This window comes from Colletotrichum higginsianum, chromosome 12, assembly GCF_001672515.1.
Source record: "Colletotrichum higginsianum IMI 349063 chromosome 12, whole genome shotgun sequence".
In the NCBI taxonomy this organism is placed as follows: Eukaryota; Fungi; Ascomycota; class Sordariomycetes; order Glomerellales; family Glomerellaceae; genus Colletotrichum; species Colletotrichum higginsianum.
The window spans coordinates 277,611-343,557 of record NC_030964.1 but is presented as its reverse complement, the minus strand read 5'-3'; the positions used below and the strand labels follow the sequence as shown (position 1 = coordinate 343,557).

Sequence of the window (65,947 nt, the reverse complement as noted above, 5' to 3'; positions counted from 1 at the left end):
TTAAAAAGTTTAGAAAACCTTTTAATTTTAAACTTATACTTCCTTAAATAGACTCTACTAAAAAGGATAAATAAATCTCTATTCTAAATAAGTAAGAGTAGTAAGAAAATTACTTTCTTCCTTAATTAACTATAAATAGTAAATTCTACTTAAAATAGATTCTACTTAAAAAAGGGAGGGGAAAATCTTATCTCTTACTTTATACTACTTTCCCTTTTTAATATTTCTACTTATTATTCCTATTTAATTCACTTATAATATTTTCTTTTTCTAAAAATAAAATAAGATAGTTTTCTTATTTTTTCTCCCTTTTTTTAATTTATAAAATATAAAGTAGAAAGTTTTCTAAAGTCTCTCTAGTCTTTAGTAAATATATTCCTAAATAAGCTTAATTCCTAGAGATAGATTTATAGACTTAGCTTATTATAAATATTAATAATTTACTTAATATTACTTAACTAAATTTAAATTAAATTTAAGAATTACTATTTTATTTTAAAATATAAATACTAAATATAATAGATTAATTAGCCTTAAATCTCTAAATTTTACTAGTATTATATTCTATACAGTTATATTTATAAATGCATTTATAATAGAAAATAATTCTTTTTTTTAATTTTATATAGTATTTTTAGTTTTTAAAGTCTACTTTAGGAATATACTTTTATATTCTTTTATTTCTTGTTACTATTATATTATTCTATTATATAAATCTATTTCTATTTATATTTTTATAGTATTAATATTTTATAACTTCCTCTTTAAAATAAGAATTACTTTTAAGTATTCTATAAATATTTTAAATTTTAAAAATTAAGTATTTATTATATTAATAAGTACCTGCATAATGCAATAGTAAGTATCTAGTAGTATCTGCACACTCTGCATGCAGACAGTTAAGTTAATTCTAACTGTAGGAATACTATTTTGCAGAGACCTAATTAATTAGTCGCTAGGTACTCTACTCTATAGAAAAAGTAGAGCCCTAAGCCCTATATGCACAATAGGGCTCTAATAATAGTATATGCACTAAGTTAAAAGGTATAATGTAAATAGGAATAAGGGTAGATAAAAATAAGCTATAATACTATATAGGAATATAAGAGGGTTTTACCTTCAACCCTTTAAAGGGGGGTTTACTACTTATATATATAGGTTAAAACTGTATAGGGCATTTAGTACTGTATAAGAAGTATTTATTAAAATAGTCTTCTATTAATAAAGCTTCCCTGATAAATAAATATAAATTATATTAATAAGTTATTAAAGCAATATTCTTAAAATATTCTATTATTCTCTTATATTTAAAAAGCATTTTATTATAATATTCTTCCCTTCTTAAACTCATATACCTACTTAGGATTTTCTTGTATAAATAGAAATAAAATTAAGAAAAATATTCTTAATATATAAATATATAATTCTACTTTTTTAAACTATATATAAAATTAGACTAAAGAATTATTATTCTATCTTAGAATTATACTATATAATTACTATTCTTACTTTTATATTCTTATTTCCTTTTTTAAAATTACTCTAATTTATTCTTTATAATATAATAAATTATAATTTTAAAAGAAGTTTTTAAAGAGGCCTTAAATACCTCCTTAGAGAGAAATTAATATATAAAGACTAACTTACTTAGCTTAAGCTACTACTTTTAATTATACTTAATTATCTTCTTCTATTCTTAAAAAGTATTAAAGTATAATTAGAAAGTAATCTAATTATACTATACTCTCTTAATAGTCTAATAAATTATACTAAGAGTAATACTCTATTTATTTACTTTACTATTATAGTATAATATACTATTTCTTTTTAGAGTACTATACTTTAATTTCTTCTAAATACTAGCCCTATTATATAAGTATTTTAATATAGTCTTATAGTAGTAATAATTACTATATATACTATTACTCATAAACTTCTTAAGAAGAGAAATATACTTAAAGTATAATTTATACATTTAAATCTCTATATTATTATTAAAAAGTAAATAAACTTAAACTTTATAATAGCTATAAGGCCCTTTTAGGCTATGCATTGTGTGAATGTATTTTTATTTTTCTAGGATTTAGTGAGGCGTATTGAGTATAACAATTGCATTAAGTTTTCTACTAATAATCTTCTAATAATATCTCTACTTCTGTCCAGCGTTAATTGTACTGCACCTACTGGATAGTGCAGATTACAGCCTGCAGTTAGCCTAAGTATTACTTAATTATTACAATCCTTAAAATGTCCTCCTACTACTAGGCTATCCTACTAATAAAGAAGTAGAGCCTCTACTATAGGACCTACCTTATTCTAATAATTAGGCCTAAATTAGCTACTAGGCTATTAAGTAGAAGGAGTACTAATCTAATACTTATAATATTAATTATAGTGTAATTATCCATTCTAGTATTAATAGCAATAATACTGTATAATAATTTCCCTCTGTATTATTCAATAATAGTACTTATTTAAGCTACTATTAACTACTGTACAACCTCTAAGGGGTTATAGTTAAGAGAGTAGGGTAGGTTAAAGGGGTTGTCTATATTAAGTATAGCTATAATTAAGTAGAATATAGCTTAATTAGATTAGAAAGAAGGATGTAATTTAGTTACTTTAAGGTAGGTTTTGTGCAGCTGAGGGATAATTTGTCTGGATTGCAGGTTTTGCAGGTTGCAAGTATAGGTAATAGGAGAATCCTAAGAGATTCCATCCTTACTAATTATATATATTTAAAAAGCCTGCATCTTAAGGTTTATTACCTCTATAGTTAAGAGTTCTTAACCTTAATAGTATAGACCTTAATAGTAGTAAAGCTATCTCTAATAGACTATACTAATCCTATAGTACTGTATATTCTTAAATAAGCTACCTTACTAGGTTGATAGTATAAGAATGGGGCATAGTGCTTGTATTAGGCTTTTTACTACTGTTTTTTTTGCATTGTATAACTAGTCTTAGCTACTGGATCCAATTAGTTCTACACTAGTTAAATTAGTATTCTTAAATTAAATTAAATAATAGCTATAAGAAATAGAATTCTAACTACTATAAATTTATATAAGGAAACTTAATTTAGCTAATTTATAAGTATAAAGCTTCTAAATTTACTTTCTACTTTAAAGAGCTTATTCTCTAGTAATAAATATATATTTATAAAAACTTATATACTTACTCTATATAAATTACTAAAGCCTTTTATAATACAGTAGTGTATATTTAGTAGCCCCTCTACTTTTTAGAATAAAAAAGGAATTAATTTAATTCTAACTATAGGAATTTATTTTTTAAGTCTAAATTAGTACTTAGTACTAGAAAGGTAGCTATATTGTACTCTATATATACAGTAGGGTAACTCTAAAAGTAGACTAATAGAAATGTATTCCTACTTTTCTATATATAAAGTAGTAATTTTCTTACTATATAATTTAATATAGACTGCATAAGGCTACTATTATAGAGTACTAGAGTAGTAAGTATATTAGTATAAGTAGATATATAATACTAAGTATAATTAATTAGAGATAATTTACTAAGTAGTACTAAATTTAATAAAATTAATATAAGGATACTCTAAAATATAAGTATAATAAGTATTTATACTATATAATTAGATTTAGGAGTAAGTAGGCCTACTAAGTATGAAAGGTAATTAGATAAGTAAGAATAATATAATATAAATTCTTCCTTAAAAAGATTTAAATTACTAAAGAAGCTTAAAATCTTAAGGAGATAATATATATTACTAGAATTTAACTACTAGTAATATACATGCATAGTAAGTTGCCTAGTTCCCCTTCCTTACTCTATATATAATAAGAAGTTTTACTTTAAATAAAAACTGCATTCTTCTTATACTTTAAGCTATTAAGAAAAACTTAAACTTATCTATATAGAAGGCTACTTCTATTTATAATATCCTAATAATAATAGTTTATAATTAACATATTAAATAATTACTATAATAAGAAAGGCACCTAAAATTAATAAACATAAAAAAACTAAAAGAAATAGTAATTCTTAAATAAAGATTTAACCTAGCTAATTAAGAAGTTCTACTGCAACTTAATAATATATAAAATATAATTAATTACCTCTATAATAAATGTAATATAATATATATTAAACTCTAATAAGTAGAGACTTTTATATAATATTAACTATAATTAAAATGCATTTTTAATATAGAATTAACTATTAGAGAGTACTAGCTAAGGATTCTATAATTAAATACACTTAATTTACCCTTATATAAAGTATAATTATAAAGTATAGAATTTATAATAATATTATTTATAATTATAATAAAATAAATTTCTTAATAGGAATAATATTATATATAAAAGTTATTATAACTTTTAATTACTATAGAAGGCCTTATATAAAGTAGTCTAATAATTATAAATAAGTTTCTATTACTTAGAGTATATATATAAATAGCTAAATATTACTTCTATATATTATTAAGAGTAAATATTACTTCCTCTTATAGTATACTAATAGCTAATTCCTACTTTAATAGTATCTTTATTTTAGTAGAAATAAAGAAATTATAAATAAGATTAATTTAAATTAACTATAGTATTTTAAAAAGTGCATAAAGTTTTAAATAAAAAGTACTTTTTAACTCTTAATTCTTAATAATTATAATAGCTATAAAATTATTAAATTTAATATTTACTATAAAGAATATAGTATTATTACTTTCTATATACTTCTCTATTTATTATATAAGTTTTAGCCTCTTTATATTAGCTATTTTAGTCTACTAAAAGTATTATATAATAAGGAAATTAGGAAAATAATGCAAATATAAATTATATATATTACTAAGGATAACTTCTTTTTAACTTTTAAAGTAGCCCTTTTTACTTTAATAAGTAAAGAAAATATATAAGCTAACTTTAAATAAACTAATTTTATTCCTTTTAATTTAGAAGTAATTATTTCCTACTTAAATTGTAAGTTAGAAATACTAATACTATTTAATTTATTCTTTAGTAGTTAAAGCTCCTAAAATTTAAAAATACTAATTATAGTATATAATACTATAAAAAGTTCTATATTACTTAAGAAAGGAATTACTAATTATTAATATAATTTACTAATTTATTTATACAAAGTAGTTAATTTATAAATTAAAAGTATTAGTAAGTTAGTATATAAATTAGCTCTTATTAAAGTTAAGTACTATAAGTTTTATATAGTAAATAAAATACTTAGTAAGTATTAGAGAAGAAGAAAATCTAACTATATTTTAGAGGGTCCCTTAATACAGCTAAAATAGAGGTAATATAAGTAGAGAAGGGAGTTATTAATACTAGAGGTAAAAATATATATTAGAAGAGAGCTTATATAGAGGGGAGTAGATTATACACTTAGTAATATAGTAACTGTAGAAAAACTAAATATAGTATATAAATATATTAAGTATTATAAAAGACTTCTAAAGAAGAGTATAATAAGTAATTTTAAATAGTTTTATATATACTACTTAATTAACTTATATAAATAATTAGAAAGTAGGTAGAAGGAAGTAATTTACTATAATATATAACTTACTATATATATATATATATATTATATTAAGACTATTTCCTTTTCTAATTATATATAAGAAGTTAACTTAAAAGAAAGTATTATTCTAAAGTTTTAAATTTAAGTAAAATTAAATTAAGTAAACTATAGTTTATAAGTAATTAAAATATTAACTATAGTCCATAGAGTCTAAAGGAAAATATAAAATAGACTTATAAATTACAATTAGAAAAGTAGTAATATAAAGGCTAATTCCTACTTCTATTAGGAGGTAGTAGTAAAATTAATACTATTAATAGAATTAATTTTAGAGTAATTTTATAAGACTAAGGCTAATTAGTATTTTTTACTATTATTATAAAGTAGTTTTTAGAGGTTAATTAAGAATTATTAAGTCTAAAAGTTAATTGTAGTAATATAAAGAGGAAGGAATTAAGGATAATTACTTTATAAAAGTAAGTACTCTATTAGTATTTATACTTAGTAGGGTAATTATTAATATATTAGTAGAGTAACTACTTTACTTAGCCTTTAAATAAAAGAATCTTATAATGTATAAATAGTAATAATAAATAAGTAAAAGAATTATAAAATTAGTAACTAACTTTCTATTTAACTATATAAAAACTACTACTTTTACTCTAGTTAAATTAAATCAATACTTCTACTTATTAATAATAACTTAAATACTTAATATACTTTTACTTTTACTACTAGCTTTCTCCTTAAAAATAATATTACTCTTATAATTCTTCTTTTCTCTATATTCTTTAAAGAAAAGACCCTCCTTATATATAGTATTTACTGCAAATAAATATTTTAAGTTATATAACTCTTAGAGTAAAATACTTAATAATTTTACTATCTTTATATTAAATTCTCTCTTTTTTTATACTTAATTAACTTTAAAATGCCTCTTCCTTATACTCTTATTTTACTCTTTCTACTCTAATAATAAATACTAATAACTTAAATTACTAAAATAACCTCTACTACTAAGCTATTACTTTAAATAAAGTTTAAAATAGAGAATTATCTATTCTAAATTCTAATTTTATTAATAGTAATTAGTAGTAATAAACTTTATAAGTTTATTCTACTTCTACTCTTATTAAAGAAGCTAAGTACTATACTAATTTAAAGTAATAGCTTTTTTATTATAAATACTATTCTTAATAAATTACTTATAATTCTAACTATAGTAATAATAACTAAAGATCCCCTTATAAAATAATTCTTATATATAATATACTTCCCTATAGAATATAGTAGTATATATCTATTAGCTCCTCTACTTCTTAGGAAGTAAAGGGAATTAATTTAGTTCTAACTATAGGAGTTTATTTTTAAGCTTAAATTAATACTTACTACTAGAAAAGTAGCTCTAATATACTCTATATATACAGTAGAGCAACCCTAAGGGTAGACTAATAGGACTATATTCCTACCCTCCTATATATAAAGTAGTAATTTACTTACTATATAATTTAATATAGACTATATAGGGCTTCTATTGCAGACTACTAGAGTAGTAAGTATATTAAATTAAGTAAGTATATAATACTAAGTATAACTAATTAGAGACAACTTACTAAGTAGTATTAAACTTAATAAGGCTAATAAGAGTATACTTTAAGATATAAGTATAATAGGTATTTATACTATATAATTAGATTTAGGAGTAAGAGAGCCTATTAAATATAAAAGTTAATTAAATAAGTAGGAATAATATAATATAGATTCTTTTTAAAAAACTTTTTTATTTAATATACTTAAGAGTTTTAATTAGCCTATATATAAGTAGCTTATACTTAATAAGTCTAATATACTAATTTTCTTAAATTCTTAAGTTAGAAGGCTAATAGCCTAATTTAGTAGTTTTACTTTACTACTAAGGAGTATAAGTATACTACCTGCATCTAAAGGTTTAATACCTCTATAGTTAAGAGTTCTTAAACTTAATAGTATAGACCTTAATAGCAGTAAAGCTATCTCTAGTAAGTTAATCTAGCATTAAGATAGACTATATTAATCCTATAGTACTGTGTATTCTTAAATAAGCTACCTTACTAGGTTAATAGTACAAGAATAGGGTATAGTACTTATATTAGGCTTTTTACTGCTGTTTTCTTTTACACTATATAACTAGTCTTAACTACTGAATTTAATTAGTTCTACACTAGTAAAATTAGTATTCTTAAATTAAATATACTTCTCTATTTATTATATAAATTTTAATTATTTAATATTAAGTACTTTAGCTTATTAAAGTATTTATATAGTAAGGAAATTAAGAGAATAATATAAATATAAATTTAATACATTATTAAGAATAACTTTTTTTCTACTTTTAAAGTAGTATTCTTTACTTTAATAAGTCAAAATAATATATAAATTAATTTTAAATAAGTAAGTTTTATACTTTTTAATTCTAATGTAATTCTTTTTTGCTTAAATTTAAGTAAAAAATACTAATACTTTTAATTTTATAATTAAGTAGTTAAACTTTCTAAAATACAAAAATACTAACTATAGTACTAAAGAGTATATAAAATACTACTTCTCTTAAAAAGAAAATTTAATTATATTAAAGTAGCTTATTAATACTAATATATAAAGTAATTAAAATTTAAATTTGAAGTATTAGTAAATTAGCTTATAGGCTTATTACCCTTCTAGCCTATGCATTATATAAATGTATTTTTATTTTTATAGAATTTAGTAAAGTATATTAAGTATACTAATTACATTAAGTTTTCTACTAATAATCTTCTAATAATATCTCTACTTCTATTATAAATATTAATTGTACTATACTTACTAAATAGTGCAAATTACAGCCTATAGCTAGCCTAAGTATTACTTAATTATTGTAATCCTTATAATATTCTCCTACTACTAGGCTATCCTACTAATAAAGAAGTAGAGCCTCTACTATAGGACCTACTTTATCCTAATAATTAGGCCTAAATTAGTTACTAGGCTATTAAGAAGAAGGAGTACTAATTTAATACTTATAATATTAATTATAGTATAATTATTTATTTTAGTATTAATATTAATAATACTATATAATAATTTCCCTCTATATTATTTAATAATAGTACTTATATAAGCTACTATTAACTACTATATAACTTCTAAGGGGTTATAATTAAGAGAGTAGAGTAAGTTAAAGGGGTTATTTATATTAAGTGTAGCTATAACTAAAGTATATAGAATATAGTTTAATTAGATTAAAAAGAAGAATTTAATTTAGTTACTTTAGTAGGTTTTGTACAGCTGAGGGATAATTCGTCTAGATTGCAGGTTTTGTAGGTTGTAAGTATAGTTAATAGGAGAATTCTAAATTCTATTCTTACTAACTATATATATCTAAAAAGCCTACATCTTAAGGTTTAATACCTCTATAGTTAAGAGTTCTTAACTTTAATAGTATAGACTTTAATAGTAGTAAAGCTATCTTTAGTAAGTTAATTTAGTATTAAGTTAAATAGACTATACTAATTCTATAGTACTATATATTCTTAAATAAGCTACCTTACTAAGTTGACAGTATAAGAATAGGGTATAGTACTTATATTAGGCTTTTTACTACTGTTTTTTTGCATTGTATAACTAGTCTTAACTACTGGATCCAATTAGTTCTACACTAGTTAAATTAGCATTCTTAAATAAATAAATTATATAGAATAACTACTAACTTTAATAGTAGTATTTCCCTTAGTATAATACTAAATTAAATTCTTTATATACTTTAGGCTTTAAGAATTCTAATTATAGTTTATTTAAATTTATAACTTCTATATAAGTACCTTATACATTTAAGTACTATAGGTAAAAAGAGACTTATAATTAATATTATAAGTTTATATAAATTATATAAAAAGAAAGAGATTTTAGAAGTAAGATAAATTAATAGTAAAAATAATTCTATAAATACTTTTACTAAGAAAATACTAAATTTAGTACTATAGTAATTAATTATAAATAATACTTTATAAATTTAAATAAAAGTATATATAGATAAACTAGAGAAAAGAGATTTATATAATAGTTAGAAGAAGTAAAATTAAGAGTAATAAAGTTATTGAGAATATCTTTTACTCTTATTATACAATTAGGACTATTTCCCTCTTAAACTAACTATAGCTATTACTTTAAATTTTTATTTATTTCCTTACTTTAATTCCTATTATTTATATAATTATTACTAGTTTTCTACTATTCTCTTTATTATATAATTAAATTTAGAAATTTATAAAACTTAGAAGACTAAGACTCCTTACTTAATAACTATAGGAGTAGAGGCTCCTCTAAACTTATAACTACTTATAATAGCTTAAGTTTTATTTTTTTACTTATATTAAGTATAAGAATATAAATAATAAGAATTCTTATTTAAATTCTTATTATTATTACTATTATTATTAGTATTATTATTATTATTATTATTATATAAACTCTAAATATAATACTAGTAATAAGCTCTATATAACTACTATATATACTTAGTATAAGTACTATTCTAGTATATAGTAATATAAGTATAAGTGCAGAATTAAAGAGTACTAGTACTATAGCTATACTTCTAGAGGTAAGTATTAATAATCTATTTACAATTTTAAACTAAAAGTATATAAAAGTATTCCTTATAATAAGTAATCTTAGTAAGAAGGAAAGAAATATTCTTACAACTAAAAAATAAATTTTAATATTATAAAATAGTATATAAGCTCCTTTATACTCCTCCTTCTATATTAAAATTAGTTTTATATAAATTAGTAATTATAAGGAAAATTATATATATATTAATAAAGAGTATAATAAAGAAAGTTTAATTATAAACTATTAAAGTAAGTAAAGTAACTTAATAAGTACTTTTAGTATTTATATAAATAGTAATAGTACTTATAGAGGTAATTTAACTTTTAGTAGGGATAAGAAATCTAATTATAACTATATTAGGAAGTCTCTAATATATAAAAGAGTTAGTAGAAGAATAGAGGTAGAAGAGAATTACTAAAGTATATAAATTACTTAAATTTTAATTTCCTACTTTTTCTTCTTATTAGAAAGCTTAAATTTTATAGTATCTCTATTAGAGAAGAAATTAAGAGCTTTATATATTTAACTCACCCTTTAGAGTATTTTATTATATAAAAATTACTATATTTAAAACTAGTATTTATTACTCCCTTCTATTTAGCTTACTTCTATAAGAATAATACTACTACCTCTCTATTATTAACTAAGTCTATCCCCTAAGCTTCTTCTTCCTATAAGTACTAACTGTAATATACATACTATACAGTATAAAGAATACCTTAGTATTAGCCTAAATACTAACTAATAATTTTAATAGCTTCTTTTACTTATAAATTTATAAGAGCTATACTATTAATTAAATTATTCTTATAGCCTTTAAGCTAGTTAATTTTAAAGTTAATTTACTACTTATTTCTTAGAGTAACTAAATTAGCCTATAGAATAATTAGAGTAAATATAGCTTTATTAAGTATTTATTAGTAATTATACTTTATATTAATTATTTAGCTAGTATACTAAATACTATATCTCTTTATAAGTTATTTTTATTACTTATCTAATTAGTATAAGTATATAATAACTTTAATAGAATTAAAAGTAGTATACTTTAATTCTATAGAAGACTAAATAAATTAATTATATTAAGTATTAGAGTTATTTTTCTAAAGTATACAATTACTATATACTTAAGGAATTACTATTCTATATATTAAGTAGTTAGTAATAGTATAATAGGGAGAATATATACTAACTTTATAGTAAAATATATAGTCTTTTCTAGCTATATATTTATTAAAATCTGCATTATTAATAATTATAAAATTTAGGACCTCTATAGCTTAGAATCTCTATAATTAAGGCCTCTTTAATTTTAATTACTAATACTATTAAGTATAAGCCTAATTTAATATTATATTTATAGCTAAAATAGCTTTATAGAGTTATTAGTGCAAACTTAGAGTATAGTACTAATTACATATAAGTCTTATTATATTAACTATAATAAGTTATTTCTCTATAAGGCTAGGTTCTTAGTATAGAGAGAAAATAATACTATTAAATATAAATATATTTAACTTATTTTACTTCTTTATTTTATTAATAGAAGTTTATTTTTATATAATAAAGAGATTTAATATAAATTATAAGGAAGAAAAGAGAAGAGGAAAAAGGGAGGAAAAAAAAGGAGGAAGAAAAGAGTAATAGACTACTTAATTAAGTAGAGTAAGTAAGTTTAGTAAAATTATAAAGTAAAATTAAAAAGTAAATACTACTTCTATATATATTAACTATTTAACTAAATAGAAAGAAAGAATTAATATAAAAAGGGAAGAAAGAACTAGTAGTATTATTAATAATTCTTATATTTAAATTTATTATATAATAATTAGTAGTCTAATTTACTAAATCTATATATAAAGTTATTAATAGAATAAATAGTATAATTTAATTAATTATATTAAAGAAATTATATAATTAAATTATAAAATAAAAATTATAAGTATTAGAATAATACAATTATATAACTATATAATACTTATAATTTAGAGAAAGAGTATATAAATTAAATAGTATAGTATTTACTTATACATAAGGGAATTACTTCTTAGTTTAGCTTAAATAACTTAAGCTTAAATAAAATAGTATAACGTAGTTCACAAGTGAGTGAGCCACACAAGTGAGTGAGCCACTTTTCTAGCACCCGTACGACAAAGTGTAAGAGAAATCAACCACAACGCCTTAAATTAATTTAAACTATTCAGAATCCTCTTCTTCAGAGGTGGATTCAACTTTCTGACATGTGCGAGCATTATGTCCAGTCTCTCCACAGATGCCACATCGTCGCGCGCGTGTTTCTGTCCTCCTCGCACGACCACTACTCTGACCTGTTTCTACCTGTAACTGCTCCGTTACATCAATCTGAGACTTTATATCCTTTGCCTGATTGATTGTAAGTGTTCCACCTTTCTGAAGCTGTTTTTTTTTCGTACGGCGACGGCGGCTCATACGCTCATTTGCCTCTTGATACTCAGTCATTTGTGCCTGCATTAAAACCTGGTTATGGGCTACCACCATAATTCCTTTCTTCAGCTGCTGCATATACCTAATAATTGACGTTGGGGAGCTATTCTGATGTCGTACGATGCGATTCGTAATAAAATCAGAATGTGAATCGAATTCAATTGGGTTGTTTGGCGTCTTTGGGACCCAAGCTGCTGGTAAGCCAGCAGAAGAACCTGGAGGTGATGGCGTACGAAGCTTCACATCTAGCTGTGAAATCACATGTTCCGGATCGTACGGGACAAGGCCAGTTGCTCTAAAGCCTGCTTGAATGTTTGATGTTGTCATTGCCTTGTCGTACGCCTTATAAAAGGCTGGGAGGAAGTCTTCCTTTGCAATATGCGTAATGTGCACCCGCATAAGGACCTCAATTTCTTGGCCGTACGCCCGTTTTAAGGGACTAAAGCACCCAACATCAAGCGGCTGGAGCTTGTGCGATGAATGAGGGGGCATACAGAGCGTAATAATGTTCTGCTCCTTGCAGTATAGCTCAAAATCGACAGAATGGTGGCTTTCGTGGCCATCAAGGATGAGGAGGCGGTAAGCACCCTTCGTACGACTCCTTGTATGGAAATCAAAGTGCTGTACCCATTCTAGGCCTTTCTCATTTGTCGTCCAACCATTTTCTGTAAGTGTAATTACCCAGTCGGGTGGGAGGGGGCTGTTGCACGTCCAGGAGTCAAGATGGACCTTGCCTGCAAAGATGATGTACGGCGGGATAGAATAGCCGCACGACCCAATGCCCTGGATTACTGTAACCCATTCCTGATTCCCTTGTTGTGCTCCTCTTGGCTTGCCACGTCGTTCAGAGGCTGTAACAACCATTTCAGAGGACATCTTGCCCATCGCAAACCCAGTCTCATCAAAGTTATAGATATCGGTATCGTCTATCCCGTACTTCGCAATTGTGTTTCGTACGAGGGAAAACCACGCGCGATACGCGTCCGGATCTTCGCAGAGGACTCTCTGATAGTCGATTCTTCGATTAAAACGCGTCTGGAGCTCAGGTCGTCGTCGTACGAAGTTTGAGGCCCAGTTTGTTCCGACGCGTCGCGCGCCGCGGTCGCGAAGCAGTCGATCGGCCATTTCTCGAACAGCACTAAGGCGTGGCGAAAATGCTCGCGAATCCAGGTCAACGATGTATCGTACAATGGTCTCCTCTTCGTACGAGGTTAAATTCTGGCAGGGTGGTCGGATATCGCGTCTAGCAGGTTGGCCATGGTATCGTCGTTGGAGGGTTGCACGAGATACTTTGTAGTGAGATGCAGCCTTTCGCACGCTTAATTTTGGGTCGGATCTGAGCGCATTTAGCGCTAGGACTAAATCGCTTTCATTTGAATGTTGTACCATAGTTGTAGGTGGAGAAAAATAAAGGGAAAGGTAGGTTGTACGAAATTCTAGAAAAGTGGCTCACTCACTTGTGTGGCTCACTCACTTGTGAACTACGTTATATTTATTTACTAGTCTATTAAGTAGAAATTCTATACTAAGTTAAATATATAATTTACAATAATTATTATTAATATATTTAATAGTATTATTTTCTCTCTATACTAAGGACCTAGCCTTATAGAGAAATAACCTATTGCAGTTAATACAATAAGACTTATATATAATTAGTACTATACCTTAAGCTTATACTAATAACCCTATAAAGCTATTTTAGCTATAAATACAATATTAAATTAAGCTTATACTTAATAGTATTAGTAATTAGAGTTAAAGAGGCCTTAACTATAGAGGTTCTAAATTATAGAGGTCCTAAATCTTATAGCTATTAATAATGCAGATTTTAATAAATATATAGCTAGAAAAGACTATATATTTTACTAATTGCAAAATTAGTATGCATTCTCCCTATTATACTATTACTAACTACCTAATATATAGAATAGTAATTTACTAAGTATATAGTAATTACTTAGAAAAATAACTCTAATACTTAATATAATTAACTTATTTAGCCTTCTATAGAATACTACTTTTAACTCTATTAAGGTTATTATATACTTATACTAACTAGCTAAGTAATAGAAATAACTTATAAAGAGATATAGTATTTAGTATACTAATTAAGTAGTTAATATAAAGTGCAATTACTAATAAATACTTAATAAAGCTATATTTACCCTAATTATTCTATAGGCTAATTTAGCTACTCTAAGAGATAAGTAGTAAATTAATATTAAAATTAATTAGTTTAAAGGCTATAAGAATAGTCTAATTAATAGTATAGCCCTTATAGATTTATAAGTAAAAGAAGCTATTAAAATAATTAATTAGTATTTAAGCTAATACTAAGGCGTCCTTTGTACTATACAGTATGTATATTACAGCTAGTACTTATAGGAAGAAGAAGCTTAGGGGATAGACTTAGTTAATAATAGAGAGGTAGTAGTATATAAAAGTAAGCTAGATAGAAGGGAGTAATAAATACTAATTCTATTAAATATAGTAATTTGTATATAATAGAATACTCTAAAGAGTTATTATTAATATATATTCTCTATATTCCTTTTTAAAATTATAGAAGTTAATTACTAATTTATTATCTAATTATGCTTCTATACTTACCCTTCTAGGCTACGCATTGTATAAATGTATTTTTATTTTTCTAGAATTTAGTAAGGCGTATTAAGTATAATAATTGCATTAAGTTTTCTACTAATAGTATATCTTCTAATAATATCTCTATTTCTAACTTTTAGACTTCCGTTTATTAATTGTACTGCACCTACTAAATAGTGCAAATTACAGCCTACAGCTAGCCTAAGTATTACTTAATTATTATAATTCTTAAAATATCCTCCTACTACTAGGCTATTCTACTAATAAAGAAGTAGAGCCTCTACTATAGGACCTACCTTATCCTAATAATTAGGCCTAAATTAGCTACTAGGCTATTAAGAAGAAGGAGTACTAATTTAATACTTGCAATATTAATTATAGTATAATTGTGTATTTTAGTATTAATAGTAATAATACTATATAATAATTTCCCTCTATATTATTTAATAATAGTACTTATTTAAGCTACTATTAACTACTATATAACTTCTAAGGGGTTATACTTAAGAGGGTAGAGTAAGTTAAAGGGGTTGTCTATATTAAGTATAGCTATAATTAAGTAGAATATAGCTTAATTAAATTAGAAAGAAGGATTTAATTTAATTACTTTAGTAGAAGTAGGTTTTATGCAGCTAAAGGATAATTTATCTAGATTGCAGGTTTTATAAATTGTAAGTATAATTAATAGGAGAATCCTAGGAGATTCTATTCTTACTAACTATATATATCTAAAAAGCCTACATCTTAAGGTTTAATACCTCTATAGTTAAGAGTTCTTACTACAGACTTTAATAGTATAGACCTTAATAGTAGTAAAGCTATCTCTAATAGACTATACTAATCCTATAGTACTGTGTATTCTTAAATAAGCTACCTTACTAAGTTGACAGTATGAGAATAGGGTATAGTGCTTGTATTAGGCTTTTTACTGCTGTTTTTTTTTTTTTTGCATTGTGTGACTAGTCTTAACTGCTGGATCTAATTAATTCTATACTAGTTAAATTAGCATTCTTAAATATAAATACTTTAGAGACCTCTTACTATAATTATCAGAGTTTATAATTTTATAAGTAATTTCTTTTAGTATTTTAAAAAGTACTTTTAAGTAGGTATTCTACTAACTAAAAGTATAATATAGGAAGAGGGAGTAAGTCTTTCTAGTAAGTACTATATAAAGTAGCTACTTTAGTAATAATTCTTATATTATTACTATACTTATAAGTATAATTAGTAGAGTATATAAGAAGCCTCTTACTATTTACTTTTACCTACTTTTAGCTTAAAGGCTATATAACTATAAGCTATTAAAGTCCTATTTTATATACTTTTAAATTATTTACTATACTATTAAAGTATTTAATTATAAGTTAATTTTTACTTACTACTAAATTTAAATAGTTAGCCTACTTTAGTAATATGTAAGTACTATTTATTAATTATTATATAGTTTTATATTTTTAGTATATATATTCTATTAGAAATATAGCCTTAAAGGACTTATATAATAGCTTTAGCTATATTTTATATATAGAAATAGTATTACTACTATTTATAAGTAGATAAGATTCCTTTTTCTACCCCTTTATACTTAATATAGTTATAAGTATAGTAAAGAAAAATACTCTTAGTAGTATTACTAGTAGAATTATAAAGTAGAATTTTACTTTAGTATATAATACTAATTTAGAGGGTGTATTAGAGTAGCCTTCTTATAGGCCTTTAGACCTCTAGTCTTTATAGCTATAGATTTCTAAAGGCTTGTTAACTTTACAGCTATAAAGAGTAAGACTACTATAGGCTGCCCCCCTAGCTTACTTAGTATACTATATAATCTTATTTACTTCTTTATTAACTATTTATATAAAGCTTATCTTATATACTCCTTTATATATAAATTAGTTAATAATCTATTATATTTTATTAAAATTTAATTCTTATAACGTACACGCATAGCGAGTCGGCCAACATAGCGAGCCGGCCACTCCTTATCGCTAGAAAAAGCCCCTTTTCTAACTATTTATTAAAAAGTAGATTCTTAACTAATAAAGACCTAGTTTTTAGTATTAGATAACGATAAGAGTTAGATTTTAAGAAATAATATTGTAGAAATTATTGTCTCTTCCTAACCCTAGGTTCTTAGTAATCCTCTTATCTAGAGGCCTAGATAAGAGGTAAGCTTAGTAATATAGGCTAGAAAGAGATAATAATTTTAATACTATTATTTCTTAAAATCTAACTCTTATCGTTATCTAATGCTAAAAACTAGGTCTTTATTAGTTAAGAATCTACTTTTTAATAAATAGTTAGAAAAGGGGCTTTTTCTAGCGATAAGGAGTGGCCGGCTCGCTATGTTGGCCGACTCGCTATGCGTGTACGTTATACTTTTAGTAAAGCCTTTAAAATTACTATTAAAAATAGTACTTTTATTAAAAATAATATTATATATTATAAATACTTTACTATAAAGGGGGTTTTATATATAAAAGGAGTTACTAAAGCTATATTTAATAAAGTAACTAATTTAAGTATATAAAGTAAGTCTTTACTTATACTATTTATAAAGTTAAGTATTTATAGTAAGTATATATACTTTACAATTATATACTTAAAAGTATAAAAAATTAAGCTTTATATAGAGTACTTTTTTATTAATTTAAAAGTACTTATACTATAATTAGTATAAAGTCTTCTAACTGCAGACTACTTATAGTATATAGTTATAAAAGTAGGTTACTATAGTATATACTTTAGGCTAGAGTACATTTAATAGGCTTATATTAATTACTATACTATATACTCTTTACTTTATAATAGTAGTAATATACTCTATAGTACAATTTTGCACTTAAGTATTTAAAGTACTTACTTTAAAGTATGTATTATATACTTTAAAGCTTATAATACTTTTATAGAAATAAAGAAGCTTATTATTTATTTTAATAACTTTTATGCAGTAATTATATTAAGTATTAAGGAGTATAAAGAAGTTTATAATTATTATAAGTAGTATATTTATAGTCTTTTAGTATAAGTAAAAGTCTTAAGTAAGACTACTACTTTTGTTAAAAAATAGTATATAGGACTTATACTCTATATAGCTAATTTTAAAGTTATAAAAGTTAATTACTAGACTATACTTAAGTAGCTAATTCTTATAGGCTTTAATAGACTATTTAATAGGCTTTACTTTAAGTATAAGTATTATAGTCTACTATAGTGATTTATTAATTTTCAATACTTTAAAAGTATACTTAATAAACTGCATTAATAATTCTTTTAAGTACTTTTAAACTTAAGTACTTAATGTACTTATACTAAATAATAAAATTACTAAGAATAAGGTTTTAGTAATATACATATATAGTAAGTTGCCTATTCTAGTAAGTTACCTACTTCTACTTACCCTCTAGTTATTTATATAAGTTAATTAAGTAGTATTATACAAGATTAATTAAAACTACTTATTATCCTCTTCTTTAGAGGTCTCTTATACTACTTAATATATTTGTATATTATATTTAATCTTTCTATAATTACTATATTACTAATAGTACAATTTACTCCCCTCTATATAAGCCCCCTCTTAATATATATTTTTACCTCTAGTATTAATAACTCCCTTCTCTACTTAAATTACTTTAGTTTTAATTGTATTAAGTAACCCTCTAAAATGTAATTAAGTTTCTTTAGCTCTCTAATACTTACTTAGTATTTTATTTACTATATAAAGTCTATAGTACTTAATTTTAATAAGAGTTAATTTATATACTAACTTACTAATACTTTTAGCTTATAAATTAATTACTTTATATAAATAAATTAATAAGCTATATTAATAATTAGTAATTCTTTTTTTAAGTAATATAGAGCTTTATATAATATTATATATTATAATTAGTATTATTAAGTTTTAAGAGCTCTAGCTACTTAAGTATAAATTAAATAGTATTAGTATTTTTAATTTAAAATTTAAATAGAAAATAACTACTTCTAAATTAAAAGGAATAAGACTAGCCTATTTAAAATTAACTTATATATTTTCTTTACTTATTAAAGTAAAAAAAGCTACTTTAAAAGTAGGAAAGAAGTTATTCTTAATAATATATATAATTTATATTTATATTGTTTTCTTAATTTCCTTACTATATAATACTTTTAGTAGACTAAAATAACTAATATTAAGAGGCTAGAATTTATATAATAAATAGGGAAGTATATAAAGAGTAATAATACTATATTCCTTATAGTAATTATTAAATTTAGTAGACTTATAATTATTATAGCTATTAAGAATTAAGAGCTACTTAATACTCTTTATATAAAACTTTATATACTTTTTAAAACACTATAGTTAATTTAGGCTAATTTTATTTATAGTTTATCTATTTTTACTAGAGTAAATATACTATTAGAGTAAGAACTAGCTATTAGTATACTATAAGAGGAGGTAATATTTACTCTTAATAATAATATATAGAAGTAGTACTTAGCTATTTGTATATATACTCTAAATAATAGAAACTTATTTGCAATTACTAGGCTACTTTATATAAGGCCTTCTATAGTAATTAGAAGTTATAATAATTTTTGCATATAATAGTATTCCTATTAAGAAATTTATTTTATTAAAATTATAAATATTATTATTATAAATTTTATACTTTACAATTATATTTTATATAAGGGTAAATTAAACTTATACAATTATAGGACTCTTAATTAATACTCTCTAATAGTTAATTCTATATTAAAAATGCATTTTTAGTTATAGTTAGTATTATATAAAGTTCTCTACTTATTAGAGTCTAATATATATTGTATTGTATTTATTAACGAGGCAATTAGCTATATTTTATATATTATTAAGTTAGGGGGGAAATCCTTAATTAATAAAGTTAATAATTTATTTAAGAATTACTATTTCCTCTAGCTTAATTATCTTTATTAATTTTAACTATATTTCTTATTATAGTAATTGTCTAATGTATTAATTGCAAAGTATTATTCTTAGGATATTGTAGATAGAAGTAGCCTTCTATATAGATAATTTCAACTCTTTTTTAATAGCTTAAAGTATAAGGAGGATGTAGCTTTTATTTAAAGTAAAATTTATTATTGTATATAGAGTAAAGTTAAGAGGAAGAGGGAAGGTATAGAAGGAAGGGGAAGTAGGCAACTTACTATAATAAGCAACTTACTATATATATACATTATATAATTCTTATATATATATATCTCCTATATATAAGAGGTACTTTATTTAACTAAATAGCTAGTAATAGTATAACTACTATAAGTATAACTTCTAAACTAAAAGGCTAATAGTTAAATACTTATTAATTATAGATTTTATTAATATATACTATAAAGGATTTATTTACTCTTTATAAAGAATCTGTATTGTATTATTCCTACTTATTTAGTTAACTTTTGTACTTAATAGGCCTACTTATTCCTAAATCCAAATATATAGTATAAATACCTATTATACTTACATTTTAGAGTATACTCTTATTAGCCTTATTAAGTTTAGTACTACTTAGTAACTTATCTCTAATTAGTTATACTTAGTATTATACACTTACTTAAGTTAATGTACTTACTACTCTAGTAGTCTATAATAGAAGCCCTATATAGCCTATATTTAGTTATATAGTAAGCAAATTACTACTCTATATATAGGAGAGTAGGAATATAGTCCTATTAGTCTACTCTTAGAGTTGCCCTACTATGCATATAGAGTACTAGGGGCTACTTTTCTAGTACTAAGTACTAATTTAGGCCTAAAAAATAGGTTCCTGCAGTTAGAATTAAACTAACCCCCTTTACTTCCTAAAAAGTAGAGGGGCTACTAGATACATACTACTTTATTATATAGGATTATTTACTCTTTATAAGTAGTTATTTCCTAAGTTATTATTCTACTAATATTCTTATTATTTAAGTTTCTTAAAGAATATAAAATTTGCAGCTAACTTAAAGTAAAAAGTAATTTTAAATAAAGTAAGCTTTATAATACTATTACTAAATACTTTTAAATTAATTTCTATAGTCCTATATACTTTAATAAGTAATTATTATATACTAATTTATAGAAAGTCTTTATAAAGTATAGCTCTTAGTATTTTAAATTATAAAGGACTCTTAAAAATATATACTATAGAGCTTATATTTAATATAGCTAATTCTGTAAAGTAGTATTAATTATAAGTAGTATAAAAGAATACTAAAAATAGCTTCCTTTAGTAGCTATTATATAGTTAATTAAGTAAGTTAGCTACTTATTTAACTTATTTTAAGTACTCTATAAGTTTTAAATTATTTAATTAAGTGGCTTACTATTTCTTTATAAATAAAGGAGTATATAGAAATAATTATTAATTTAGTACTATAGATGTAAGTATAATTGGTAACTATTAGTGCACTTTACAAAAGGTATTTTAGTAGTACTTTAGAGTAGAAATACTTTTTAGGAGGGGCCTTTAAATTAGAATTATTTTTTATAATACTCTTTAGAGTAGGAGTCTTTATTTTTATAGGCCCTTTAAAGTAAGTATTATTTTAGTATATACTTAAGTAAGTTAAATTATAATTCTAAATTATAATTCTAAATTATAATTCTAAATTAAGTTTTCTTCCTTTATTATTTTAAAACTTCTTTATAATTATTACTTATATATTTACTAAATTATAATATACTCTAAAATTTAGGAATTTTTCTTATAAAAAGTTCTTAATTAAACTATTTATAAGTATATTATTTATAAATATATACTTAATTTTAAAGTAATTAATAGTACATTCTTAATAGAATTATATATTTTAAATATTTATATAATAAAAGTAAATTATAATTCTCTTATTAATTACTACTACTAGCTTAATTATTTATTTATTATTATAAAAGACTATATAGAGCTACTTAAAATTAAAAGTAAATTCTTAAAAGGGTCTTTATAATACTATTACTTTTTTTACTATTTCCTATAACGTACACGCATAGCGAGTCGGCCAACATAGCGAGCCGGCCACTCCTTATCGCTAGAAAAAGCCCCTTTTCTAACTATTTATTAAAAAGTAGATTCTTAACTAATAAAGACCTAGTTTTTAGCATTAGATAACGATAAGAGTTAGATTTTAAGAAATAATAGTATTAAAATTATTATCTCTTTCTAGCCTATATTACTAAGCTTACCTCTTATCTAGGCCTCTAGATAAGAGGATTACTAAGAACCTAGGGTTAGGAAGAGACAATAATTTCTACAATATTATTTCTTAAAATCTAACTCTTATCGTTATCTAATACTAAAAACTAGGTCTTTATTAGTTAAGAATCTACTTTTTAATAAATAGTTAGAAAAGGGGCTTTTTCTAGCGATAAGGAGTGGCCGGCTCGCTATGTTGGCCGACTCGCTATGCGTGTACGTTAAGTAGAGTAATTTAGCTTTAATTATTAAAATTATTACTATTAGTTATTTTACAACTTTCTATTAAATTAGTTCTCTAAAGAGAATTATAATAAAACTTTATAATAATTTATATATTACTTTATTATTTATATAATATATATTACTAATTATAATTATTACTAGTAGCTATAGTATTCTATTACCCCCCTAGCTTCTAAAGTTTAGTATAAAGTAATAAATTCTATAGAAATACTAAATTATTTAATTAATTAATTAAAAGTATTTTAAATTTAAATTTATAAGAAATTTTAAGAGGAGTATAATTATAAATACTAAATTTAAGTATATAAGAATACTTATATATAGAATAAAATTAACTTTCTTTTAGAAAATCTTAATTATAGAGACTATAGTTTTACTTTTATATATTATTAGTACTCTAGTAAGTAGTAGTATAATTAAGTAAATATTATTTATAAAATTAAATCTTTTTACTATTATTTTAATATACTTATTATAAGTAAGGAAGATTTTCCTTCTTACTTAATTTTATATTATATAAATACTTAAATAGTATTCTATAAGTTCTTAATTCTTTAGCTTATAAGCTAATTTAATACTATTAACTTTAGTAGTTATATAGACTATATAATTCTTATAGAATATTACTAGAATATTATTTATATAGAAGATTATATTAATTTAGTATTTTAAATTCTAATATAAGTAGAGGTCCTCTATAGCTAGAGTAAGTCTTAAATATTTTAATATACTAGAAAACTCTTTATACTAGAGTTAAAGTATATTCTAAAATTTATAGAGAGCTCTATATAGTCTAATATACTTCCTCTTAATTTTAAACTTATTTAGGAGCTTATAAGTAATTAATTTATTATATAAATTAATATAAGTATTTAAGAATATATTTATAATATTATATTACTATATTTTAAAATTAAATTATACTATTAAAGTAATAGTAAATTAGAATATTTTTACTATAAGAGTAATTATATAAGTACTATATATTATAGTAATTTATAAATTACTATAAATGCAAATTTATACTTTATAGTAGTCTAATTAATTGTACTAGTCTAATTTATATATAAATACCTACTTTAAGGAGAGTAACTTTATATATACTAATAGTTTATTAATAACTTTCTAAGTATCTTTCTCTATTAGCTTCTTTATTTCTTATTATACTACTTCTATAAAGAGGTCTAATAGAGTAGTAGGGAGCTTAAGGAAGTCTTTTTAAATTCTTAAGGCTTTTAGAAAGTTATTAACTATTTATACTACTACTTCTATAGTTACTTTCTAACTAATTTAATTATATTATACTATTATATATAGTACTTTATAGAGTATATAATATATAAAATTATCCCTCTAGTTTATTTTTTAATTAGGGAAATAAGTCTAAATAAAGTTTATATTAAAATACTATTTAAAATTACTTTTATTACTTTTAATAAATTTAGTAGAATTATATAGAGTAGTAAAAAATATTTTAATATTTACTAATACTTACTTTACTTTATAAGTAGTCTATAGTCTTTTACTTTCCCTCTCTACTTTTAATTTAATAGTACTAAATTCTCTAATATTACCTCTAGTCTACTTAGCCCTTTTAGAATAAAGTTTAAGTACTTAATTTTAATTTTACTATTAGAAATAGTCTCTAAATTAATAGTCTCTATATTAATATTTTATAGAGTAGTCTCTATACTCTTAGTCTCTATAATAATAGTATTCCCTCTTATAGTCTTTAGTATACTTTTAGAATTAGAAGTTAGCTTAAGAGTTACTAGTCTTATACTCTCTATAAGAATTATCCCTAGTATTTTAATATTTTTTAATATAGAGACTAAAAATTAAGTATTTATAAATTATTTAAGTTACTTAGTATATTTAAGGAAATTATTCTCCTTAGAATTTAGAGCTCTAAGTAACTCTAAAATAGTACTTATTATATTTATAGACTCCTAAATATCCTCTATAATAGAGTTAATTATAGTAATAAGTAGAATTACTACTTTATTCTCTTTTAAGTAGAATTTTATTTTATTAAAAGTAATATTATATATAATTATAATTTATTTAAGTATAGGAATTTAAATTCTATATAAATTATAAATATTAATTATATACTTAATTAAGTATTTAATATACTTATATAGGAATACTTTAAAGTATTTTCTTCTTACTTTTCTCTCTTTATTCTTTAAGAGTAAGTAAACTCTATAATTATAAGTATAAATACTTCTCTAGTATAAGTATAAATTATAAGTTATTTTATTAATATAGTTAAGTACTTACTATTTAAAGTACTACTAATACTATTCTTTTTTAATTTAATAAGGAGATTTCTAAATTGTATTCTAATATAGACTAATATTATAAATAAAAATACTAGTAAGTATATACTTATTCTATAAGTATTCTAGTAGTTCTACTATATTCCTTATTTTTATACTATATAGTATAATTTTAAATTCTATATACTCTCTACCTCCTATAAACTCTTTAGTATATACTAGTAGGAGCTTAAAATTAATACTAGTATTTATAATTTACTATTTAAAAGTAGTCTTACTTATAATACTAATAATAACTCTTTTATTATTTATTCTTATTTTGCAAATTATTAAGCTCTATTAATATTATACTTAAATTTTAAAAATATAAATAACTTTAAAAACCTCCTCTATAGACTTATTCTTTAGGGGAAAGCTAAAGAGTCTACTAAAGTACTTATTCTTAATAATAAGAAATTAAGAATAGCTTTTAAATAAATTTAAAAAGTTAAATAAATTTTAGAAAATTTAATAGTATAATCTTATTACTTAATTCTCTAAGGGAGTTTTTAAAATAATCTTCTATATATATATTATAGTATAATACTTATATTAAACTCTTAAAGGACTTTTAATTTTTACTCCCTAAGTACTATAAACTAAGTACTAAAGGGCTTTAGGACTAAAGTAGCTAGCTTAGAGGTACTAGAGGCTTACATTATTATTTTGTATTATTAGAGTTATTTAGTAATTAGACTTTCTATATAGTAGAGTATTAAATTAAATTATTATTATAAGGCTTATAGCGTTTACTTATAATAGTAAGTAAATAGGAGAGTAAGAGGAAATAAATTTATATTTAAAGAAAGTAAAAATTTCTTTCCTAAGTAGTTAAGTAAGTATAATACTATTTAAGAACTTACTATAGTATAGAGTAGTATTTAAATTATAATACTAAATACTACTCTCTATAAAATAAGCCTCTAAAATAATATTAATATAAAAATCTTTAATAATTATAATATTTTTTAATTTAAAATCCTCTATATTATATTCTTTCTCTTTATAAAGGGTATTCTTAATAATTCTTATACTTATACTTAGAATATAAATATAAGTAGTACTTACTTCTATAAATTCTCCTTTTATATAGAGCTTAAAAGACTTTTTAATAAGAAGTTCTTTATTATTTATAAAGTAGTAATTACTATAGCTATTATATATTATACTATTCAATAATATATAAAGTTATTTAAAGAGTATAGAGAATATAATTAGGAATTTAAGTAAATTTATATTCTTAGTAATTTAATTAAAAATTATAATAGTAATAGCTTAATTATAATACTCTTTCTTTAATAGAGTTCTTTATTTATAAGGAGTTTCCTCTTCTATATTCTCTATAGTTTTAATTATTTAATTAACTATAATTAGTATTATTAGTAAATTAGTTAGATTCTCTATACTTTCTATAGAAGTAGTTAAAAGTTAAGAATTTAATTTAATTCTTAATATATATAATTTCCTTATAAGTAAGCTCCTTAATAAATTTTAACTCCCCTATAAGAGTCTTTTAAACTTTCTTATATTCCTATAGAGTCTAATAGTACTTAGCTCTATATAAATACTCTTTTATAATTATATTTCTATTATTTAAAGTATTTAAGTATTATTTAAGAGTTATAAAGAGGCTAGAGCTCCTACTATTACTCTTAAAAAGTATATTCTCCTAATAGAGTATACTAAAAATTCTTCTATATTTATTTAAGGAGAAAATAGAGTAATTAAGACTCTTATTTATAATAAACTTATTAAGATTCTAAGTAGTTTATATTAGAGTAAAGTAGATTCTAATAGTTTTTAGAAAACTCTTTACTACTAAGACTCTTTAAACTTTAAGTATATTATAAGTATAAGTATATTTATAAACTTAATACTAGTCTATATACTAAAATATTAGAGCTATATTACTTTAAGCTATTCTTAAAAGAATATTATTATACTCTTTATAAACTATAGAAATTATTATAAATACTAAGAGTACTAAATTTTACTATAGTATATATATAAGTACTTAAATTATAATTTTATTTTCCTAAAGCTACTATATTTATATATTTATAAATTCCTAAGAATTAATTGTATAGAAAATAAATACTTTAATAAATTAGTAATTTATTAGAATTATTATTCTTATTTAACTTTAGCTAGTATAGTCCCTAATTAAGTATTTATAGTTATTTTTAATATTATTAAACTTTATAAAATTAGACTTCTTAAGCTTTATTATTTTTTTTTTAATTTACTTTAATTTATTATTTAGTAATTATAAATTTAAATTAATTATTAGTATTTAAATTCTCCTTCTACTACTATAAAAAATACTTATACTAATTAACTTTAAGTTTAACTATATATTTAGTAATAAATTTAGAGGAATTTAGTCCTTTTAGTAAGTATATATTATCTTTAGAAATATTCTTCCTATTTAAATTTATAAGCTCCTAAATATAAACTATCTTTATATAGACTTAGAGGCTAATATACTATATAAGCTAATTTACTCTAGTAGTAAGATATTACTTATTATTTAGTATATTAATTTAAATAAGTATAAATATTATTAGTAATTAATTATATTATATAAAAGTAAATAGTAAAAATACTCCTCTACTCTTATACTTAAGAAGGGGTTTTATATAGAGTGAGGCTTATAATTATTGCAAGTTAGGAGTATAGGGATTAGACTCTTATATTAAGAAGTACTTAATTAAAGCTAAGAGTTACTATAGTAGTTGTACTATAAATAAATGCAGTAGAGAGTACTTACTAATAGTTTTAGTAAGTATACTGCAACTACTAGCTACTATTATACTAGCTATAGGGGCTAAATAAGACCTTCTACAATATTAACTTTACTAATAGCCTCTATAGCTATAGTTTTAACTACTATAAGCTTAATTATTATTATTATTATATTCTTCTTAAGAGGTATTATTACTAAGGTTAATTAGGCTAAAAGTACTTTATATAGCTCTTTTTATAAACTCTATATTATTAGTAGTTTAAAAGAAAGTATTTAATATTAATTAAAATACTCTCTAATTTATTTGTAAGGGAAGTTTTATTAATAGGAGACTATATAATAAAGACTTCTTATACTATAGTACTAACTACCCTATATAGATTTAATTTATATATATATAAGAGGTAAATCTCTCTTTAAAGAGTTAAAGGTAAAAACCCTCTTATATTCCTAGACTTATTAAGGAATCTTATTTTTATTTAACCCTTTCCTATTTATACTATACTTTAACCTAATACGTACACTATTATTAGAGCCCTATTATATATGTAGGGCTTAGGGCTCTACTTTTCCTATAGAGTAGAGTACCTAGCGACTAATTAGGTCTCTGCAAAATAGTATTCCTGCAGTTAGAATTAAATTAACTATTTGCACGCAGAGTGTGCAAATGCTACTAGATACTTACTATTGTATTATACAGGTAAAATACTCTCTAATATAAGAGTATTTTATTTTTATTTTATAAATATAAATTTTATAGTATATATATATACTTAACTTAAAATATATAATTTTATAAAGACTATTATAAAAAGTATAAACTATAGACTTAATATTTAAGTATATAGTAGACTACTTATAAATACTTTATAAAGTACTTTTTCCTACTTTATAATTTATTCTTTAATATTTTATTTATTATTAAGAGGTTTTCTTATAAGTATTATTAATATAGTATTATATACAATTTATATATTATTTCTATATTTAAAAGAGTATATACTAATATAAGCCTTAAGAATTTTTATTTATTAGTTAATTTTTTTATTTAAAGTATAATAGTAAAACTTTAAATTAATAAATACTATTTAGTAAACTTATTCTTAAAAATTATAATCTTATTAAAAGTACTTTTTTTATTTATTTATTTATAAGGGAAGTTTTATTAATAGGAGACTATATAATAAAGACTTCTTATACTATAGTACTAACTACCTTATACAGATTTAACCTATGCATATATAAGAGGTAAACCCCCCTTTAAAGAGTTAAAAGTAAAACCCTCTTATATTCCTAAACTTATTAAGGAATCTTATTTTTGTCTAACTCTTTCCTATATATACTATACTTTAACCTAATATGTGCACTATTATTAGAGCCCTATTGTGCATATAGGTCTTAGGGCTCCACTTTTCCTATAGAGTAGGGTACCTAGTGACTAATTAGGTCTCTACAAAATAGCATTCCTGCAGTTAGAATTAAACTAACTATCTGCGCGCAGAGTGTGTAGATGCTACTAGATACTTACTATTGCATTATGTAGGTAGTACTTTTTTTATACTTTAAGTTTTTTATTATAGTCTACTTATTAAGTATAGTATAAAGTAAAATTAAAGAGTAAGAAATTCTTTATTTTATATATATATAGTATATTATTATTAGTAAATAGTAATAAAGTATTAAGCTTTAAAGCTATTAGAGTAATTATTATTAAGTATATTAATTCTACTAAGTATATTATAATTTAGAAATAATTACTTAAAGAAGGCTTTTTAGACTTTTTAAAGTATTTTTTAAGTATTTTATATATTTAGTATATAGTAATTAATAAATTAATTATAGTCTATAGTTTATAAACTTTTACTTTTATTTTTAATTAATTTAATTAAAGAATTTAATTAGTAATTATATTAAAAATTATTTTAATAGTATTATTACTTATTTTAGTATTATTAGTACTTATAAATAACTTTACTAAATTTATTACTATTAGTATATAAGTATATAAAACTCTTAATTATTAAATTAAGAAGAGTAATTATAATAAATTAATTATATATATATTAAGTATAATATATATATAATTATTCTTATATACTATAATTATACTCTACTACTTAATTAAGCTTTTAGTAGCCCCTCTTCTAAGTACTTAAGGCTACTATAAAGCCTACTACTTAGAATAAAGCCTGCAGTAGGCCCTTTATTACTACTAAGTAGCTAGTATACTAGCTAATATCTCTTATCTCTAATACTCTCTATAGTACCCTTTGTATGCATTATACTCTCTAATTTAATATATCTCTCTATAGTATCTATTCCCTTACTATACTTACCTTAATAAGCGAACTAACTCTATATATCTCTATTCTATCTAATACTCTAATTATGATAGATAGGGAAGAAGAGGAGAAGGAAGAGGAGAAAGCTTAGCTTCCTTGTTGCCGGGACTAACGCTAGCCGAAGTTCTCAAATACGTATAAAGACGGCAATCGGACGTTCCGTACTAAGCATTCCCCCCTCGTCCAAAACGGTTAAAGTCAGCCTATTCCGAACATCTCAACTTCACTACATCCTTTACACTTTTTTCTACACTTTAATACTAAACAGTACATACGTCACTGCACAAAATGGGTCTGAAGGGAAGCTGTATGTGCAAGGCGATCAAGTACGAGAGTACTGGTAGGTTGACCTGATTGCAACATCCAGTGAACCACGCTGATAAGAAGTAGAGGACCCTCAAGTCACCGCCCTGTGCCACTGCACAGATTGCCAAAAGGTATGAAAACCTAATATTATTACTCTCATCATTCCAATACATGTAGCTAATTCAACGCAGTGGAGCGGCTCAGCCTTCACCTCCAACGCCGTCGTCCCTCGTACATCTTTCAAGGTCACCCAAGGTACGAGAGGCTCTCCCCCCACATTCTTCCCTAAATATGCACTAAACCCTGATCATCTAGGTGAGCCCAAATTCTACGACATCACTGGCGACTCGGGCAAGAACAACAGACACTTCTTCTGCTCCAACTGCGGGTCTAGCTTGTATACCGAGCTGGACTTGATGGCCGACGTCACGTGCATCAAGGCTGGTGGGCTTGACGAGGGAAAGGCGAGCTTGGAGGGGAAGCCTGCTGTTGAGTTCTACTGCAAAGATCGGCTTTCGTACTTGGTCGACGTTAAGGGTGCTGATCAGAAGCCAGCTTTCAGTTGAGCGGTGAGACGGGTGCGGTATACATGTAGCTAAGATTCCTTTATAGGCGAGCATTGAAGTTGCGCGATGATATGAATGAAGTAAATCAATCCTAGTATACCCAATTGTCTCCTATAATTAGTGGGGTGAGACTTTCCTTAACTAAACTGTCCCATCTCAAGATCTCAGGCACAGCATTGGAACACCCTTCCCGTATACAAAACAACTGAAACCTTGAGGCTTCATTGCCACGGAATGTCGTAGGGTCAAGACACCTGATCCAACTCTCTAGACTCCGCTGGCCGAACTTTGGTCGAACACTGAAATTACCCTCGCTGGTTTCGGTTAGGAAAAGATGCAAAGAGGATTGTTCCTTTTCAAGCAAGATCTGACGCCCATCCAAAATCCACTCATAAACAGTTGGGCAGCGTGGGCACCTGACGAGATGTCGACATGCATTGCCGCCGGCCATGAACCTGCCCATCAAATCGGGTTTGGAATGATTACGACAAGCGCAGCACCTGCAAAATCCAATGACTTCGGAACTGTGCCAATGCCAAATTTTGCCCCGGTCGGAGGGGTTTTGAAAGCAGATACAGTATCCCTGTTCGAAGGCCCGCATGAGAAAGGTATCGCCAAAAGCCACGTGAGGGCATAGAAAATGGCTGAGCGGCTGTAGCCCCCGAAGAGATTGCTGAAGACGCTCTTTGGTGAGCACCTCCCCTCGACCGATCTTGCAGATGGGAAGTTTCCATCGTGCTATCAATAGAGGGTGCTGATAGTATTTGATAATACCGTCCACCCAACTCCCACGGGACATGTAAATACCAGGGGGCATTCCGCCACCAAGCTTGAACACCGGGGCGCATAGCCGGCATTCAAATAATTGAATGTAATAATCATCGGAGTCCAATCTTGTTGTAAATGTGTCCCTGTACATCTTTTTGAGTGACTGCTGATAGTGTGGGCAGATGGTTAGCTTCCCTTCCCGTGGGATGCACAACTGGGTTTCTGGAGCAGACATTCCATCCGAGAACCAAGATCTCAAGTGCTTCGTTCTGCAATATAGACAGAACAAGGCGTCTATACAGATTAGGCCTTTGTATCTTCTTCTCGGCGCACGCAAAGCGCAGTCTTTGCAGAGAACCCCCCTTTGGACACGCTCTCTAAAATCTTGTCTGTCTGAGTACGAGAGCTGCCGAACGTCGAATCTCATCAGCATCTGTCTCTTTTGTTGAATTGGTCCTTTCATAGAGGCCTCCTGTTTCTTCGAATATGCCAGGCGCAAGAACAGTAGGCAGGCCATCAAGACAGTCATCAATCGTGATATGAGGGACTTTTCGACGTCCTTGCTTTCGGGCTCCGCAGGTGAGTCCTTACTATGATATCTAGCAAAGGTTCGGTGGGAAAAGGCGTGCATAAAGACTGCCGAAGACTGTCGAAAAGAGTAAAGATCATCTGGAGATAAGAGATCCATTATTTCAAACAGGAGTTCTGTTGGAAGTCGGTGCAAGATGGAGGTCTGTGGGCGAGTCCGGCTTCGTCTGGGTCCTATGACCTGCCCCGTATAAATACCCCATCGTTGAAATATCCCGTTATTGTTCCGGTACTTCAAAACTGAGCGAGTCTCAGAGGAGGAGTCCATCAGTACGGCAAGAACGCTGCACTGAAAAGCTACATGACCATTAGTTAGGTACGTTCGGGCAATGAGAACCGAGGTCTACCGTCGAGGGGCTTCCTACTAAAATATGCGTTGTGAAAGCAGATCGTTGCATCTCATCAGAGGATTTGCAAGAAATAGAGAATGGATTTATGAAGTGTAGAATCATCGAAGACGATAGAGATCAAGTCAAGGCTTTTGTCTCTATGAATGACAACAGCGAGATGATCTCTGAACCGATTCTTGTCCCTGTCCAAGTGTCGAGGGCCTATATATACACCAGGAGATCAGTCCTTGCGCCACCCAAGTTCGCCCTCAAGGTAATAAATTATGGAGAGACAAAGTTTGCAGAGTGATTATGGGCCCGCATCATCAAGGTTATAGCAAATACCATTGTGGCGGCAACCAAGTCCTCAGCTCAACCAAGGTAAGTAGTGCAAACCCAACCTCTGACTCGAAAGCAGGGGGCCACACTGCAATTACTCTTTGCTTAAAAACGGTTGGAGCAAGGCCAAAGGTGTCGCAACTTCCTGAGGCGTCAGTGACGCAATTTATGGGTTCAGAAGTGACAGGTAAGGTGTCTAATGCAGACTGTGGCCGTCACTGCCCCGGTAGGTGGTTTTGGGGCTTGTCAGGTCCGTACCTACACAATTCCATTTAGGGGAAAGTCCAGTGACATCTATCCATTGCTAATGTCCCTTCCTGCCGCCTTACGCCATTGACATGCAGAAGTAGCCTTATGCAAAGCGAACTTTCCATCTTTGTAGTAAATGTGCATTTGCTTCCTTGAGCCCAATGCTTTGTAACTACCTAGTTGACGACGATGAGAATCACAAGCACAACAACAACAAGAACAACACACACACACACACACACACACACACACACACATACACACACACACAGACAGACAGACAGGATGGGCTACCGAGAGTGGGTCCAAGATCAGTGGACAAAGGACGAAGTACACTTTTAGTATGAGGTACTCTGTGCTGCCGCTGCCGCTACCGCCGTTCTGGTGGGCCTTTTGGCAATTTGGGACCGTCGGCGCCCGACAAAGGTGATCCTTGTTCGCGGTGAGTTATATCTCTATTCTTCCACAATCAGTATCCTATATCTGTACTCCGGGCTGACATATCTATCACATGGAGATGAACGTGGAAAAGACCAGCCGCCGATTACCATCAACATGGTCAGAATGGTCGCCGAAGAAGTCTACCTCAACGCCAAACGCGACGAGGCTAGGGCTGCCGAGGCTGCCAGGGATGCCGCAGCCGGGCATGCGGCCCTAGCATCGCTGCAGGAGGCAGGACGAGCAGCCCGGACAGCAGCAGCCAAAGCTGCACCGGCGGCGTCAGAGGGGCCTGCGGAAGAGGAGGAGGAGGAGGAGGAGGAGGAGGAGGAGGAGGAGGAAGAGGAGGAGGAAGAGGAGGAGGAGGAAGAAAGCGACGATAGCCTTGGCATTCTTGACGAGGAGATGCTCGCTATTCTGGAGCATTGGGAGAGCTCTACTTAAGAGACATTGACGACGACCTCGTCACCCCTGTCCGTGGAGGCATCTTGCCGCAAGGCATTTTGCCGTGGAAGCGGATGGGGGCCTGGACCACCGGGGACTGTGGGTCAGACGCATCTTCCTTTGCGTACCCTGTTCAGGTCTAGTAGGCATTATCAGCCGAAGCCAAAGCAGCCCCATTGTCTTCTGACACAAGACATAAAGGCGAGGTCAAAAGCAAGCATCAGCAACATCTCTCCATCAACATCTCTCCAACAACGCCTCTCTAACAACGCCTCTCTAACAACACCTCTTCAACAACACCTCTTCAATAACACCTCTTCAACAACACCTCTTCAACATCTCTCTGTCAAGTTCGTTTCTCCACCTGAGAGATCTCTCTCTAACGGCAACGTCTTCATGTGGAGATGTTTGCATTCCGGAATCATACCGACACCTCCTCAGTGGTAATTCGACCGACACCGGCCGACTTTCCTCGCCAACTATTCGACCTGTGTGTGGTCATTAACCTTTTCAACCTGTGTGTGGTCATCAACCTTTTCACCCTGTGTGTGGTCGCCATCCTCGACCTGTGTGTGGTCATCAACCTTTTCAACCTGTATGTGGTCGTCATGCTCGACCTATGTGTGGTTATCAGTCTTTCTGACCTGTGTATGGTCGTCGTCCCTGCGTCTTCGGATTATCAAGTAGCCCGACTAAGCTTCCTTCCTGATACAACGAGTCAGTGTGCCCGATGCTTTTGCTAGGCCTGCGTCAATTCCGCAGGAGCATGCATTTTGGCCAGATGGGTAACGCGGTGAGCCTTTCATTTTCTGGCAGACATCCTCACTAATGCGTATTGACAAGTAGTTGATAGTTCGCCGCTTCGGAGATGACGTTATGACTCTACGCCCTGGTGGCCTGATGATTTCGACTTACAAATCTAGAGAGAACCTCAAGTGACTAGGGTACGTAAATACTTTCTTAGTTGATGAGCGAATTGGTTTGAACCATCACGAGCAACGATATTGAAGACTTTGCAACAGCAGATATGACACCGAGGTTTACCAATTATCCGAGAACACGTTAGATGCGGGAGAAGGCCCAGCAGTCTTCCTACGCCATTTCTCCCTTACGTTCTGACGACAACACAATCGCAAGCCGCAGTGCCTTGACTAGCCGCTGTTTTTCACGAACGCTCACGCTTAGTGGTGAGCATCGTTAATCTTTCTCGCCTGTAATCGCCAAATAGCCTTCCCTCTACCCCCCTCAGCTCGGAGATCAACGACCTGGCTCTTCTCGAATCTCTTGGTATCTCTCGACTTCGACTTCTTGCAAGACCTTCAAAGTCGTAATTCGATCGTCTCGGAGGTGAAAGCGTTGCCACTTCTCTTTCCAAAAGAGCAACTTTTTGCTCATGCACAATCAGGGGCACTATGAATGCGCCGTCACCATCCCCGCCGACCCTATCACTACAGAGACCATCGCTGTCGCCGCCGCCCTCAGCCCTCAAGACTTCGTCAGCTTCTATGGAGATCATCCCGTTACGGTAGAGTGAGAAAAAGTGTCTTTCCTTAACGTCAGGCTCGCTGTCGATCCTTTGACATACTCAAAGGTGACCCTTTCGTAGCAAGTCAACTTCACCGTCGCGTCGCTACGAGCCTCACTTGCAATCTCTACGCGACCTGCTGGCCATGGAAGTATTCCACCCCCTATTGTGGACAGAGTGGGGCGTGTCCAGAAAGCGTACCGCTGGGATTCAGGCCATGTCTTCACCAAAGCTCACGTCCTCCCCATTAGCGACACGCAGCAATTCCGAGTCCATCGCCCAGCGTCAAAGAATACCGTCGCTGTGAAGAAGCCCCAATCAACGCACGAACACGCTTCGAACCAACAAGGATTGCAAGGGGGGTGGGAGGCGACCTTAACTCCGGTATTGCCTTTGGCCTTCGGTGCAGCGGCTTGATCCTCCTCCGCGCCGGGATAAGGGTAGAGGTCCTCATTCGGTCTAACGCCTGTCACGGCGGCATTTTGAATTAGGGGAAGCATCACATGTAGGGCATCATTATAGCTTATACTGGTCTCGACAAAACGAATACTGCCACTCAAGTCCATCACCAATCCCTCCACTAGCACGCTCTTCCTCTCTTCGAAACCACCTGAGACTCTACCATCATCGACTTCCGCTACACGGCGCTCCAGAAACACGGAACAAGCTCCATCACCCATGGCAATAGAAGCGTCCCTCCAGAATTTTGTCACAATCCTCGCGGGCCTCGTCCATCTGTGGAGGGGAATCATCACCATCAGTGCTCCCGTGCCAATTGGAAACTCGGAACGAATAGACACGGGGGCAAAAGAGGGTAACAAGCAAGTCATAACTCTTCCGGATGTACTCCAGCATTGATAAAAATGAATGGAAGAGTAAACAGAGCATGGCATCAGTGTGCTGATGTTGAAGTAGCGCAAGAAGTCTTTGACAATGTGAAATACTCTAGTCTCGAGTTGGATGAACCGTGTATGAATTTATAACATGAATAACACAGGATAAGTCCCAGGTTCAGTAAAGAGGTATGAAGGAAATTTGAAGTCCAGGTTGAAGTCAGTGGACTTTTGCGATAAAAATATCGGGTTCCTCCTGTTGTGATTCATTGACAATGACAACCATTAGTTATGGAGAAGATTCCAGCTTCCACCAAGCTTAAATCGCCAGAGAAGAGCTTATCCTAGTGCAATCTTGCTCTCTTGGCTCTTCCAGATGACCTGTCATTTCGTGAGTATCATGTTCCAACATAGCGCAGGTATGAAGCGTACCGCATTCCAGCGCCCCCCTGATTTTTCGACTCCACCTCCTCATCCCATTCGAAGTTGTCTCTCCCCTCCTTACCAGCGCCGCAGAACAAGACTTTGACTTCAAGCCTCTTATTAAACCTCTTATACACTTTAGGTGCATTATTAAGGTTATACTCTACTGTAGCAATAAAACTAGGCCTAGCCTATCTACTCTTAACCAGCTTTACTAGTGCAGTGAACATTAGTTGCCCCTATACAATACTACTCTTTATTATTAGCGCTTTAATTTAGAAATTACTAATTAGTAGGCTGAAGTTCTTCTTTATTTTATCTGCATTAGGTGTACCTACACTCTTCTCCTGTACCTAGTTGTTACGACCCAACAAGTTACAGGCGACGAGAGCCCCACCCGGCCAGCAGGACGCGGGCGGCACAGCCTTTGTATGGACAAAAGACAGGGTTAAGCAGATGACTCCCCCGGAACGGAAGAACTATGGTACAGGTCACGTGGAGATAAGATTAGATTAGATCCGTACGCCAGAAATACGGAACCCGTACGCCAAGGATACGGCACCCGTATGCCAAGAGTACGGCACCCGTATGTTGAACATACGGATGCCTCTAAGACTACATGAGCGGACTTGTATATAGGATGGACTTGGACGCACTCAAGGACAGACTCCCATAGCTCTTCAGCAATCAACTTTGTGATTATCCCCTCGGATACTCTCGGCACCCTTCACTAGTGACACACATTACAAGACCTTTGTTGAGTAAGTCAAAGCACCCACTTTTGGGCCACCCCCACATATGGGCCACCCAAAAATGCCTCATCACCAACCTCCTCCTTCATCCTCCTCCAACTTCAAACTATCACATCTTTTTCCAACCTTATGCAAATGGCCTCATCTTTTTAGGGCACCTTATTCTAGGCATTATGAGCCAGTATACAGAAAATGAAGTCAATCAAGCGCTTGAGGCCATTTCGAACGGTCAGAGTGTCAGGAAGGCTGCCCAGCAGTATGGTGTGCCAAGGTCTACCCTTCAGCATCGTCTTCAAGGCACCCAGGCAAGGGCAGCAGCATTTTCTGACCTGCAGAGGCTCACAGTGAGCCAGGAGGCCAAGTTGGCTGAATGGGTGCGAATCCAGCATGCCCTTGGGCTTCCTCCAACCCATCAACAAGTGAAGCATTTTGCAGAAAGAATCCTTCATGCCATAGGGGATACCCAACCTATAGGGAGAGGCTGGGTCCAGGCCTTTATAAGGAGGAATCCATCAGTCAAGGTCAAGAGAAGTTGCCCTATTGATTCAAGACGTGTTAATGGGGCATCTACTGAGGTCATCAGGGACTGGTTCAAGCATCTCGCCATACCAGAGATCATCAGCATCAAACCAGCCAACAGATATAACATGGATGAGACTGGTATCCTTGAGGGCCAGGGATCTAATGGGCTGGTGCTGGGGATGTCTGAGGCGAAGTCTATCCGCAAGAAACAGCCTGGATCAAGGGCATGGGTGTCTATTATTGAATGCATCTCTGCCCTAGGCCACAGACTTCATCCCCTTATTATAGATAAGGGTAAGACAGTCCAGCAGCAGTGGTTTCCTCTAGATCTTAGCCCTTATGAAGGCTGGCAATTCACAGCAACTGAAAATGGCTGGACAACAGATGCTACTGCAGTTGAATGGCTGCAGAAGGTGTTTATCCCTCAGACTGTCCCTCAGGGCAAGGGGGATAAGGAGGAGGCTAGACTATTGATCCTGGATGGGCATGGGAGCCACACAACGACTGACTTTATGTGGTTGTGCTATATAAACAACATCCATCTATTGTTCTTACCGCCACACACCTCCCATGTCCTCCAGCCACTTGATCAAGCAGTCTTCAGCCCTCTTAAGGCAGCCTATAGGAAGGAGCTTGGATACCTTAGTCTATGGAATGACTCTACTATTGTAGGCAAGAGGAACTTCCTAGGCTGTTATTATAAGGCTGCCCTTGCAGGTATGACGATGCAGAACATCAGAAGTGGTTGGAAATGGACAGGGTTATGGCCTGTCTCTATGGCGAAGCCTCTGATGAGCTCCCTCCTACTCCCAACAACACCAAAGCCATCAGCATCGTCAGATCAGGTCAGCAAAGGGCAGTCTAGGGGCAAGGAAGCTGAAGGATGGGCATCTGCGTCGTCTGCAGTGGCATGGTCGACGCCAAGGAAGATGAAGGATCTGTCTGGCCAACTGAAGCTATTCACAGAGTTGGATAATGATGCGCATACCCAACGCCTCCTTTTCATGAAGGTGAAAAAAGGCTTCAGCGAGCAGGCCTATGAGCTGGCCACTGCCCAGCATAAGCTGGAGCTTCTGCAGGCCCAAGTTACCAACACTGCAGTAAGGAAAAGGAAGGCAGTTCAGATCAACCCAAACACTAAGTTCGCCAACATCAAAGACATCCAGAAGGCTCAGGTTGAGGCTGGCGATAAAGAGGATATCACAGATGAGTCCAGCGAGGCTGATTTACCTAGTGAGGCTGAAAGCTGTATTGTGGTGGCATCTAGGTGCAGTCAATAGTTAATTGAACATACTGGTGTCGATGGGAATACCCTCATTTTTGGGTGGCCCATATGTGGGGGTGGCCCAAAAGTGGGTGCTTTGACTTATACGACTGATCACCGTATCCTCTGAAGACCTGATCCTTTCAGCACGACTTACAGCACTGTTCCCCAGCTTCGTTGCCTCAGCTTCTGCTAATAGACACTACCACGGAAAGCCGACCGTAACACTTTGATTGCTCCTGTTCAGTAAGTTGACCCTACGAAGCTAACGAACAGTAACGACACCATGGCCGCGCGACCCAACGCTCCTAAGACTCCCACCCCAGGATCCAGCGCCTCCTCAGGCAAGCAACCTGCTCGATCCCTGGACGAGGAAATGAAGGAAGCCGAGGATTCTGACGAAGAACTCGACTTCACCAAGAAAGTCTACGGAAACCTCCAGAAGCGCATCGAGAAGAACAACAACGACATCGCGCATATGCAGGCCATGTTCAACGACGCCGTGACGGAGCTCGAGAACAAGAACCAGCTCGCCAACAAGCTCCAACAGGAGGTTCACACCCTCCGAGCGGCCGCCAACATCATCCAAACCCCCATGGATGGACGAGAGAAACTCAAGCTCAACTCTCCCATCACTTATGACGGAACCCCAGGACTACTCAAGGGATTCCTCATCCAAGTCAAGAACTATCAGAATTTCCATCAAGGAAACTTCCGCAACGGAACTGAGAGAGTCATTCATGCCGCGACCTTCCTGCGAGGACGAGCCCTTCAATGGTTCGAGCCCTTCCTTGAAGAATATCTCAACAATGAGACCCTCGACCATTGTTCCAGCGAAGTTAGGGACATATTCGCCAATTTCCAGGGATTCGAAGACGCCCTGAAATCCCTATTTCAGGATCCCGACGGATCACGACAAGCGGAAAGAGACTTGGCCCACCTACGCCAGACTAAGTCTGCTACTGCCTACGCAGCAGAATTCAGAAGACTCTGCGCCCAGCTCAAGCTCACCGAAGACACCAAGATCTTCATGTTCTACAACAACTTGAAGGATGAAGTCAAGGACGAGATCATCAAGCTTGATCGCCCGGAAGACTTCCTTCAGTACGCCGAACTCGCTATCAAGATTGACAACCGCCTCTACGAACGACGCAAGGAGAAAGGCGAAAAGCGAGCCCCAGCCAACTCGGCCAAGAAATACCAATGGCAACCCCAACAACGATTCCAGCAGAACCACCCTCAACGCAACGGGCAAGCCGAGCGCCCTAGAGGAAACTACTGGCAGAACAACCAGAATCGCAACAGCACCGCCTATGGACACCACAGTGGCCCTATGGACCTCAGCGTGGCCCAGAAAGACAACAAAACACGAGACTTCAAGTGCTACAACTGCGACAAGCCAGGACATATGGCTAGAGAATGCCGACAACCCAAGAAACAGCGGTTCCAACCAGTACCTGAGAAAGGCCGACAAATCAACATCGCCAACAAAGACATCCCCCACGCCTCGCTCTCATGGACCGCATGCTACGACGACAACTGCCTCACTCACCAAGACGGCAAAAAACAATCGGGATGGTATCCCAAGACCCCCCGGACTCTAGCTATGACCCGGTCAGGCTATGAGAAGACAGGGATATGCAAAACCCCCGAAGAACACCAACGACAGTGTGTCGACGTCCTACGACAAGCCTGCGGGATTGCTACCTACCAAAAGATCCCCGATGCAAGGAAAGGACTCAAGAAGGACGACACCCCTGAGGAAAAGGGAACCACCCAAGAACAACCAAGAACCCTCGCCATGATGCGAAGGGGCTCCAACCAGAAGCTCACACGCAAGATCAACGAACAACTCGACGAGATGCTCCAGGCAGGACAACTTGAAGAAGTCAGGAGACCTGCACTTCAAGGACTAGTAGCACCAGGAGGAAAAATCGAGATAACTACACTCAACCAAGTCGCAGCAAACAACCCTCGAGACCCACGAACCTGGACCCCCCAGCAGAGAAAGGCGTACGAACACGTTGCAAGCGACCACCCGGAAGGGCCAGACGGCTTAGATTACGACTCTGAAGAAACACCCGACTACAGGATCACGCCTAGTCAGTACTACGAAACCTACATCGCATCTAGCTCCGAAGAAGAGAGCCCGGAACCCCCGAAGCGACCAGAATACCAGATCATCAACCCCAAGAGTGACAACCAGTCAGTTCAGTTCCATGGGACAGCGTACAAAAAGAACCATCCACCTACGCCACTCGTACCAGGAGACCACCCGCTACTGAACCCCAGCCACGAGGACCACGAAGACCTCTTTTGGGCCGAATGCCTGGACGACAACTGCAGAAGACACAAGAAGGGCAAGAAGGAGTTCTACTTCTACCCTCGACGATACACTAAAGAACCCATTCAGGATGTCTACCTCAACAAACAACTCCCATTCTGGACAATGCGATACTACGGCGAAGGAAACATTGCCACCTTCACCCCAGACCCCGAATACCCCATGTCATGCTACAACGACGACAAGGGATGGCGAGAATGCGAACACGACGAATGCCTCATCCACTCCAAAGCCAAGGCAAAGGCCTGGCGGAAGGCACAAAAAGAAGCTCAACAGTCAAAAAACTGATGACGCCTACGACAGAAGGGCAACGTACGGCGACAACCCATAAGACCCTATGTGCAACCTACGACGCAGCACACTTCGACCTGGACATCGAGATCCAAGGACAACGGACGCGCGCGATCATCGACAGCGGCGCTCAAGGAAACTTCATCTCACCCAGACTGGTGAATGAGCGACAGATACCATGGCAGAAGAAAGAACGCCCGTACGCGTTACGGACGGTCGAAGGAGAACAAGTCGAGTACGGTGGCGGACTCATTGTTTTGGAGACAGTGCACCTCCCTTTGCAAGTTCATGACCAGAAAGAAGAACTCCAATTCGACATCACAGAAATGGGAGACATCGACGTCATCCTAGGAATCACATGGTTACGAAAGCACAACCCACGAATAGATTGGAGAACCGGCCAACTCCAATGGTCAGATTCAGTCACTGAGCAGCACTGCAAGAGCCAGGCCTCAAACGAATCCTCTAGAGCACCTCTTGACGACACCATACAACGAATCCGATACGTAGCCTATCTCCGGGAGATACGGCCTTCCAAGACGGTAGCCCCGGCAGTATCAGATCAGGGATCAGATCCACTCCTAGCTATTCCAGAGGAGTACCGGAAGTACGAAAAGCTGTTTGCCCCAGAGTTGGAAACAGGCTTACCAGAACATGGACCTTACGATCACGAGATCCCTCTCATCGAAGGCTCCCACCCGAAGTTCCATCCGATATATGGACTCAATGAAACAGAACGAGAGGCACTCGACAAGTACCTCGACGAGAACCTCAAGAAGGGATACATCAGACCCTCTGAGTCATCAGCAGGATACCCTATCCTGTTTGTGCCAAAGAAAAATGGCAAACTACGACTATGCGTTGACTACCGACAACTCAACAGCATTACGAAGAAGAACTGTTACCCGCTACCACTCATCTCAGAACTCCGAGATTTGCTACATGGAGCAAACTGGTTTACGGCCCTCGACCTCAAAGGAGCCTACAACTTGATCAGAATGAAGGAAGGCGAAGAATGGAAAACAGCGTTCCGAACACGTAAAGGACTCTTCGAGTACCTCGTGATGCCTTTCGGACTCACCAACGCACCCGCCACCTTTCAGACAATGATCAACCACGTCCTCAGCGAATTTATCGACATATTCGTTGTCGTCTACCTCGACGACATCCTCATCTTCTCACCTACCCTCGAGCTACACAAGGAACACGTCCACCAAGTCCTTCAGAAGCTCCAAGAAGCCAAACTGTTGGTAGAAGCCGAAAAATGCGAATTCCACACCCAAAGAGTCGATTTCCTAGGATACACCATCACCCCAGGGCAAATCGAGATGGAAGCGAAGAAAGTACAGGCAGTCAGGGACTGGCCTACACCTCAGAACGTCAAGGACGTCCAGTCGTTCCTAGGATTCGTCAATTTCTATCGACGATTTCTCAAAAGTTACGCAGGAAGCGTGCAATGCATCCAGAACCTCACACGGAAAGACACCCCATTCGAATGGACCAAAGAACGCAATGACGCATTCGAGAAAGTCAAACAACAGGTCAGCTCAGAACCTGTCACTCGAATCCCCGACCCAGACAAACCTTTCGAAGTAGAGACCGACGCCTCGGACTTCGCTATGGGCGGACAACTCGGTCAACGCGACGAAGAAGGAAGACTACACCCTTGTGCCTTCTTCTCGAAAGCATTCCACGGACCAGAATTGAACTACCAGATCCACGACAAAGAACTCATGGCAATCATCGAAGCATTCCATGAATGGAGACCACAACTATCTGGTACGAAACACGAAGTCCTCGTATACACGGATCACAAGAACCTCGCACACTTCACAACATCCAAGAACCTGAACAAACGACAAGTCAGATGGTCAGAATTCCTTTCGGAATACAACTTCCGGATCATCTACAGAAAAGGAACCGACAACGGCAGAGCCGACGCTCTCAGCAGAAGGACGGATCACGAAGTCCCCGTTCCAGAGGAAACACAAGTTATCCTCAAGACAGACAAGAATGGAGACCTTGTTCCAGCACAGAAACTCCTCATGATCGCCAGACGAGTCATGATTGGCACGACCAACAAAATGACGCATGAGATGATCAGAGAGATTCACAGTACTCGAGCACACGGACACCAAGGAGTTACCAAGACCTGGAAACGAATTCGACAACATCACGACCAGCGAGTAACAAGACAGGACGTCGCAGACGCAATCCGGGATTGCGAACCCTGCAAGAAAAGCAAGAACAGTCCACACAAACCCTACGGACTCATTCAGCCACTGCCAATACCACCAGCAGCATGGCACTCGATCTCTTTGGACTTTATCGTCAAACTACCAAAGTCAAGAGAACCACTGACGAAGGTCTATTACGACAGCGTTTTGGTCATTGTGGACCGACTCACCAAATACGCTTACTTCATTCCATACCTGGAAGCAAGTACAGCAGAAGACCTTGCGTACACGTTTTTGAAATACATCATCAGCAACCACGGACTACCCAACGAAATTGTGTCAGACAGAGACAAGCTGTTTACTTCGAAGTTTTGGAAATCTCTGATTTCGCAACTTGGTGCAGACCACAAACTGTCTACCTCTTTCCACCCGCAGACCGATGGTCAGACCGAACGAATCAACCAGATACTCGAACAGTATCTACGATGCTATGTCAACTACGATCAAGACAACTGGGTACCACTGTTGCCTACAGCCCAGTTCGCCTACAACAGCGCAGTCGGAGAAAGCACTCTCCACTCCCCATTCTACCTGAACTACGGATTCGAACCTACCGCACATGGAGAACCACGCGAAGGACCACGGGCCCTGAAGGCCGTGGCCGGAATCAATAAGATGCGCGAAATCCAGACAAACGTCTCCCAAGATTTGGAATTCGTCAGAGAACGAATGAAGAAATACGCCAACACTTCAAGGATTGGAGGACCATCCTTAGAAGAGGGAGATAGCGCCTACCTCATACGACGAAATATCAAAACCAAGCGACCTAGCGACAAATTGGACTACAAAAAACTCGGACCTTTCGAAATCCTCAAGAAGGTCTCGCCAGTCAACTACAAGCTAAAACTACCCGATACGATGAAAATCCACCCAGTCTTTCACATCGCACTCCTCGAACCAGCACCACGCGGATCACACACTGAAGACTGCATCATCGTTGAACCCAACGAACCAGAATACGAAGTCGAGCGAATCATCGACCACAGGAACGAAGACGGTCATGACGAATATCTCGTTAAGTGGAAAGGTTACGGACACGAAGACAACTCATGGGAACCAGTCAAGAACCTCCAGCATTCCCAGGAGCTTCTACGGGAGTACTCCAGCTCTCAGACCGCTCCGGAACTAAGGAACCTAAATCCGCAAACTCCTCGCCAATCCCGAAGGAAGGCCAGTCGACCTCGTTAGGAACCCCTATGGATTGAAGATCACCCACGACACCCTGCTCGTGAGCATCCAAAGCAGAAAGCAACTCGTCATCCTCCAGCTCCTGCAGACCCCGAGAAAACGTCTCGAGATGACGCTCCTTAACCTTCTTGCGAATAGTACGAATTCGCGCCAAACGACCCGCCGCTTCAGCCACCTCGGCCTGAACACGAGCAAGCTTCTCATGAAGCCCCAGGAGAGCATCACTCGCTTGCTCCTCCTTCTCCTCCCATTCCTGACGCTGATCACTCAGGCGTCGCACTACCCTTGTCAGCACACCACCAAGAAGACACCTCACGACAAGAACGAAAAACTCACGGCTCGACGCCACCACCACGCCATCGCAAGGGCGCTTCAGGTTCTTGCAACCCTGGCAGACTTTGGAACCCTCAGCAATCCGACATGGACGCTTCGCGCGGAAGCAACGGGTACAAGGCATGGTATCAGAAGAACCAAAACGATCGAAGACGTCGTCACACGCTGAACGAAGTGCTGATTTGGAGTCCCTTGACTTTTGGACGCGACCTGTCATGTTGTCAACATCATGATAAACAGGGACGCAGAATTGACGACTCCCCAACCTGGGAGACACTACCTACTTATGGGTCTTGAGGACAAGACCTTTGGAGGGGAGACCTGATGTTACGACCCAACAAGTTACAGGCGACGAGAGCCCCACCCGGCCAGCAGGACGCGGGCGGCACAGCCTTTGTATGGACAAAAGACAGGGTTAAGCAGATGACTCCCCCGGAACGGAAGAACTATGGTACAGGTCACGTGGAGATAAGATTAGATTAGATCCGTACGCCAGAAATACGGAACCCGTACGCCAAGGATACGGCACCCGTATGCCAAGAGTACGGCACCCGTATGTTGAACATACGGATGCCTCTAAGACTACATGAGCGGACTTGTATATAGGATGGACTTGGACGCACTCAAGGACAGACTCCCATAGCTCTTCAGCAATCAACTTTGTGATTATCCCCTCGGATACTCTCGGCACCCTTCACTAGTGACACACATTACAAGACCTTTGTTGAGTATACGACTGATCACCGTATCCTCTGAAGACCTGATCCTTTCAGCACGACTTACAGCACTGTTCCCCAGCTTCGTTGCCTCAGCTTCTGCTAATAGACACTACCACGGAAAGCCGACCGTAACACTAGTAGACACCTAGTATCCTAATTCTACTGCTAATAGAGGTAATAGTAATAGCCTTATAGAGAATGTAATCTTACTGCAGCTTTAGCTTAGAATTAATACACTCCTAACTGCAGCAGTTAATACTATAGTTTACACTGCTAGGATAGAGGGCTAATATCTACTCTAAGGCTAATGCACTACCCTTTGTAAAGTTAATAGGAATAGTACTAATACTAGCAGCTTTAGCTAGGTATTGTAGAATGTAGTCTATAATGTAGACTAGGCTAGTACCTTAAATAATAGCACTATAGGTACAGAGTAGGCTAATAGGGCTACTACTAAAGACAACTACAGAGTCCCCTAGCTAGAAGCCTAACTAGCTTAGTCCTTCCTATGCAGTAGGGAAGATGTCGCTTAGGAAAAGCTACTCCTTATTGGAGAGCTTCTTAGGGATCTTAATAAGGGAGCTGTCTGCAAAGGGCACGCAGACGTACTTGGCTGGGATAAGGTTAAGTTCTTTCTCTATCTTTATAGTAGTTAGTAGCGCAGATACTCACCTTAGAGACTACCTAAATTGCTAAAGTCTTTACTAAGACTAAATCTACTAAGCTGAGGGAAGATTTAGTTATTAGTATTAATAATGCTGTCTTTAGGAAGGCTAAAGATAATAATGCAGTTACTAACTTGCAGATTATTAATAGCATTACCTACTTCCTTAATAATTCCTATAGCCTTATAGTCTACTAGGTAGGGTACTTTAGCGCTAGATATAATACTATAGTAGATGTAAAGGTTAGTACTATAAATAGCAGATGTAGTAATGCAGACGATGGCGTCTTTAGGCTCCTTGAGATGCAGGAGTGGGATGTCTGCTTTAACAGCTATCTTATAGGGTTTGCCTTCCCAGACTACGGCGCGCATGGTCTTGGGTCTTGAGGTTTGATGATTGGTCATGATTATTGTTTCTGAGGAACTGGAAATGATATGAGAAAGAAAACTCAGTAATTGTTTTGTCAGGTCTCTTCCTTTGTTGGCCTCTTTATAGATGTTTGCGGTCCTTGATCGAGAGACGATTTGTCAGATTCTCATCCTTTTCCAGGCGAAGATGAGTACCATTCGGAACCGAATGAGACATATCTGACCTCTTTTTCGACCCCATCATCCCCAACTTGTCGTTTTGGTGGCCGAAAATGTCACATGAGTATGAATAGCCAATTCCCCAGGCCCAAGCCTCGTCATCTGGGCAGGGTTGATCATCGAATATGCCCGAAGTAGAAAGGCAACTATGCCAAGAATGAACCTCGTGAAGCTGCCTTGAGTATGGTTTATCCAACTCAACTTAGTCAGACGTCTAGCGAAAGCTGAGAGAAGTTCTTCCTCACCCAAGATGGTGCGCAGCCAGTATTCGATATCACGTAGGGCTGGCAGTGTTACCCCGGCGGCTCTTGGTCTCAGGGATTGTGGTAAGCTGACAGCGACACCCCTCCATGCAAGGGCGCCCGGCAAGTACGCATGAACCACTGATGGCCCTTGTTCCTCCTGATATTCAATTGGCAAGTTTGTACGAGAAGGTGTTGCAGCTGACGTGAAAATATCCGCATAAGGCATGTGAGCCCATCCCAGTTATAGTTTAGGTAAAGGCATGAACGATAGGTCAAATGGAGACGGTCTCTTTCGGGAGGAGTGGGTGTGCATTCAAAGATGCGCACAATAGCTGAGGTATCTATGATACAGGTAGTAGTACATGAAATGAGTCAATTGCATTCCTTTGGCCCACGAAGACTGAGCGCACAACAATGGACTTCATCTCATTGAGAAGCGATTAGGCTTAAAAACGAACGCGACCCTTGGTGAAAGCCAAGGCCAGCCAGCCAGCAATCAGGGCAAGGCCACCAATTGGAGTGACGGGACCAAGGAACTTGAGATCAGGGTTGAGGATAAGGGCGTAGATGCTACCGCTGAACATGGTCGCGCCAGCGGTGAAAAGGCCGGCGGCGATGGGGTTGGATCGAGCGATGAGAATGGCAACGGAGTGGACGAGCTAATGAATTTCTCAGGGTAAGCTACTGATCTCACTGATGATGAGGAGTGGAATCAAATAAGAGCAACTCACTTGGTAGTGAGCGGCGGTGGACCAGCTGGCAATCTTCGCGGGATCATAGATGCGGTTCTTCAGGCCGTGGGCCTCACTTCAACACCGTAGATGACTGGGTGTCTCAGGATCCCATTCAATCCCATCCAACGTACCTTTTGCCCTTGCGCACCTTCTACGGTGCACCATTAGTGCCAACCCGACTAAGGACGGCCTAATGTTAGGCCGACTTAGATCCCTACCTTAAACCTAGGATTTAGGAATTGCAGTAGTCAATTGCAGCAGTCAATTGCAGTAGTTAATTGCAGTAGTCAATTGCAGTAGTTAATTGCAGTAGTTAATTGCAGTAGTTAATTGCAGTAGTTAATTGCAGTAGTTAATTGCAGTAGTTAATTGCAGCAGTTAATTGCAGTAGTTAATTACAGTAGTTAATTGCAGCTATTAATTGCAGTAGTAAGTAGGTACTAGCAATAGTAAGCAAGTACTAGTAATAGTAAGTAGGCACTAGTAATAGTAGGTAGGCACTAGTAATAGTAGGCAGGTGCTAGCAATAGTAGGTAGGCACTAGTAATAGGCTGCAGCTACTAGCAGCTGCATTTATAGGTTTTCTTCTATATATTTAGATAAATAACTACATTCCTTTTATTAAAGTTATACATCTAGTGCAAATAGTATAGTTAGTTAGGTATTTTAAATACCTTTCTAGAGGTTGCTAGTTCAATTTTGCAGAATGCCTATTCTTTTTTTCCTATACTTAGGCCTCGAGTTTAGATTTCAAGTCAGCCTAACTTTAAGCTGCTCTTAGTCGGGTTGGCACTAATGTACTACCGTACCTTCCACCCAAGCGCCTTCACATCCTCACAGCCCCATTCACCATTCACACCTTTTCCACCAACAAACACTCCAACCCCTCGCCCATTTTTCTTCCACCGCAACGCAGTGCACTCTTAACAAACCAAGCACATCTCACCATCTCCCACGCAACCAAGAATCGCATCGCATCGCAAACACCACCGCCATGAAACCAGAGCATCAGCTGAGCGAACTCATCAGAACCTTCCCGGGCCCCGATGCCGACACTATTGCTGTGCGTTCCTAGTTTGAGCGCATCATTAGACGTCGCCAGGTGGATGTCCCTGTCAACCTGCGCCTTTGCTTGACTGGCTATGAGATGAACCACCCGGGGCTCACTGAGAGCAAGGTCCAGCGCACTCTGCAGTACTACGGCGTCGACACCCTTGATGCCCAGTACCTTGCCCAGGATGTCCTCCATTGTCGCAAGGTCAGTCTGTTCCTCCCTCGCCCAACTAAGTCTTCACCATGCAAATTTTGCCCCGTTGCCTTGAGTTTGTCGTTGCTAACTTATCCTTGCCTCTTTTTAGAACTATGATTACTGCAAGATGCTGGCGGAAAGGGAGGGAACGGTCTGGCCCCTGGAGGATGTTATACAGAATGGGAAGACGGAACGGGAGGCAGAGCCCACCTCTATGTCCATCATCATCCTGATGAGTATCGGCATCGTGCTGGTCTTGGTCGTCCTCTTCTGCCTTTTCATCAAGGCTGACGCCTGGATTCTCCCTCAGCTCTGAGCTGCCCGGACTCCAAGCGCCAGCCAAAGTTACTCGGGCACTCGGTCTCGAAAGGGAGGGGGAGGATTCGAAGATGAGGGCACGCGTGCGTGGGCAACGGCGCCAGCTATCTAGGCAGCTGGAATGGCGGCACACCGCCAGATGAGCTCAATATTTTCTGTTCCGCAGGATAATTACTCAATTTCACATACTTGGTTGGGCCTTCCGCATCGGCCGCCACCTGTTTTCTTTCTTGAGCCATCTCTCTAGGCCCTCCCAAGAGCGGTTTCTAAAGCTTTCGAAGAGCTGGATAGAAGAGATTTAAGAAGATGTGTCTCTGCTAATGCGCGCCCGCTGGGAAAAATGTCGGCAAAGATTGACTGTTGCTGTTATGTTTAGTTTGAAGGCTGTGCCTCCTGGCTCGGGATGGAATAACTTCATTTTTGACAGCAAGCGAAAGCTGATTTTGTCATCGTAGATGACCGCGGTCCGATGGCAGCATATGGCGACTGAATTATCCGTGCAATCCCCAGAGGATGTGGTTCAGTCCCCATTTGTCAGACTCGGCGGTGTCCTACTTAAGAGGCGGACGGAAACCGAGTCCGAAGCCCTGGTGCAAGTTGCAGCATGACCGAGAAATGCCTGCGGAAGACATCGACAGCGCTAGCCATAGATCATAAGCATGACTCAAGATGTCGTCCCGATCTCTTCTCGAATTCACGTCAGGCCGGGGTGGGAAGTGTCACCTCAGCGGTAATCAATCAACTTTAGCTGTCATTAGACGCACCAGGCTTTGCGTCGTCCATGAGCCGGCCGGCTCTTGGTCAACAGCACAATGGTTTTCATTGAAAGGTGTACTGAAGGCATTAATTCGGCTGTAACGCTAGCATCCCGGTCCAGTCGGCTACGGCTTCGAAGGTCTTTCTACCCTGCCGTGCCCTCTCACGCTCAGCCGATCATCCCCACTGGCGGCAGCTAAATCTGCTCAGCCATTCCACCCAACGAACTCAGTTAGATTTTCCAGATACCCAGACATTCTTGTTGCATTAATTTAAAGTCCTGCATTCAAGCCGTCCCCCTTGCGTAAAGTAAGTGGCGGAAAGGGGGCCAGCTGATATCAACAAAATGACAAGGCACCAATTGGAATAGCTCGGCGTTTTATGAAAGCGAGAATCTGATTGCGGACGATGAAATCTCGTCACTGTTGCGTACGCACCAAGTAATACTCCAAAATAAAACAGAAAGCCTCGTGGATGCACGCTTCGATGTTTCTAGCGAGCTATATGGAGGTATGGCGATGGAGAGCTAGCAGGAATTGGGTTACGAGGGATGTCATACTTGTGTTGTAGCAGGAGAAGGATATGCTCGAAATGACAAGCGCAAGACTTTGGAGATCGGCTTGTCCGGGAGGCCAGGGGTAAACGTACCAAACAGCTCCCCTGTCGAGAATTAGCAGCGAAGTTTGAAAATGCAATAAATTTTAGCGCCCAAAGTCGTAGGAGATGAGGACTCATGGGACTTGGAGACGTTATGGCTGCTCGATAAACTGGTAAATCTCTTGTTGCAAGCGACATGGGACGGCCGCAACCAGAACCAAGTATTATGCAGAATATCTCTAGAACAGGGAGAATGGGACATTGGCTGATATCAAAGTCCCCCCCCTGGTGCCTGAATATGCTTGATACCCGAGGATACTGCTGGCTTTGTTCTCCGGGGTGTTGAATGAGTGTTCTGAGGGCCGAGGAGATGGGAAATTATTCTTTTGCTTGGTCGTGCTGCCTTTTGCATTTTAACAATGTTGCTGTCAGATATGCAGGAAATCCATCGCCTAAATCAACTTTGCACGTGTTTAGGATACATTTTGTTATGCCGTTCTTCTTCGAAGAGGGTCAAAAGGACCGTATGTTCGCATTAAGTCAACATACCCACATCTGGCCCCCCCCCACATCTGGCCCCCCCAAAAATGCCTCATCACCATCACCAGCCTCCTATTTTCACCAACTTCACCACATCACAACATTTACAGTTTTTAACCAAATGACTTCATTTTTTCTACATAACCTTTTATAGTCCTTATGGGCAAATACACCGAGTATGAGGTCAAACAGGCCTTAGATGCCGTCGCCAATGGCCAGTCTATTCACAAGGCATCATCTGAATGGGGGATCCCAAGGTCAACACTTCGTCATCGACTCCAAGGTGTCCAAGCAAGGACAGCTGCCTTCTGTGACCTCCAGAGGTTATCCCCAGATCAGGAGGCTAAGCTGGCTGAATGGGTGCGAATCCAGCATGCCCTTGGCCTTGCCCCAACTCATCAACAAGTGAGGGTATTCGCAGGAAGGATCCTTCATGCTATAGGGGACACAGAGCCTATAGGAAAGGGATGGATCCAAGCCTTCTTGAAGAGAAATCCATCAGTCAAGGTGCAGAGAAGTCGCCCTATAGATTCAAGACGTATTAATGGGGCATCTACTGAGGTCATCAGGGACTGGTTCAAACTCCTCGCCATACCAGAGATCAAGGGCATTAAACCAGCCAATAGATACAACATGGATGAGACTGGTATCCTTGAGGGCCAAGGATCTAATGGGCTAGTGCTAGGCATGTCTGAGACGAAGTCTGTCCGCAAGAAACAGCCTGGATCAAGGGCATGGGTATCCATCATCGAATGCATCTCTGCCCTGGGCCATGCCCTTGATCCCCTCATCATATATAAGGGCAAGACAGTCCAGCAGCAGTGGTTTCCTCTAGACCTTGGCCCTTATAAAGGATGGCAGTTCACTGCAACAGAGAATGGATGGACTACAGACGACACTGCAGTTGAATGGCTGCAGAAGGTCTTCATCCCTCAGACTGTCTCCCAGGGCAAGGAGGGCAAGGAGGAGGCCAGACTGCTTGTTGTTGATGGCCATGGGAGTCACACAACGACGGAATTTATGTGGCTCTGCTATATTAATAACATCCACCTATTGTTCTTGCCACCACACACCTCCCATGTCCTCCAGCCACTTGACCAGTCAGTCTTCAGCCCTGTAAAGGCAGCCTATAGGAAGGAGCTTGGATACCTCAGTCAGTGGAATGACTCTACTATTGTAGGCAAGAGGAACTTTATAGGCTGTTATCAGAAGGCTCGTCTGGCAGGCCTGACAATGCAGAACATCAAGAGTGGATGGAAATGGACTGGACTATGGCCTGTCTCTATGGCGAAGCCTCTTATGAGCTCATTACTGCTCCCATCAACACCAGGGCCATTAGATCAGGCCTGCAAAGGGCAGTCTGGAGGCAAGGAAGCTGAGGGATGGGCATCTGCGTCATCTGCAGTGGTGTGGTCGACGCCAAGGAAGATGAAGGATCTGGCTGGCCAACTGAAGCTATTCACAGAGCTGGATAATGACGCCAGTACTCAACGCCTCCTTTTCATGAAGGTGAAAAAAGGGTTCAGTGAAAAGGCATATGAGCTGGCAACTGCCCAGCACAAGCTGGAGCTTCTGCAGGCCCAAGTGGCCAATACTGCAGTGAGGAAAAGGAAGGCAGTCCAGCTGGATCCTAACACTAAGTTTGCCACTATCTCAGACGTGCAGAAGGCGCAGGTTGAGGCTGGTGAAAAAGAGGATACTGCAGGTGAATCCAGCGAGTCTGATTTACCTAGTGAAGCTGAAGACTGTATTGTAGTGGCATCTAGAAGAGGGCAGTAATTAAGTGAAAATGGTGGTGATGTTGGAGATGGCTTCATTTTTGGGGGGGCCAGATGTGGGGGGGGGCCAGATGTGGGTATGTTGACTTAGTGAAGGTTGGAAGCGTGTGTAATAAAGCATGGATCAAGACCTTGGAGAGTAACCGTCGCCGGGAGCCCTAGGTTTGACACTATGCAATCTATGAGCTTGAGACACCTCAAACTCTTAAGGACTGGAAAGAGCTGTCTGAAAGCGACTCTCGAAATTGATCTCTGAGATTGAGAAACAGGCTGAAGACTCCCTGTGGCGATATTCTCGAGGGGAATCCTGAGCGCAGCGGGAACAGCGTGGTTGCAGTGAATGATGTCAGACTGCTAATTGAAGCGCTGTTTTGTTGCTGCATGATGTGCCACTCAAATTGGGACAGCAGTAAACAGCAAAAGAAGAGACGGGGGAACCGTTGGCAGGTCTTCTGGTATCATGTTGTGGAAGCAAATGGGCGGCTGCCGGCGATGATGCGAGATGGCATGGCCCTGGACAAAACAGACGTGAATTGGATGGCCTTAGACGGGATATCCTTGGATAATGGGAGGGGCGCGGACGTGGACGAGATGACTGTGGTAAAGGAACCTTGGACGGCGAGGTTGTGATCGAATTTCATGCCACTAGAAATAGTTTGCTTTACACTATTAGCATATCTAAAATGAGATGAACACCTGCCTAATTGATAGAACCGCCCAGTATAGATCCCTCATCCGCGAGCAACTCCTTCCTTAACGCCAAGACGGAAGAGCGGATGTTGGGAATGGAGTTGGCTATTCATGGTACAGCAGAGGAGGACTCCCTAAAACATGAAAGCTCCATGATGGCTTGCGAATCGACCGAGCTGAGCGGCGGAGATGGCTTTCATATGGTAATGTTGGAAGTCTACGGGGTCTGGGAAGTCTTATTCGAGGCGTAAGTGCTGAGGAGGGGCCTCCTTAGTCGTCGTCCTCATCCTCGGCATCTCCGGCCGAAAGAGCGGCAGCTGGAGCGTCTGGAGCGGACGCGAACACGTTGAAACGGCCCGAGACAGCCCATACAAGACCCCCAAATCGGTGACCATTGTCACCGCCGCCTGGCACGTTCGGTAGCTTCGGATTCTCTCCAAAGACTGTGCAGATTCTTGGCGTATCTGGAGTCGGAGCCGGCTGGCGTTGTAGGGAGTGTATCTGGGCGAATGCGGTAGTCATGCCGGCTTCTAGGCAAGAACGGGAAGAGTGGTTATGTGGTGGACAAGGAGATGAAGAGAAACATGACTGAAAAGTGACTCAAAGAAGAAGACACAAGGGGCCATTACGAAAACAAGGTGTGCTTGTCCCCGAGAGGTAGTATCGAAGATCCTGCTCGCTCTTGCGATTGGAAGTGGTGATTATGTGAAGTTTGAGAAAAGGCGACGCGGTTGTTTTAGTAGAATAGTGGAATAGGATACCCGTGGAAGTTTGGTCTCTAATCCAAGTCAGTTGCATCGTCTGTGAAGCCGAATAGTAGATAAGATATATGCAATTAGATCGGTTAAGTACGTTATTAAAGGCCGACGTAATGCCTTTCCGAAATCTCTAAAGAGGCACATAGCAACTATTCTAACGCACATGGGGCATATTACTTGTTCTCAGCGAGATGCATTCGCACAGCATAGTGGAATGTTCTGGATGATGACTTTGACTCTTCCGATTTGATTAAGATGCCAATGGTCTACAACACAGGTTAGCTACCTGCATGTTGCTGCTTTTGGCCGTTGAAAGCACGACAACGTCCAATCTAACTCTGAGGGTAGGTTGAAGCCGTTTTTTGGGCGCCATTTTCCACGGTTGGGGTCAAATTCCAATTTTCTGCTATTGAATCCTTACTATCTCTGAGGTACATCAAATAAAAGAATGTATGTTTTTGCCTAATTCGAATTGATTGTGGAAAGTGGGTTTTCAGTAACTGCACATTAGTACCCAATTCGCCATGCAACTTTTCTCATCTGTGACTTCTTCGACCTGTAACCTTTTCAACCTTCAAGTCTTCCGACCTTTAAGTCTTCCGACCTGTAACTTTCATGACCGGTAACTCTTTGGACCTGCAACTTGGTCAACCTGCATGACACAAGATAGCTTGCTCTATGGATTGTATAAAGTGATTCAAGTGTTATAGATATCTATAACTATAATCCTGGCTATGAATCTGTTAGCTTGGCTTCTAGATTTGTATGAGCCTTCCTGGCTGGAGTCTTCCGTCTGTGATGTAACCTTTTGTCTGTCTGAATGCTTCCGCACCTTTCTTGCTTGGGATCTTCACTATGTCTGTGAATGAGACAAGCTCTGCCACGATGCTGCCATTTGCCCTGAAGACCTGCAAAGGAAAGTGAGAGGCAGTCTAGATGTAGTGCTGATCCGCGCCCAATGCCACTCACAGCCCCCAGCGTCTATTCCTTCTACCCTGGATGGCTAAGGAAGCGAGGCTCGGACGAGATGAAGAATCAAGAAAGAGCCAACTCCTTAAAGTTAGTCCGGAATTAGGTAGAGGCAGTTGAAGATATTCTATTGGCGGACTCACGAGGTTTCTTGCGATGAGGAGTCTCCCCAATAATTCTAGACTTACAGCTATACCTATTGACATTAGCACTGGACGTCCGAAACTCCCGACTGAAAATGCCTGTGACTATTCTCGTCCTGTCTTCTCACAGGATGCGTATGAGTAGTGTATCTAGTCGAAAATACCTAGACAGAAAATTCCCCGCGTGATGAGCCTATCTGCAGCCTGGTGGATTTCTGATGTATTCATCCCTTCACTGCCAGATACACCCATTTCTTGGGCAGCTTCTTCCTACATAACTTACCTGCGGTGGATTCTAAAAACTCAGTAATGTGTTCACATGTGCCGTCGAGTGATGTGGGCAGAGGTAGCTAATTTTCTGCGGCAGGTCAGATGTGGGATGTATCCGACGCTATTACTGCTTCATCTGACATCCGCCTTCTTTAAGAAATTCTCCACGCCACAAAACCAGCCTCCAACGTTTGGGACTCTTCTTCCCATCGTAAAAGCTTTAAATGTTTATAAAACTTCGTTGTTATGCGCAATAAATTGTTAGTAGAAGAATTATTACGCATATTCTAGGCAAAGTGACTAGAAATATCCATTATTCTACCGACAGGCGATTTTAGTCCACATGCTTGGACATGCAACCTTCATTCAGCAGATAATTATCTAGTAGAAAAACCTAATCATTCAAGTGTGGTATCTTTCTAACCGTCTCATATTCAGTTGAATCATAAAAGGTCCTCTTCATCAGGATCTCCCACAGGTGCAGCAAGCTTTTGCTTCTTCCTCTTGTTTTCGTTTGTGGTGAAATTCCGTACTAATATCCTTGTAGCACGCCTTGAGCATGGTGGACTTGGAGGCCACTACGCCGGTGACAGGTGCCTTGGCCGTGGGATGGATCGCCCAAGGACGGGCGGTGCTTTGGGCGGGGAGACCTCCAGTGTAGGATGGCTTCACGAACTCGGTTCGGTGCGTTCTGATAGCTTTGGTAATGGCTGCGTGGTTCTCCTGAGATTGCTTGCCGGTCGGCTGGGCTTCAACATCATCCATGGAATCGTCGTCGCGGGCTCTCGTCGTCGCGGGCTTTCGTCATTATCGCGTGACCAAGAGTTTGGTCCAATGGCTTAGAGCAGAGGAAGATCGGGGATGGCGGGGCACTGTCTAAGGGAGAAGCCTTTCTGTTTTTTCTCTTCCCGTCCTTGATGCCGGAGGTCTTCTTGATTAATAAGCATACTGTGTTTGTTAGGATCTTCAGAGGCTAAATTTTCGTCGCTTCTTGTAGTCGTCGGTAAAATACGGTGGCAGGATATCACGTCGCCATTGGGATTGGGTCGGAGGGGAGGGTGCTGCTTCAGCATTAAAATATTCGTCGTCTGTGGAAGAAGGGGTTGATTAACGTCTTCTCAATGAATGGATGCTCCATACTACGCATATTGATTTGTGCGCTAATTGAAGGTAGAGAGCATTGAAGCGGATGGGACGTTAGGGATTGTTGTCGGGCACTCGAGCTTATGATGCAGGGTAGTTTGGAATGGTGAGTTGAACGTCAAGGTCTGGGACTGGTTGGTTGTATCGGTAACTGTCTTGTTCATAAGTCACGGAGGTCACGAAATCGGGAAACGATCTTAATCCGGGCGCTTCTACGCCAAGCGCAACGGATGCAAAATCGATAGATCCTGCTGGTAAACGAATGATGGCTGATGTTGTGTCCCAATCAGGCAATGTCAATCTGCCTGGTGATCTCGGGCTGGGACTACGCCAGGGTCTTAATGGTGTTAGCACTGATGGCGCCAGATTCACTCTTTCGGCCCCCGGATGTTGGATACATGATTTCCATCAAGCCATGAGAATATCACATACGACCATACTCATTGGAAAACTCGGGATCCCGTCCGCTCTCCCATAGATAAGCCAATGAAGGCTGGAGTAGTAGTCGGGTCGGTGACGACCGGCGAATGCCCGGTGTTGTATGTGTTTTGTTGCCCTGGTCCGTTGCAGCATTCATTGTTTTGCCGCTGATAGATAGGTAGTAGGCCGTTCGGGCGTGTGAGATCATGCATGTATGACTTGTGATTAAGTTTTTGGAGTTGCTTCGAAATAGGAACCTGCCCGGCCAGCAACGTGCCATCGCCAACTGACTTAAAGTTGTTCAAGGCACTCTTCGAGGGTCAATGTGTACTGCCGGTTCCTTATCGTACTCTCAGTCTTGGAATCTTTAGTTAAGTACACACGAGCCAGCTGCTGAAAGGATCGAGGTAGGCGTAAGGCGGCCGCAGTAATAGACTGCTGGCTCCTCTGGCCACCCTCTGGCCATTTAACTCCGTCTCCATGTCCATGGCAGCAGTATTTACCGTCGCTGTCTGTTCGCCCATATTACTTGACTCCATGTCACTTTGCCCTTAAAACTGTCGAGAATCCTAGAGACTCATGCGCTCGATACAAGTCATGCCGTTTCTTCTCCAGCACCCCTCTTGTCGGGCAAACCCCTCCTCTCCAACCCACCATACGTCTCTCATCGAAAGGTAGGTGTCGACCTAGCCATGTCTCAACCCTTCTACCGCCATTTATTCTCCGCCTACTAGTGCCGTTCTTCTGGACGGACTACCTTCTTGCCATGCCCATCAACAAGACACTGCGGAGACCAACCGCCTTTGCTAATCCCACCGAGAAATGCCAACAATAACTGCAGCAATAAGTCGTTCCTCACTTTGATCAGGTCTCCCTCACCTCAAAATGCAGGACGTACGCGATGCCTGTGAAACGCAGCTGGTGCACTGCAGGGGTCGCTTGATACAGATTATCACACGATTTCAGCGACTCGCGAACCCTCGTACGTTCTCACACCCCCACCCCTCCTCTCATGACCCTCGTCGTCCTTCCCATAGACTGCGCAGCTACCTTTCGTTTCAAACCGGTCGACGCCAACATCGCCGCCTTTGTGCACAAGCCGCAGGAAGAAATTACTTGAAAGCAAGCCGTTCCCATCGCCGCTGCCTGAGTCACCAGTCCCGGCCGAATGTGACTGTTTCGTGTAAACTACAGACCCCCATTTTTCCTGTGCAAGAGCGACTACTTTTCCTGTGTGCTCGCTATCGTCGTAGCTAGTGAAGTCGCTATTGTCGTCGTCTATTATCGTCGTAATGGTAGTGATGACGAGGATGATGATGACGAGGTCTGTAACTAGATTGTGGAGGATGCTGCTGAGGATGCTGATGGGGAGCGCCACGTCTGACGTTGTCAGCCTGGCGGTTGTTGTCTGAGACCTTGGGTCCTGAGCAGTTATGTTAGGGTTTAGCTTGTGAAGGTAGGGAGGATAACGAACTCTTGCAGCCATCCTGGCTATTGTCGTTCCACCCAACGGTGCAGACAGGAATGCGCTGTGGCAGCGGCACGGCCCGGCCCTTGGCAGGGATCCCCCCGCCAACATCCCAGTCACCCAAAACTTTCCAAAATCTTCTCCACGTTCCGTCAACTAAGGTACGTTGCCAAGGCAGTCGTTGACGAACAGCAGCTAAGATCGACAGCATCATCATCATCCAACACTTCGACAGAATAGCTGCACTGTGTTCAGCTAATCGAAGGCCCGCCACAATCATAGCTCAGTAAAGGCAACCGTGAAACCCATCCTGCGGCTTTGGATAATGAATCATTCCAGTGCGCTGTGACGATGGTGTGTAGACCCGTTTCCGGGGTTTTCTCTAACTAAAGCAGGTATTATTTAACCCTCTAGTAGGCGCTCAACTGCTGATGTTCAACCAACTGCCAATTCCAACCATCTAATAATTTTCCAACCACCTGCCAAGTTTCCAACCTCATTCCAATTTTCGTGTTAGATAAACCGCAGCCCTAGTTTCAATTAAAAACATTATTAACTGACTTTGAAAACGCAAAACCGGTAGCGCTATGTCGCACTCACAACTGGCCGTAAGCCTACGGTCAAGACCGACATGGACATCAGGCCCTAGTGCAATCACCGGCGCATTCATAGTGAAAAACGGAGCTTTTCTTGACCCTTTGAAAGCCTGTCCGACGCACAATCTGCTATAGCCTCTAACTAACAAAGCACCTGGCTGAGACTCTCTTCCGATAGACCTACGGACGTACACTTCATCACCAATCCGCAGACCAGCCACCACAGACAGCCCATAACGCCCTTAATGTCGCTGGTAGCCTTAAATTCGTCGATGAATACCCAGTGTATCAATATAGATCACCTTCCCAAATTCTGAAGATGCCAACACGCGCTTCAGGGCTCGCGATGCCTCTTATCAAACACTTCTTTGACAGGCTCATCGTCACATTCAATAACATACTCCTAATGCGAATTGAAGACTCTGTTCATGGCGTTACCATACCGGCCGGCACGAACGGCGGTTTTGTTTAAATGCAGCGTTGCTGAGGTTGGCCCATGATGAAGAGAGGTGACATTCTGACTAACTTGCCTACCAGGCTCGGCCATTGCGAGAAGTCATTCGGTCATGGCGGGCTTTGCTTGGATCCCTTAGAACGGCTATCTGAAGTAACTGACTAGAAGTGCCAATAGATTCTCGGTGCTAGCTCACATTGTTTCACGGAGATCCTCGAGTAGCTGGCTGTATTATGCAGTAGAACCTTTGGTCTTGCCTGCCCGCACATTGGAACAGAAGCGGAACCTCTGGAGGAGCAAGATCGGCTATTGCATATCGAGTCATAAGAGAAGCCCGAGTCCGACCTTGTCAATAGTTGGGAGTTCCTGCCTGCTAACAGCTAAAGGTTCAAATTGGAGACCAATTTCAGCATTAGCCAGTTTGAATCCGATGCAAAGAAGTAGCTTGTGAGTAGTGTATCGTCATCACGATCCAAACTTCTACGCATGTCCGCCAAATACAACTGTCACATGGTAGCCCAAGTATTGCATGAATGCTGACAACGGTGATGGAAACTGAAAGAGAGTGGACTATATTCGATAAAGTACGTCGAGGAAGGAACAGCGTCACACTGTGAAGATTAGAGACCAACAGTTACCTAGTTATATAAGAATATGCGGACTGTTGCACTGAGATAGCGCAGCTAGACGAAGTCGATCGTTGGGTTCAAGGTGATTCTGGGTTGTAACGAAGGGCTAGCCGATACGCTTATCTCTTGGAAGCAGCTCTGACGTTAATACTGCCTGTGAGAACTTGGCTATTAGAGATACCTATTAAGAAGAGAGATTATAATTATCGAACGACTTGCAGATTTATCTAGCTAGGCAGCTAGATGGTTTTAGTTAGTAATGACTTTACATTATACATCTTGGAGGCGTGCTACCTACAAGGTTGCGCAATTTCTTAAAGACTGAATAGCAATTATTACTATATTCTCAGCTTCATTGGCCCCTTTTTTATTGTTGAAATTCAGGCGTGCTTCGCTACGCTAGTCAGCTCAACTATCTGTAATAAAGCTACTTATATTTAAGGAAATACAAGGTTAGGAATATTCTTTATCTTCTAACTGGCAGCGGCTGATTATGCGCTGATGCTGACCCCTTATAGACTAGTGATGGCAATTTTGTGTCCTTTTGATTTCCCTGGGCAGTCGAGTAACTTGTTTCTTGCAACTGCACAGCCTTAAGTGGCTTAGAATTATGCAAATACTATTCAACATACCTGTTTAGTGAAGCTACATTGCGACGTACCTATATTACATCTATCCAAGGTTTAGTATCTTATAGCCCCTGCTCCCTGTTGCTGATGAGGGGGTTGCAGGCCCTTAAGGGGGTGATTGGAGAGAGTATTGATTTTCTGTAATTGGGCGGGAGGGGCCTTAGCTAACGAGCGGGAGGCGGGCAAGGGGCTTGTGTACTAATCTATAGACTTGGCAGTGAGAAAGTCATACTGCTTCAAACAGCCGGGCCTGGTATGTGCATGGCCGGGCTGGTACTACTATTATCTATCACGATGGGCCCGGCTAGGCTGGTATTGCTGTTATCTAGCCTATCGTGATGTGCCTGGCCGGGCTAGAATCGCCGTTACCTATAATGAAGGGCCTGACCGGGCAGACATCACCACAACGCTCAAATGCTGTGCCTCAATGTTGCCCAATTTCAAGTCAATTACCTAATTCTGCTTGACTGCCTGTAATTGGGGCCTTGCCTATTACGAGTGAGGTTATGCCTATGCTGGCAGAGGCATTGCTCCAAGATAGCGTGGTCCAGAGGCGTCTTTGGCTCACCGATTACAATAACTGGTTTCCAATTTCTCCTCTAATTATATCCCCCCGCAGTAGTGGTATTTGGCAGTCTTTTCGTTAGTTCACAAGGGCAATAGGAATTCCTAAAGAGAAAATAAGTGTTAGAAGGATCTTTATATTCCTAGTGCCTATTAGTTAATATTGAAAGGGAGACAGAGGTCCTAAAAATAAGAAGTACCAGAGACCCTGAGATGTCAGATGGTTATTATCAACTGGTGACTTAGGCTATTTCACTTATTAGGACATTGAGGCGTCCGGCCCTGAGTCTGACGTTAACACTAACTGGCTTATTCCACGTAGGTGATAACTCGAAAGAGTGACAATTGGAGCGTGAAGCCGAGGCAGACCCTTGAGACGTAGCAGGATGTGGCTTTGGAGGATAGTAATTGAGTCGTGGGTATTCGTCGTACTTTGGAGGAGGTTTAGGCCGAGCTTCTCTAGAACAACTCTACAACCGGACTATTTGAGACCTTAAGGGAGAGATGAAACCCTAATTCCAGAACAGACAGAATAGTTGAAGGGCAAAAAAATGTAACACATCGTGAGTCTATTTACTCTTGTGGCTTTTCGCTTCTGTAGCATGATCCCTAGTGAAATGGATTCTTGCCCTGGCTCCAACCAGCCCCAGAATCTTTGACTTCAAACTCTTTTATTTAGTTTTGTGGCTTGTTTGGATTACTCTGGTGTCTCAACCTGAGACTTGAGAGTGTAGAACTGAGGCCTCAAATCCGGATTCAATGAAGACCTCATCCCTAATGACTTGAAGCGATTGATGAGGGAAATATTTTCATTAGCTGATAACTGAAGTCAAAGTAGGAGCAGACACTGCAAAAGGACTGACTTCCAGGGTTTCACAGGCTCGGGGGATAGTCGTCGTGTATAGCGTGTGTCTGGGCGGAGAGGCATTTGCTATCATCCCAAGCCTGTAAGTCGGGTAATAAAGATGACGGAACTCCTATTAATTAGCACTGAAAGCGCAATAATTCGACCTAACGTTCCGTTGCTAGCTTTAAATCTTCTATCCGAGACAACTTAGCCTCTAGAGAATAGATTCAGAGCATGTCGGCATTCTTGGGTGCATAGGATGGAGAGGACGTGCCTATAATGGTGACGCCTGGCACGTTACCTATAAACCTTGCTTCCCAAGTGTTGAGCTTGAACCTGGGATCTAAGGTCCAAACTCGCTCCAGTTCTCAAGAAGTCTGACGCTCTTGACTCATAGCTTCACAAATATCCCCCACTCTCCTCAGGCAATTAGTAGCAGTTGCCTTTTCTAAATCATTGCTTTTATTAGTCCTTTCCTTTAGACCCTAGCTATTCCTTACAAGTCTAACAAATAGCAGATTGTGTAGCCTCTTATACTGTTAGGTTTTCTAAACTTGTTATTGCGGAATCTAGCAATCTAAGGGCTACAGCGTCTGGATTCCACGCGAACCTATGCTTGGATGGGCTTGTGATTCTGAACGGTTACTGATGTGTTCGTGCTGTTCTTAGACGTAATGTTTAATCCTTGGTGAACGCCGTCGGTAGTTATGGGTGCCCTTTGAGGTATTTATGGGCATACTGTCTTGGTAAGCAGCGACTGCTTGGACATATGGATTCTGATGGAAGATTGTAAGAAAACAACCTGCTTATCTTTTGCAGAGCAGACGGAATTCTTCCAATCTTGAATATATGATTTCAAGGCCTCATCTTCCCCATCAGAGCTGCCAGATCTAAAATAACTCTGTCGAGCCCGCCCAAACCTAATGCTCATGTCGATGGCTCGTCAACATTGGAAAGTGATTGACACCAAACACCCGTTACTGCCGGAATGAAACACGCAACAAGACGTGTTACTTACTTGACCTGTCTAGCACTCCTTTCCGACTTTGAATGTCCGTTGAGACTTGTTTTCAGGGGCCCTTGTTGGCGATATACCCTAGCTTCGCCATTTTGTTGAGAGATTTGTGTGCTCAGCTGTCCATGAGACCCCGGGAACAACACAAGAAACGGGCATGGGTGTGGCTTGTATTGGAAAGCCTTGAAGGCATCATGGTTGTGCGTGACTGTGAAAAAGTCCAGAAGTGCGTCGTATCCCTTTAGCTTCACTGGAATTTACATATTGGACCGTGTGGATTGTGAACGTGTGGTCTGCACTTGTGCTCGATATCTGTTCCTCTATTCGTGGCCCCTCGTCCGTTGATTTTCATGCCTGAGTAGGGATGACGTAGCTCCAAGACCGAAGTATCAAGCTGTTGCGTTGAAAAAACAAGATATTAAATGCGACGACCTGGACGTGAAAAGTCAGAGCCGATATCGTGAACTCCTATTGACGATGAAAAGACTCAAGGAGTGTGACCATCAATGCTTTCTAATACAACGTCTACAAGGAGAAACATGATCATCTTTGAAGCATCGTCTGCTTCTCTTTCGTTGACGTCAGGTAACTCAGTAACTATGCGTCTTACCCCAAATATGCGATGTTCTAAACCAGGAGCAAGATATTCTCGCCTTCAGCCTTCATTCACCAGCCTTCATTATACCCATCACAAAAGGACCAAAAACGCCAGCTAACGACCATAACCCTAATGTTAGACCTGAACGCTCGCCAAATATGCCCTATTCGATGTCGCGGCGTCCGCTCTCCATCACAATCTCATTCCTCATCGCCGCCGCCGCAGTCACCCTGACAGCAAGGTACAGAGGCTCGGAAACTAGTCCAACATATTCTCCCCAGATCAAGCGTACTTCGCCACTCAGCTAGGCTCCAAGCAAAACCCCACACTCGAAAATCAGCTCTGGAATCAATGGGAGACTGCATCATAGTAGGCTCGCAGGGATCAGTGGGAATGTCCAGCTATCAACTGCGAGTGCTAACCGCCCAATCTGGTCCATTCCGCCCGCGCGTTCCGATCCAACGACAATTCTAGGATTGTTCTCCCTTGCTGGCAACGCCCTAGCCGACTCGATTGTCTTTGTTGTCTCTTCACTCAGAAGTCGGCTCCTAACGAATCCTTAGACTAGAGTACGTATTCATCGAATGCTGAACGAAGTATTCGGGTCAAGGCTGTTGACTGCTCGCAACGTCACGAACGTTCAGCACAAATGTCTTCGACTGTGTATCGGCGTGAACGATGGCTGACTGCTATTGCCGTTGGGGGCACATCAAGCACATTGCAGCTTGTATCTTCGTCGCCGACG

At 36.7% G+C, this 65,947-nt stretch overlaps 9 protein-coding genes across 9 annotated transcripts; 5 read left to right on the top strand and 4 right to left on the bottom strand.

Moving 5' to 3' along the window:
- Positions 1-30,370: 30,370 nt before the first annotated feature.
- Positions 30,371-30,954, top strand: CH63R_14587 (Glutathione-dependent formaldehyde-activating enzyme; the record flags this gene model as incomplete). The annotated part of the gene is made up of 4 exons (XM_018309561.1): positions 30,371-30,422; positions 30,470-30,519; positions 30,580-30,643; positions 30,704-30,954. The coding sequence occupies 4 exons, from the start codon at positions 30,371-30,373 to the stop codon at positions 30,952-30,954; spliced, it is 417 nt and encodes a 138-aa protein (XP_018150533.1).
- Positions 30,955-33,782: 2,828 nt separating this feature from the next.
- On the top strand, positions 33,783-34,109 carry CH63R_14586 (uncharacterized protein; the record flags this gene model as incomplete). The annotated part of the gene is made up of 1 exon (XM_018309560.1): positions 33,783-34,109. The coding sequence occupies one exon, from the start codon at positions 33,783-33,785 to the stop codon at positions 34,107-34,109; it is 327 nt and encodes a 108-aa protein (XP_018150532.1).
- A 1,393-nt stretch (positions 34,110-35,502) lies between these two features.
- Positions 35,503-36,051, top strand: CH63R_14585 (uncharacterized protein; the record flags this gene model as incomplete). Its single annotated transcript, XM_018309559.1, has 2 exons — positions 35,503-35,634; positions 35,716-36,051. The coding sequence occupies 2 exons, from the start codon at positions 35,503-35,505 to the stop codon at positions 36,049-36,051; spliced, it is 468 nt and encodes a 155-aa protein (XP_018150531.1).
- A 3,663-nt stretch (positions 36,052-39,714) lies between these two features.
- CH63R_14584 (Gag protein) lies at positions 39,715-42,060 on the top strand (the record flags this gene model as incomplete). The annotated part of the gene is made up of 1 exon (XM_018309558.1): positions 39,715-42,060. One exon carries the CDS (start codon positions 39,715-39,717, stop codon positions 42,058-42,060), a length of 2,346 nt encoding a protein of 781 aa, XP_018150530.1.
- Positions 42,061-48,483: 6,423 nt separating this feature from the next.
- On the bottom strand, positions 48,484-48,936 carry CH63R_14583 (Membrane protein; the record flags this gene model as incomplete). The annotated part of the gene is made up of 3 exons (XM_018309557.1): positions 48,484-48,696; positions 48,769-48,844; positions 48,920-48,936. 3 exons carry the CDS (start codon positions 48,934-48,936, stop codon positions 48,484-48,486), a joined length of 306 nt encoding a protein of 101 aa, XP_018150529.1.
- An 829-nt stretch (positions 48,937-49,765) lies between these two features.
- On the top strand, positions 49,766-50,336 carry CH63R_14582 (uncharacterized protein; the record flags this gene model as incomplete). The annotated part of the gene is given in 3 exon segments (XM_018309556.1): positions 49,766-49,834; positions 49,847-50,029; positions 50,130-50,336. The coding sequence occupies 3 exon segments, from the start codon at positions 49,766-49,768 to the stop codon at positions 50,334-50,336; spliced, it is 459 nt and encodes a 152-aa protein (XP_018150528.1).
- A 4,633-nt stretch (positions 50,337-54,969) lies between these two features.
- Positions 54,970-55,221, bottom strand: CH63R_14581 (uncharacterized protein; the record flags this gene model as incomplete). Its single annotated transcript, XM_018309555.1, has 1 exon — positions 54,970-55,221. One exon carries the CDS (start codon positions 55,219-55,221, stop codon positions 54,970-54,972), a length of 252 nt encoding a protein of 83 aa, XP_018150527.1.
- A 2,080-nt stretch (positions 55,222-57,301) lies between these two features.
- On the bottom strand, positions 57,302-57,604 carry CH63R_14580 (uncharacterized protein; the record flags this gene model as incomplete). Its single annotated transcript, XM_018309554.1, has 1 exon — positions 57,302-57,604. One exon carries the CDS (start codon positions 57,602-57,604, stop codon positions 57,302-57,304), a length of 303 nt encoding a protein of 100 aa, XP_018150526.1.
- Positions 57,605-59,354: 1,750 nt separating this feature from the next.
- Positions 59,355-59,888, bottom strand: CH63R_14579 (uncharacterized protein; the record flags this gene model as incomplete). Its single annotated transcript, XM_018309553.1, has 1 exon — positions 59,355-59,888. One exon carries the CDS (start codon positions 59,886-59,888, stop codon positions 59,355-59,357), a length of 534 nt encoding a protein of 177 aa, XP_018150525.1.
- Positions 59,889-65,947: the final 6,059 nt, after the last annotated feature.